The sequence below is a fragment of the Furipterus horrens genome, unplaced genomic scaffold (assembly GCF_987537825.1).
Source record: "Furipterus horrens unplaced genomic scaffold, mFurHor1.1.pri manual_scaffold_1, whole genome shotgun sequence".
Lineage (NCBI taxonomy): Eukaryota > Metazoa > Chordata > Mammalia > Chiroptera > Furipteridae > Furipterus > Furipterus horrens.
Genome location: NW_028327171.1, coordinates 194,900,917 through 194,962,406, shown reverse-complemented (window position 1 = coordinate 194,962,406; position 61,490 = coordinate 194,900,917). Strand labels below are relative to the sequence as shown.

Below are 61,490 nucleotides of genomic sequence, written 5' to 3'. Positions count from 1 at the left end.
GTAAACTCCATGACGAAGTAGTCCAGACTCCCATTTATCTTCTGTGGGGGTACAAGTGCTCCTCCTTTAGCTTACATCTCATGCTCATATGGACAGCCCCACATGACCAGCTAAAGCAAAAGGAAAAAACCTGAGATTGGTGTACAAATGTGTTGTTATCTCCAAATGTGGAAGAAAGCTGAAATACATGGAGGCTGCATTACAATTCCATTTAGAGGTGATGTTGATAGACAGGGGAAATCTTTACAATGGCTAGAGCTCTCCATTGGTTCACCTGATCATTCATTTTGAGTGGAAGGAGAAATCATCCACAGTAAGAATATATATAGAATCATGGATAGTAAAGAATGACTTGATAAGATAGTTAATGGACTAGAAGGAAAATTTGGGGACTTAAGAGCAGAGCTCTGAAGTTGAGGCAAGTGGATGAATATATGGGAATGAGCACAAAGTGTAGAGATGTTTGTATCACCAGAAAGCTTCCATCACAGGAGAGGCAATAAACAATCAAGTAATAAAATGGCTCAGCCAGCTGACATTAGCCAGCCTTCACCATCAATTACCTGAGAGCTGAAAGATGGGCATTTAAGTAAGTAGTCACCATTGCCAGAGATGGAGGCTGCACAGGGGCCCTTCAGCATGGACTGTTACTTATCAAGGGCAATCCAGGTAATATCACTTCTGAAGGTCTAACCTGCCAACAATAGAGGCCAATTGTGAACCTTTGATCGGCACTATTTGTCAAAGGGACAAACAGTCACTTGATGGCAAGTTGACTACTTTGGACTCCTCATGTCCAAAGACCAGTGAGTGATTCATTCTCTTAGAAATAATTTATTTCAAGTAAGTGGTTATCTTTCCTGCCTCCACCTTTAATCCAGCATCATGATCTGGGGATTTAGAGTGACTAATCTGAAGCTATGAAATCACACACAATATGGCATCCAATCTACTTCACAGTAAAGGAAGTATAGTAATGGGCCCATGACAATGAGATCCACTAGTCACATCATACACAATACCACCCAAAAAGCAACCAGCCCACAAGAGCAGTGAAACGGCCTGCTAAGGTGCAAACTTAGAGGCAGGACCCTGTAACAAACCCTGGTAAAGCCACTCCCCAAATATGTATAGAGAAGTGGATCTGCATGGCTCAAAGAGAGGACTATGGTAACCTTAACCATGGAAGTGTGCCTCTTGGATCTCGCTTTAGGAAGAACCTGCTGGTCAACAATTAGGAGTCCAGATAGCTGACAGCCTCTAGCTGCAACACCTTCAGGACCCACTAAGTGTTGGAGCTGAGCCCATGAGCCTCCTGGACAGCTGCCAGTCAATAACTGGAGCTCTTCTATGAGTCATCTTTGTACTGAAGCTGCCTTCTGTGGCTCTTCTCACCCAATCCTTTTTCTTTCCCCGTCTCCTTTCACAGGTATCACACATACATGGCATCTAAAGGCTCTCTATTTACTCTTACTGCCCTTTCTCTTTATATTTCATGGGCATTTTATGGGACAGGTATGACTCACAATAAGCTTCTCGCATTTCCAACTCTATCCCAGTGTTTCTTCCTGGAGGACCTGAACTGACACGTGCAATAACTTAAATTTTTCTTAACAAACAATACAATAAAATTAACTTACCTTTCCTGCCTCACCACTACCCCACTGATGGATCTCTACTTAACACCATGGAAGTCAAGCACTCATTAATGACCTAAATATATATTGTGTGTTAGCTACAGCACCTATAAAAAGCCTGGAGTCATTAATTTAGTCATTCAACAATTACTTATTGAAAACTTACTCTGTGCTAGATCCAGGCACTGGAAACTCAGCAATAAACAAACCATTAAAAAAATAATAATAAAATTAAAAAAGCCCTTCATTTTATGGAAGTTACAGTTTAATGGGGCAGACAAAAAAGTTAAAAAGACAGACAACCAGAAAAATGCATACCTATATTATATTGCTTTCTTCCCTCAGTGGAATTGCCTTTCATGACATGACAATATGAAAGTTAGCCTCAGCTTTTTAGTATGGATAAGAAAGAGCCATGTATAAAATCTTTGCTGTATTTTTTTTTTTTTGGTAGAACAACTAATTATAAAACCAACTTAGTCTATATTAGAAAAAGTATTTATTTAAAATGCATATAGGCTTTGTTCCAACAATTTTATTTCTAGGAATTTATCCAAAAAAATAATCATGAATATTCATAAAACTTTATCCACAGAAATATTAGTTGCAGGGATTTTATATTTGGAAAAGTAAACTGAAAACAACAATCTAGGCTCTTTTAAATAAACATTTTGTCATCCATGCAATGGAATACTGCACAGCCTTTTTTAAAATGTTGTAGAAAAATATGGCAAGGAAAGATGTTTATATGTATTTAGTGGGAGGACAAGCTGGTTACAAAACACTATTCCATACACCAGTTACAGGGTCATCCAGTTAAAGTGTATATCTGGAAGACATACACACAAATACCAAGTGTGTTATTTCTGGATAATGGGATTGTGCATAATTTTAATTTTCTCAGTTTGTCCATAGCTTCGAATTTTTCTATAATAAACAGGTAAATTCATTTTATCTGCTACCTTAAATTTCTTAAAGTTACGTTTTTGGTTTTGGTTTTTAAAAAAGTCTCTCAACATCTCTGACTTGAAACTTTTCAAATGACTTTCAGGTAGTTGGTGATATCTTAGAAAACCTATGAACATTAAAATGACAACAAACTCAGAACTATCAACAATAGAATCTAAAAAACAAAAACATACTAAGCAAACAACCAGAACAGAAATAGAATCATAAATATGGGGATCATTTGGAGGGTTATCAGCTGGGAGAGAGAAGGGGGAGAAACGAGGAAATGGTGCAGAGATTAAGAAGCATAACTGGTAGGTAAAAAATAGACAGGGAAATGTTAAGAATAGTATAGGAAAGGGTGAAGCCAAAGAACTTACATGCATGACCCAAGGACATGAACTAAAGGAGGGGGATTGGTGGAGGGAAGGGGAGTAACTGGGCAGAGAAGGGCAAAAGGGGAAAAAATTGGGACAATGATAACAGCATAATGAATAAAATGTACTTTTAAAAAAGAAATGAAAGTGTCCTGAGCTCCCTAGTAACTAACCTAAAGGAAAACTAGTCTCCAAACACAGTGTCCTCAGAACCCACTGCTAAGGATACACAGGTGCAGACAGAACAGCACATCAGAAATGCTGCTGAGAAGCACAATGTTCCTTCAACACTAATTGATTGTTGAGTCATTACAATTGATCTAACCTCTCTGTCACAATTTCCTCCCATGTAACAGGACTTTCCTCTGTCCCTCTGTCTCCTAGATAAAGCACATGTGAATACATAAGCACTCTCTCGCTCCCTCTCTCTCTCATAAGATCCTGAGATGGCAATTTATTAGAGTGGATTTTTTTAAATGAAATTCAAAGAAGAAAGGAGAAAGGAACTTATTTTGAATAATAAGAAGCCAAAAAACTGTGTGTGAATTGACAAGAGATTAGTTCTTCCAGAATTCCCATGCTAGAGTTTCAATTTTAGTACTTATTTTATAAATATATAATATTTATTATATATAATACTATATTATATTAACATACAATAAAGTAGCATTTTATAATATATAATGTATTAAATTATAAAGTCTATAAATAACTTATTACATGAATTATTATATATAATTTTATATATGTATAATTTTTTTCAAGGCCAATCATAATAAAAGGAAGCTACAACTCCAAGTGTATACTATACCTTCCAATGAAATTTCCCCTCTCCATCATCAGGATATTTTTCTACTAGACTTATTCAATTTTTTTTAAGTGATTCATACTCCACAATAAAATCTTAAAAATTAGGGGCTTCTGGCCAAGATGGAGGCCTAGACAGACATGCTGCATCTCCCTCCACAGCTAAGAAGGAAAACAACTACCTCAAAACTAGAGACAACCAGAAGTTCCAGAAAATCAAGCTGCATGGAAGTCCAACAAACAAACATATAAAGAAGAAATACTCAACCAGACAGGTAGGAGGTGCAGAGCCCAGGCAGAGAGGATATGGTGTAGTGGCAGTGGCAGGCCAGTGGAAAGTGCAGTTACACGTTTTAAAAAGTGGGGAGGGACACCTGGGGAGCATTTTCAGCTCCTGATCAGAATTCTCAGCTCATAGTCCCAGCGCCAGGGAAAAACAAGCCTCAAGCTTTTGACTGTGCAAACCAGTTGGGGTAGGGGTAGAGGAAGAAACTGCTGGTCTCTCAGCAGAGTCTGCTTGTTTAAAGGGTCCCCACATCTGCAGACCTACCCACTCTGGGAACGACAGCCAGGACAACAGCTACAGAGGCACCAGTCCCATATGAAAGTGGGAGAAGTGCCTGGAAAAGGGGCGAGTGCTAAGCAAGTGACATTGTTCCCTCTCTGACCCCTCCCCCACATACAGCGCCACAACGTGGTGAAACAGGTCACCCTGTACTGATGAATGCCTAAGGCTCTGCCCCTTACAATGTAACAGGAGCAACAGTTCTGCCTAAGACACAGAGGCAAACAAACACAGACGACTGTCAAGATGAGGACACAGAGAAGTATGGCCCAAAAGGGGGAATGGATCAAGGTTACAGTGGGAGAACTAAGTGACAAGGAGATAGCCAACCTAACAGAGGTAGTGTTCAAAACACTGGTGATAAAGATGCTCACCGGCTTAACAGATATGCTTGAGTATGGCAAATGCATCAGGGAAGAAGTGAAGGCTATGCTAAGTGAAATGAAGGAAAATCCACACAAAACTCATGGTGAATGGAAGGAAACCGAGGTTCAAATCAATGATTTGGAATATAAGGAAGAGAAAAACAGTCAACCAGTACAGAATGAGGAAACTAGAATTGAAAAAAATGAGGAGAGGCTTAGGAATCTCTGGGACAACTTTACACGTGCCAACATCCGAATCATAGGGGTCCCAGAAGGAGAAGAGGAAGAGCAAGAAATCAAAAGCTTATGTGAAAAAATAATGAAGGAAAACTTCCCATATTTGGCAAAGGAAATAGACATACAAGTCCAGGAAGCACAGACAGTTGCAAACAAGATAGACCCAAAGAGGACCACACTAAGACACATCATAATTAAAATGCCAAAGATTCAAGATAAAGAGAGAATCTTAAAAGCAGCAAGAGAAAAGCAGAGTTACCTACAAAGGGGTGCCTATAAAATATCAGCTGATTTCTTAAAAGAAATTTTGCAGGCAAGAAGGGACTGGAAAGAAATATTCAATGTGATGAAAAACAAGGACCTACAACCAAGATTACTCTATCCAGCAAAGCTATCATTTAAGATGGAAGGGCAGACGTAGTGCTTCCCAGACAAGGTAAAGCTAAAAGAGTTCATTATCACCAAGCCATTATTATATGAAATGTTAAAGGGACTTATTTAAGAAAAAGATCAATTCTGTGAACACTAAAATGACAACAAACTCATAACTATCAACAACGGAATCTAAAAATAAAAACAAAATTCAACTAAGTAAACCAGAATAGGAACAGAATCATAGGTATGGGGATCATTTGGAGGGTTATCAGCTGGGAGAGAGAAGGGGGAGAAATGGGGAAATGGTGCAGGGATTAAGAAGCATAATTGGTTGGTACAAAATAGACAGGGGGAAGTTAAGAATTATATAGGAAAGGGTGAAGCCAAAGAACTTATATGCACAACTCATGGACATGAACTAAGGAGGGTGGGATTGCTGGGGGAAGGGAGTTACTGGGCAAAGGCGGGAAAAATTGGGACTACTGAAACAACATAATCAATAAAATACACTTTTTTAAAAATCTTGAAAATTAAAAGGTATCTAGGAGAAATAATCAAGATCTGGAGCAGGGGAGGCACAGCCAGGAAAAGAAGATGCTCCCCCAGGTCTGGGCTGGGAGGACCCCCATCTGGGATCAGGGCCCTATAAAGCACACAGCAGGGCAAAGGGGGAAAAATCGGGACAAATGTAACAGCATAAACAATTTTTAAAAAGGAAAGAAAAGAAAGAAAGCACACAGCAGCAAGGAAGGCCAAGGCCAAGGCCAAGGCCAAGTTTGGCTTACAAAATCAAATGGTAGAGACACTAGGCCTTTTTAGATTTAGACAGTGTATTATTTATATTGACAGCAAAAGAGTAGCCAAAACTCCGTCTCCCTGTTATCCTTGTCCCACACAACAAAAAAAAGGTGACCTCCAAACAATGAGGACCAGAGTATTGTAACACAAACTGTGGAACATCCCATTGCTGCTGTTTATTCTAGACTCCAGCTAGGTGTTTTTGTAGTCTGCAGCTATATCCCAAAGGGCCAAGGCAAAAAGCTTCATTCCTCAGCAGTACCCCAAGGCAAGGAGAAACTCAAGTATGATGGCCTTGAACTAGCTCATCAAAGACCTTCTATTCTCTTGTGTTCTGGGAGACTAATTATGCCAAGACTCATATTAACTGTGTTTCAGGCCTTGGCCTGCATAACTTATGTGGATATGGGTAAGGTTATCAGGGTGCCAAGTGTTGTTCCCCTACAGGCCCCAAATGCAGCCCATTGTTGTGACTCTTATGTCAAGAATCAAATAAACTTTTGGAGTTATGTGGATGCTCATTTGCAAAGGTCATAAGAAAACCACTCAGCCAATTTTGCTCAGGAGAGGGAACCAGGGAGGTCCAGAATTTCCTGGCCTAGAGATCATTTGAATGTTTACGGTATGCTAACTAAACCAATTTTACTAATGTTCTTTCCCACCTCCAAGATAAGAAATTTAGTGACTGAATTATAGGGATAATGATATCCATCCTAGAATGGTTGTGAAGATTAATTTAGAAAATATAAATAAATCTAACACAGTGTATAACATGTAGCAGATGGTCATCAAATGATAGTTCCTTTCACTCATTAATTTGTTCGTAATTTACTTATTCAACACATACTTTTTGAAAACTTACTGTCAGCCAGGTATTAAGTCAGATACTAGATAGATATTGATGAATAAAGTAGACAAGGCCCCATTCTCATGATATATTGAAGCTTAGTGGGGAAGACAGGCACACGACAAATATATATTCACAAATTCTGTATGCTAAGTGCTAAGCAGGAAAATATGTATTACTCTGGACATATTGAGAGACCCCCAAAAATGTAATGCACACAATAACTACTACATCCTAAAGGAGCCTACATAACCTAGTAAAGAAGACAAGATGTATAAGCTTTTTGTTTGTTTATTAAGTATATTTTATTTGTTATGCTATTATAGTTGTCCCAATATTCTCCCTTCACCCCCTTCTGCCTGGTACATGCCTTCCATTAAGCAATCTCCCCCCACTTAGTCCATGTCCACAAAAACTAAGATAGATGGTGTGGAGATGTGCAAAGGGGACCGCCAGAAGGGACTGCTGAAGGTGGGCAACACCAGGTTAGGGCAGTTGCCAAGTTGCAGGGATACTAGAATAAAAGGCACAGCCTTGCCCTTATGGTGTTACACTGGAGCGGTACACAGGAGAAAGAAATTTTCACAATTCTGTGATAGAGGTGAGCTGGGAAAGACCTCCCGGGGAAATTGACACCAGAATTATCTTTAAAAATCAGGGCTGGTACCCATAAACTGGTGAACAGATAAATAAAATTCGATATATCCATACAATGGAATGTCACTTGGCAATAAAAAGCCATAAAGTACTGATGCATGCTACAACGTAGATGAACCTTAATAACATAATGTTGAGTGAGAGAAGCCAGTCACAAAGGCCACTGTGTGTTTCCATTTTTATAAAATGGGCAGAACAGGCAAATCTATGGATGGAAAGTAGATTAGTGACTACCAGAGTTTGGGATGAGGGAAGTTTGGGGGAGGGGCGGCAACTGCTAATAGGTACAGGTTTCTTTTTGGTTTCAAATGCATAATAAATCAAATTACTGTGTATTGACTGCTAATGTGCATGGGGTTTCATTGACGAAAATGTTCTAAACGAGGGATGGTTCCGCAACTGAATATACTAAAAAACCATTGATCGTACTCTTAAAAGGGTGAACTCTATGGCATGTGAATTCTATTTCAATAAAATTGTAATATTTTTTAAAAATAAAATTTCAAGTGCCAAGTAATTTAACTGATCCAAATATCTTTAAAATAATTCAGCTGTCATCAGCTTCAAAAGGGGACACTTCATTATAGGTAATACTAATATTTCTGTTTTTATTCTGCCACTTACAACTGTCCCCATGCTCTGCCATTTCACGTGATTGTCCAATACAGTGGAAGAAATATCCTGGTTCCAAATGCTATCTGGCAGCTAATACTGGGTAAGTTGGAATTACTATGATTGGTTTTTCAAAGGACAGTCACACACTGTCATGCCACATTTTATGTTAAACTTGAGGTTCTTTGTAGGAACAGAAAGAGGAACTGTAGTTTTGCTAGATTATAAAATGTGTTAAGTAGTACATCTGGAATGAAAACCTAAAAATTATCAGTTATAAGTGTCAAATGGTTTCTCTGATTCTGTAAATAGAGCTATCAATGATGCCTCAAAAACTCAACTAAATTTACCCTTGATATAAGAAGGCCACCATGTAAAACAGCAGTCAGAGGCTACCATTTGGTACATTGAAATAATCATGTTTGGATTGAAAAAAATAAAAAAGAAAGAATCATGTTAGCACTCATATTTTCAAGTAGTCACTCACCCAGGAAAGTAGCTTCAGCTCAATGAATGATAAATGTATCGCTTATTCCATTGTCTATGACTAATAAAATAGTAACAACTCTTCAAACAAAAATAAACTGTTTTCCAAGTTCAGAAAAGCTGACAGTATCTCAACTCAGAAACTAAATGCCTGATGAATATAGCTAAATGTCCTTAGGGAGTCATTTTTGTGCTGTGATAAGATGGGTGACGGGGTCTATGTAACACTCCATCTTGGTGCAATGAACCAACACAGGAAAGACTGTTCTTAATAATGAAAACACAGGAAAACAATCTGTTCAGATAATGATGAGAAATGCCCTGCAATTGGTTTCAGTGCATTGAGGAGTTTTTCAATGCCCAATAGCAGTATCCTGTGTGACCTATATAGGTTTATTTATGATATTTTGAAAACATAAAAATTACATTTCAAGTCCACTGACTTACGACTATTGAGATTCTTTCACTCTTATCAGTTAATGAAAGGAAGAGAGATCTGTTTGGTTGATGCTTGAAGCCTTGGCACCCAGCAGAGGGGCAAGGCACATAGTAGGGGTTTAATATTTGTAAAATGTATGAATAAGCTACTGTCTTATCTATGATAAGTTAGATGGTAAATATATAAAATTTTCAGTAACAATTGCCTTAAAATTCAGTTGTGAAAAAATGTAACTATTTGTTAACTTACCCTCTGAAAATCCCCCCTTTCCAATTACTAAACAATCATCTTTTAAGATAAGGACAAAGACTGGGTATCTTTAATCACCACTTTTATTCAAACAGACATCACATGGCTGCTGTTATGATACACTGAGTTCACAAGATTACTGCTCCCCCCCACACACACAAAAAGCATTTATCATAAAGAAACATCAGACAAATTCAAATTGAGGGACATTCCACAAAGAAACTGATTTGTACACTTCAAAATGTCAAGTTATTAAATACAAAGAAAGGCTGAGGAACTGCTCCACACTGAGAGATACTAAAGTCATAACAGTGTGTGATGCTGGATCAAATCCTGGGCCTATAGAGAACATTTTGGGACAATCTATAAAATCTGAATAAGGTATATGGAGTAGAGGGTTATATTATACCAGTGTTAATCATATTACATCAATGACTTTGATAAGACAGTGATTATGCAGGAGAATAATTTTAGGGAAAAATGTCCACCATGACAAGTACCATTCATACTTCTTGGCTCTATAGCACATGTACATTAAGATAATGGGCAACCTGGACATGACTCTCCAGTTGGTCACCATTGTGAAAGACTGAGAACACAAAGTAAGGTGTAGATGCTGAAAATGAGAATTCACCAAGTACATAAAAAAAAAGTCAAAATGAGCAGTAAAGGGAAAAAGAGTCAAAAACAGAAAGCACAAAGCATTCAAGTATTAGATAAAAGCACTCAAAAAGGCAGAGAGCCAGTTGGTCTTGGAATTGGGGTAGTAATCAAGGATAACAGGTATGAGAGGTATAAATAAACAGTGAGCCTCAAGCCTAACAGCTTATTAACTCTGTTATCAGAAAATCTGCTGTTTTTACTAAAAACTAATGATAAGTACTATTCAGCAAATAAGGAAAAACTCTGACACATGCTACCCTCAAAAACATTATGGCAAATGAAAGAAGCCAGACACAAAAGACCACATATTGCATCGTGCCATTTATATGAAATGTCCAGAAAAGGCTAAACTGTACAGACAGAAGGTAACTGGTGGCCTGGGACTGCAGATGGGGATGGGAATGAGGATTAATTGTAATCCCAATTTGATTACAGTAAATAATAACTCAACAACTCATTTGTAATCTCAAAACTGAGGCTCCATGCCTCATTTTCTCATTTACCATTTCTCATTTTCTCATTTGCTAATTGCAATACTAATTCATAGGGCTTTTTGAAGATCAAATGAGATACTGTAATTCAGGTTAAAAGGTTAGGACAATGCCTGGCACTTAGAGCTTAAGATGTACACACATCTATCCATCTTAAAAACGTAGAAAATAAAATGCATGTAAAAACGTAACATGCATGTAATACATTATAAACATAGAGAAAAAGTAAATCCATACCTATTTAAAGATTCAACAACAAACTATAGTTCAACCTAGACCTATCCCTTAATCAAGGTAAATAGTTCAAAATACATTGGGGTAACTTTTTAAAATATACTCATAAATGATAAGAAAAGAAATATACTAGATATAATATTTCCCTAATATTTAGGGCCTAAATAATGTATAATGTTGAGATTCTTCCTCAGCCTCTCATCTTAGAAAGTTGACATTTTGATGTGTAATTCCTTAATTACATGATTTTGCAGTATTTTCCATATTTTTTTCTATATATATAAGTCCTTTATGGAGAATGGACTTCCATGTTATACTTTTACTCTAGTAACTTTTTATTATAGAGTAGGCTGTTGTTCATCTTAATATAATCCTGGACCAAAAAACCCCAGAAGACACTACTACTGAGGCCAAAGGCACCTACCTCATTGACATACATACACTGTTCCATGTTTTCTTGTCCTTCATAACATACATTATGGTGTTGGAAGAATCAAAGTCCTCTTCCCAGCAAGTGTCAAATAACGATACAGATACTGCCTCCTGAACTCAATCCTGTTCATCAGTTCTTTAAATACAGGTATACAAAGTGAAAAGCTGCTAATCCACCACTCTGCCGGACTAATAAATACTTAATTTTAATCTTTTGAAATAACTACTCCATTGAACATAACCTGTTTATCTTTGGTTAATCAATATTGTCTCACCAGCATCAACATTTACAGTCTCTTATTTATTATCTCTAAGACCATTTATAAAATGAACTTCTGTTTTCATCATTCTCTAATTCCTTAAGTAGTCCCAGAAAAAGTTCCTAACATGAGAAAGTAGAGACAAATTTCAATATTTGATAAATTTTATCTTGATAACTTTGAAAACAAATTTACTCTTTAAATTGCATTATAAAAAATACATTAGTCTTCACAGTAATTTTACATGGAAATATATAATTGTTTGAATATTTAAATATAATTTCTCTTTACCAAAAAGTGTCACTCAAAGCCCTACTTACACAAATAATTTAAATGCACAAATGCAAACACACTTTACACAATATTGTCCACACACATACTGTTTAATTTGGGACAATTATAATAAAAATCTATGCAAGATACTGAACAAGTACAAGATTAATGAAATATTCACTGTGGCTGTAATTCAATTTTCACTATTAAAAGAACTTAATGCATTCTTGAATACACAAAAAAAATCCAACTGTTCTATCTAATCTGCAAATTAAGCCAAAGTGTAATTTGACAAAGGGGCACATCTTGTAACCTACCAAATTCTGAAAGTAATTCATTTAAACTTTAACTGAAATTGTAATTCTTACAAATTCAAGTTTTCAAGCTTGACTAAAATAATAATGATTATAGGAACTTAAGTAAACATTTCCGAAACATTTTTTAAAACATCAGGACTGTATACTTTAATATTTTTAATAATATAAATTTTTAAATATAAACCTTTTCCTCTAAAAAAATGGAACTTAGAAGAGTTTCCAATGTGAAAAAGCTAGTAAATATTTTTAAGTGTTTCATCATTTGAATTATAAGAACTGTCCTCTTTGAATGATGTCATCACAAGATATGACACATCATAATTACACAGTACATTATTTCCATATGATCTCTCACTTTTAAACTTACACTAAAAGTATGCAGAACGACTACTGATTGTACTTGCAGTAATTATATGTCTACTTCATAGAAAAAAAAAGACACCAATACCTGCAAGTAGAATATTTTTGCATGTTAGCTGTTTGTTTACTTCCTAATCAGTAGGACAGTCTTCTTCCTAAATTAAAATTGGAGAATTATTTTAAACTAGTGACCCACAGTGATATTTTAAGAAAGGAAATTAAAATATTTGTATATGAGGTGGGTTAAAGTTGCTTTACAACTAGAAATATAAACATTTGTCCATTTACAACGTAATTACTATTTTAAATTTATAAGAAATTAGAACATACCATCATAACACACTCACAGGTTAAGTAATGGCCCCTGAAATAAAACTACATTTAGAAATCAACTGTTACAACACTATATTTAATTCTAAGATAACACATTTATATCTCTGAAATCATGGTACACTGATATAGCATCAATCAAATATGATTTATACAATATAGTTGAAATTCATGTTTTTCTTCAACATTAATGATAGCAAAGAATCCAGAATCCTTGACTTAAGGGTAATTAGAAACATCTGTACTAGCCCAACCAGTGCCCCCAAATAAAGGACCTAAACATACTCTGAATATCTCAGACCTACACTTCATATCCTAACATCTTTTCTTTGTGCTATTAAAATAATTACCAAATTTAAGGAAAGCCAAACTAATGTACAAATACATTTTATCACCTGCCAAATGGGCCTCCACTGGGGTTGTCAATTTTATTAGATCTTTTCAGATATTGATTATAAATAATTTAATAACAATAATAAATGGTCTCTCCAAATTACCAAACCAATTTCAGTTTCAAGCTATTATAAAATACAATGGTAATGTCTAAAATATTTTAAAGAGATAAGGTGATATGATAATCTGGACTTTCATATTAAACCAACAACCCTTCAGGTGCAGGGGAAAAAAAGTGGTAGAAAAGTATAGTGACACTGGCAAGATCACCTTCCCCTTAAGATACAATAATGCCAAAGGAAAACAGAGATTGTATATTACAGAGATCGTATATGTGCATGTATCCAAATGTGGAAAGTTAAGAGACTTATAGATCCATTTTAAATAAAGCAGGAGGAGTTTGTGCTATGTATATAAAATTACCAAGCAGTTTTTAAAATCTGGATTAAGGATTGTGGAATCTCATTCTCTGGAATGCTTTTATAAGAAAGGTAAATTATATCTCCTTTGTCAATCCCACTCAAAAGTGGAGATAATTTATTATAGTTTCTTCTTTTTAATTATCCAGTTAGACGGTAGTATTGACAATGCCACTCTGAAACACACTGAACGTAAGTACATATTCATTGTTCCAATTTTTAAAATGTGAAAATAAGATAGCATTAAATGTTTGCTATTTTAATTCTGTAGTACTATAACCTGCTGACATAAGATACAATCATAAAAAATAATTAAGAGGGACTTGATTTGGGGAAGAAAATTATACTGTGCTAAATTATGTGACAAATTAAGATGCTCTTCTACAGCAAATGGACAAAGGGTCATTTGAATCTTAAAAAAAAAAAGGAGCTTAAACACTAATTTTAAAATAATATAAATGTTATGAAAAATGATGTCCGTAGCAAAATAGCTGGTTAATTTTTTTTCACTGAAGTTGGGAAAGCTATGTGCACTGAGTCCAAATGTAGTTCAACTTAAGTTCTGAATCCTCAACTAGCTTTAATACACACACTAATACTTCGCTTTACTGAGCAACAATTTGTGTAATAGTCGTGTCACCATTCTATCAGAATATGGCACCTGAGAAAATAAACTTCTCAACTCATATATTTTAAAAGGCTTAGGACGCTTTTTTTTCTTCCTAGGACGTTTTTTATTACCATTCTTCTTAGTTCCTACAATGCTGGAAGAATCCGGTACAGGTTGCTTGGGAGAAGAGCTCTTTATAGCTTTTAACGGCTCTTCAGCACCAACTGATGGAATAGCTCTTAACTGCTCTTCAGCACCAGCTGATGGAACTGAGTCTGAAAGCACGTTAGCTGGTCTCTTTGCCTTCTTTAATCTACTGATAACGAGTATTTTCTTCTTAAGATGCATTCCAATAAAAGCCCTTCTGGACTGATATTTGCGACGCAAAAAAACAGAGTATTTTGAAATATACTTTCTAATTATATCACTTAGTTTGGTCCGAATCCAAGTTGACTGTTTTTCTGATGTGATTCTGGTTTTTTGCTGGAGAAGAACTGTTCTGTAAACCTTTTTGAGTAAACCTAGCGTATTATCAGTTGTCACCTTCCTTCTCTGAACTTTCTCTTTACCTTCTGAAGACTTATTTGTCGTTGCTTTTGGCGAGATTTTGGCAATATCATCATTTAAGAAAGTTAACTGGAAATTACTTCTCTTCAGAGCTTCACTAGAATTCAAGATATCTGCTTTTGCCAGAAACAGAGAAGACCCACTAGCCTCCTGGTGTGACATTAATTCATGTCTTACTGACAATGTAATAAAAGGTGCTAGAGTAGAGCTTTGTACATGGGCATCATCACCTACACTGGAATTTAGGTCACTAAAATGAATTTGAACCCAGTTATTCCTGTCTGACTCTGGTACTTCTATGTTCAAAGGAGGATTAATTACAATTTGTTTATTCAATGGGTCATAATAATTAAAGGAACTCGGTTTATACTTATACTGTATGCTAAAGTCCTGATTGTTTTTGTCACTACGGCGCCTAATTTTAGAGAAATTGAAGGATTCGCCTTCCTTCAGCTTAATATTTGAAGAAAGAACATAGACTAAGGCATTGGGGTGCAAAGGCTTCAAAATGTTCGTATATGATTCAAGAAATTCAACTTTTCCAATTTCAATTTTCTTTTTTGGTTTTCTGTCATTGTGTAAAAGCAAATGCTTCAGTGTTGGCGAGTCTTCCTCTTGTCCACTTATGCTTGTTGTCACTAGGTAACTCATGAGATTGGTTTGAGTTCCATGGCTGACTTTTACAGCCTGGCATCTAGAAGCCACTCGCCACGTTTGTTCATAAGGCCTCTTTTCTGTAGGATGATGGCTAGGTTTATCTAAGGCTACTGAAAAGTCATCAATATTATAATCACAGTCTAAAAGAACTTGAATGAATGCAGTGTCATTAAGGTCAGCCGAGGTAATCTTTTTTTCTTCATTCAAATTTTTTTTTTTTACTTTCCTGGTCTCACAGTCATCATCAAAGTAACAGTGGAAACGACCTTCCTTAAATTCCTTCACGAGAGCATTAATTTTCATGTCATCTTCTCTCATTATTTGAGACCATGTTTTCCCCACAAATGAAGGGGGAACATGAGGCAAGGCTTCAAGAACTGGTTCATCAGTATTACCTTTTATGACCCCCTTTGCTTTTTTCAGTTTCCTTACAGATTCAACCTTTGGAGCAGAGCTTGAATGGGCATCATGGCCCATTTCTTTCATGCCAAAAGACATCTTCTTAAGTAGGTCTGGTTTATTAACAGCTTCTTTAGGCTGGTCAGTGTCAGACTGAAGAGAGGGATCTCGATGAAAATTCATCCCAGAACCACAAGGTTCAGAGCTCATACTTCCTAGATCTGCATGTTTTAACTTCAAAAGATGATCTTCATCAGCCATTTGAAGGATCTCTGACTCAGGAGAGGCATTACAATCTATGGCAGAATCACCACATTCACAGCTCTTTTCTTTTAGGCCAATAGTTTCTGGGTCTTTCCAAAAGTTGTCTTCACTATCAGCTTCCTGCAGTTGATGAGACACTGGCTGGGAAGTGTCTTCCCATTTATAATTTCTTTTAGGACTATTAGATTCACAGTTCTTATCTTCTGGGGCAATACATTTTGCCGTTTTTTTATCAGATCCCGATGATTGGTAAGTCATGGACTGATTAGAGACATCAATTTGAAAATTTATTTCAGAACCATAAGACTCACAGCCTGACTCTTCCAGAATAATATAGTCCTTCTTCTGGTTTACTACTTTGAAAGTCTTTCTGGATTGGTCTGACACTGATTGAGGAGACACTTCACAAACATACCCTAGTTCAGAATCATAATTGTCACAGCACTCACCTTCTAAATCAAAATTTTTTGCATTTGAACAGTCAATTCCTTCCACAGTTATTTGAGGTGAGCCAATAACTGGCTGACATGTGATATCAGAATCAGAAATCATTTCACAATCACCATCACCGGTCACCAGGTCCACAAACAGCACCTTTTGAAGGTCTGCTTCTTTGACTGACACTTGAAATTCATTAACTACTATTTGAAGAGGGACATCAGAATCAGACATTACTTCAGAATCACTAGTCTTTTCTTCCATGCCAAGATGCACTACCCTCTGAAGGTTCATTTCTTTGCAAACCATTTGAGGCTGGTCAACTTCTAACTGAAAATGAACATCAGAATCACATTTTATTTCAGAAACACTAGGTTCACCGTCCTTATTTTCTAGGTCATTATGATCTCTCTTTTGCAAGTTTATTTGTTTGACAGTCACAGGAGATTGATCAACCACTAACTGAACAGGAGTATCAGAATCACAACGTACTTCAACATCACCCAGTTTATAGCTCTTATCTTCCAGGTAAATACAGTCTTCCTTCCAAAGACTTACTTTAATAGCTTTTTCCAGCTGGTCAGTCACAGACTGAAGAGGATCATCAGAGGCAAAACTTAGTTCAGCACCACAGAGATCATCACTCTTATCTCCCAAATTGGCATGTTCCTCTTCCAAAATGAGTGGTTGCTCAACCACTGACTGAAGAGGGACATTTGAGATGTAAATTACCTCGGAATCATTGGGTTCATAGACCTTATCATGCAGATAAACATGTCCCTCACTAAGAAGATTTATTTCTGTAGTAGCCTCTTGAATTTCATTAACCACAGGGTTAAAGTGTTCATTAGAGTCAAAATTTATTTTAGGAGCACTAGGTTCAACATTCTTATCTTCCAAGTCTACAGGCTTCTCCCAAAGGCTGATCTCCTTAACAATTTCCTCAGTTTGACCAGCCACTGACTGAAAAGGGACATGAGAATCATATGTAATTTCAAAACCCTTAGATTTGTCCTTCTTCTCTTCCACATCAACTTCATCCTTCCAAAGGCTTATTTCTTTAACAGTTTCTCTAAGCTGATCAGCCACTGACTGAAGAGGGTCATCAGAGTCAAAACTTATTTCAGAACCACAAGATTTATTATGCTTATCTTCTAGCTCAATATGTTCCTTCTCCAGAATAGTTATTTGAGATTGACCAACTGTTGACTGAACTAAGAAATCAGAGTCCAAACTCATTTCAGAACTACTATATTGGCTGTTATTGTCTTCCATGTACACATGACTTTCATTCTCAAGGTTTCTTTGTTTAACAGATGCTTCAGGTTCATCAGGCACAGATTGAGAAGAAAGATCAGAATCCTGTGTTAATTTAGAACCATTAGTTTTATCAGCTTTATTTTCTAGGCCAATATCCTCTACCTTCCACAGGTTTTTTTTAATCACTTCCTGAAATTGTTCAGTCAATGGCTGAAGAGGGTCATCAGAATCAAAATTCACTTTACAATCACTAGATTCACTGCTTGTGTCTTCTAGACCAACATGTTTTTCCTTTAAAAGGGGTTGCTGAGGTTGCTCAATGACTGAATGACGAGGGGGACCAATATCCAAATTTATTTCAAAACCTCTAGATTCGGTACTTTCTTCTTCCTGGTCAACATGGTCCTCCTTCAAAATAGATATTTGAGGCTTTTCAGTCATTGGCTGATGAAGGACATCAGAATCCAAAATTATTCTAGAACAACTGTATTTTTCACTCTTGTTTTCTAAAGCATATTCTTCTTTCTCAACATTTATTTCTTTAACAACTATTTGCGGTTCAGTCACTGAATAATGAGAAACATCAGAATTTAAATTTATTTCAGAACCACTAAATTCAGTGCTTTTACTTTTTAATTGAGCATGCTTTTCTTTTTGAAGCTGTATTTCTTTAAGAACCATATCAGTTCTTTGAATCACAGACTGAAGAGGGATTTCAAAATCCAAACTTGTTTCAGAAACACTTAATTCCTTACCCTTATCTTGTAAGTTTACACATTCTTCTTTCTGATGGTTTATTTCTTTCACAGCTCTGTCAGGATGATCAGTCACTAAATGAGAAATGTAAGATTTCAAAGCGATTTCAGGAACATTAGGTCCACTATTTTTGTTTTCTAACTGTAGATGCTCTTCTTTCTGGTTTACTTCCTTAATGGGATCTTCAGAATGTCCAATTATTGAATGAAAACTATCATAATTCAGACTTAATTCAGAACCACTAGGTTCACTTTCCTTTACAAAGTGTATCTGTTCTTCTTTTTGAAGAGTTAGCCTTTTAACAAGAACTCCAGGAGAATTTGTCACTGAAAGAGGAGGGACACAAGAATCCAAGCTTATTTCAGAACCATTGGGTTCATCATTCTTCCTTCCTAAGTGTACACAGTCTTCTTTCTGAATGATCATTTCTTTAACAGCTACTTCAGGTTGATCAGTCCCTGAAGGAAGAGGTATATCAGAATCAAAAGTTGTTCCAGAAACACAAGATTCATTACTTTTATATTCCTGATTAATAGGTTCCTCCTCAGCTACTTGAGATTGCTCAATTACTGAACAAAGAGGAATATCAGAATCAAAAGTTATTTCAGAACTATTTGACCCACAGCTCTCACCTTCCAAGTTACTGTGCTTTTTTCTTATTTCTTCAACATCCAGCTCAGAATGCTCAGTAACTGACAGAAGAGGAGGATCAGACTCAAAAGTCAATTCAGAACTGGAGCACCCATAGCTCTTAACTTCCATGTCAACATTTAACTCCTTCGGATTTATTTCACCCAGAGCTCCATGAGGTTGTTCATTAGCTGACTGATAAAGAGAAGGATGAGAATTAATACTTAGATCAGAAACACTAGATTTAGCACTCTTATTCTGCAGGTCAATAGCTAATTCTTGAGGGCTTACTTCCTGAACTGCTACTTGGGGTTGGTCAGCCACTAACTGAGCATCAGTGTGAAAACTCATCTCAGGACCATAATATTCACAGTTCATATCCACGAGGTCATTCTTCTCTTTCAGAAGAGTTGTTTCTTCAACAGCCCTCTGAGGTTCATCAGTCACTGTCTCAAGAGAGATACCACAATCAACATGTGCTTTAGCACTACTAGATTTGTGGTTATCTTTCAGGTAGACATGCCTATCCTTTAGATTTCTTTCTTTGTTAGTCATTTGGGGATGGACAATTACTGACTGAATAGAAACATCACAATCAAAACTTGTTTCAGAACAACTCGATCCATAGTTCATATCAACCAAGCCAATGGGAACCTTCTTCTGAAGTTCTGGTTCAGTGACAGCCACTGGGAGTCGGTCAGCCACTGACTGAAGAGATAAAACAGAATCAACACTTATTTCGGAGCTACTAGATCCATAGTTCTTATCCACCAAGTCAATGTGTGCCTCTTTAAGAAGATCTACCTCTTCTGCAGGCTGTTGTGGGTAGTCATCAGTTGACTGAAGTGAGGTATCACAATCAAAATTCATCTCAGAATCACTAGAATCATAGCTTTCATCAACCAGGCGAATAGGCACTGCCTTCTGAACACTAATACCTTTAACAATTACTTGAGTTCGGTTGGTAGCCAACTGAAGAGGACTATCATGATCAGAACTTATTTCAGAAACACAAGATTTATTACTCTTATGCTGCAAATCAGCACGTACTTCCTTTGAAGGGTTTATTTCTTTGGCAGTCACTTTATATTGGTCAGCTAGTGAATAAAAAGTGGAACTGCAATCAAAACTCATTTCAGAACCTCTTGATTCATAGGTCTTATCTTCTTGGTCAATTCTCTCCTCACTCGAAAGGTTTTGTACAGCCTCTTCAGGTTGATCAGACACTGACTGAGGAGAGCCATAAGCAAACTCCATTTTAGAATTCACTGAGCTCCTCTGTCCCCAAAAGACTGACTTGTTAAAAACCAAATGCTTTTCTTCTTGGGTACGGTTCATATTAGAAAACAATTTCTCATGGTGCTTTGGAATGGCATATTCAAAGATTCTTTTATTAGAAGGCAAATCAGTTTTATTCAGGTTGATTGCTGGGTTTGCTGCTAATTTAGAAAGAGATTCACATTTTAAGGAGCCTTCAGTACCCATAAAAGCATGAGATTTAAAGCCAGATGACAAAGTTTTACCCCGAGATTTTACATCTTCCTGCAAAATCAATTTATCTGAACTTATACATGCAGATTTCCTATTTGATTCTTTATTTTTCTGATATAAAACTGAAGAAGTTTGTACATGGGATGAGAGTACAGGATTTCTAGAGCCCCTGTCTTTCTGTTCAAGGTATCTGTCAACTTTGTTTGGGTCACATTTGCTAACTGAATCCATATGGGCTGCTACTGGTAACCTAGTAGTATTAGTTGTACATGGTCGACCATAAGAACTTTCAGATATACGACTAGCAGGAGCAGTAGAAATCACTGAGGAACACCTTAAGTTTTGTCCATTATTTGTAGTTTGGCCAATACCTACTGGACTGAATTCTTTCAGGCTACTCCCAATTTTATAAACAAATTCCAAGGGCTGCTGCTGCCCCTTCTCCAATTTTTGAATAACTGATGGTCGAATTGGAACACCCTGTATACACTCCTGAGGTTTACTAGGTCTAGAATACAACTCCGCAATAGGTTCAGAACTTTTGGTGGCTCTCTCTCCTCTGACTCCAGTAGCATCATCAGCCATTTCTTCAGAAACAGAATCATCTATAGAAACCACTTCAGAAGGTGATGCATTATTCCTAGGAAGTCTCTCATTCTGTCTTGACCTAAAAAGGGGGGGGAAAAAATCATTAAAAAATTCTAATATTTTTTAAATGTTTAAATTAAGAGATAATATTATTTTCTTTTTAACCTGGGCCAGATTCTTGGAAGACAAAGAATTAAGACAATCACATCAGGCTATATAATGTATTTCAGGAAGGTAATGTGTGCAGAAGAAGAAGGCAGCTCTACCTATTGCTACTTATTAAACACAAATGGCTCTTAAACATAAGAAAAATGTAAATAAAGTCATATATCATTTTTTCAGTTATCAAAACAGTAAACAGCAAAAAGAAAATTTAACACAAGTTACTTAACCTTCTAGGCTTTAGTTTCCTCCTCAAAAAAAAAAAAAGGAAATAATACTATTTTCCCTCATGAGACTATTTTAAGAACTAAGTTAGTTATTACATGTAAAGAGTAAATTCTTGAAGATTTTATTTATTTATTTTTAGAGAGAAGGGAAGGGAGGGAGATAGGAAGAAAAACATCGATGTATTAGAAAGAGACATCAATTGGTTCCCTCTCATATGCACCCCAACCAGGAACTGAACCCACAATCCAGGCATGTGCCCCAACCAGGCATCAAACCAGCAACCTTTTCTTTTCAGGACGCCACCCAACCAACTGAGCCACACCAATCAGGGCAAAGGACATTTTTTTTAAGCCTGGAAAATAGTAATCATTAACTATTATTATTTTAGCACATTGTTTTGGCAATGCTTCAATGACAGGCACTTTAATACACCATTGGTAAAAGTATAGATTAATCTCTATGAAGGACAATTTGGCAATGTCTATTAAAATTAAAAATGCAAAGAGGAGCCTGAGGACACATGACATGTTAATTTAATATGATTATCCTGGATGGGATCCTGAAACAAAACAAAAAAAATGTTAGGTAAAATCTCAAGAAATCTGAATAAACTGCAGAATTCAGTTAAAGTATTACACTGCTTCATTAATTGTAACAAATGTACCATACTAATGTAAGATGTTAGTAATAGGGAAACTGGATGAGGGGGTATGTAAAAATTATCTGTACTATCTTCTCAAATATGGTAATCTAAAACTATCTAAACATATAGTCTATTTAAAGTAATAAATAAAAAATTTCAATAGATTAACACTTAAAAAATATCTTTATTAAATATGTTTCAATTTGAGAGATGCCACAACTGCCTAAGAGAATATGCATACACGTGTTGGCTACATGCAACTTTTTAAAAACATGTCACAGATATTATTATTGCTTGCTTTCCCATAAAAATTATCATCATTATATTAAGATAATGTTTTTGTTATTTGTAAAATAAAAATGTTAACCCTAGTATCAAAATAATATCATGATGGGTCAAAAAATTTCCATAATTTTTCATACTTCTGAACTCTAATCAATAAAATTAGGATATAGTAATCACTTTACCCTAGTTTTTCATAACCCTAGTAGATTATCTCCATTTGCCTTAAAAACTATCACAAAATTCTCAAAATAAAATTAATTTTGTATCATTTGGCTAGCCAGAGAGGAAGAAAAGATAGACAAGCAGAATCATAAAACCCAACAAGCTGGCAAAAATCCCCAAAAGGCTAGGAATCATCATTTATAAATGGTGCTTTGATTTGCATCTATATTTGTGTGTATGTGTGTGTTTGAAGTTAACAACTACCATATGTATTTCTACTCATTTTAAACTAATTTTACAACAAAAAGCCCTTCAAAAAATCTAGTAACTAGAGGTTAAAAATCCACTCTTTTCTATAACCCATGCTAAAAAAACAAAATTTTTTAAACTATAAATACAATATAACAACTATATATCAAAATCTATGAGCTGTCAAAATGAAAACTTCAAACTCTTAAACCTTTTATTAAAAAAGAATTAGGACACACAAATTAACTAAATGAGCACCTAAGTCACTAGAAGAATAACCAAATTCCTCCCCCAAGACAGCTGAAGAAATAAATTAAGAAAAACCAATAAATAGGAAGGAAAAATAAAGCAAGAGCTGATTTTTAATAAGGCTAAAATGTCTAGACAAGGCAAGAGAGAGATTTTTTTAAACTACAACTTAGAAAGCTTATGAACTATAAATAATGTGTTGGCATGGGATTTAAAAACTCAAAGAAAATTACATTCAAAAATCAAATATACAGTTCCACACACAATTTAGGAATTTAGTTTATGTTGCAGGTAATATTTTATATGAGTGGAGATAATATAAATTTATAAAAAATAAGTAGAAATGCTGTCTCACAGCACATATTTTTAAAATTCCAGGAAGATTTAAAATATTTAAAAAGAAGAAACAAGAGCATAAAAAAAAGACTTGGGGAAAAAACCATTAAGGGAAAATTCCCCTTAGATCTGATTGCATCAAAATGTTTAATTTCTATATCATAAAAGAGATAACACAGTTGAAAAACGTAACAAATTCTAAGAAAATATTTACATCCTTAAAATACAAAGAACTAGTAACCATAAATATTGCATACAAATCCAAAATATACAAATAATTCCATAGAATAATAAGCAAAGTACATGAACAATAAAGAGAATAGATATATGGCTAATAATTATAGAGAGAGTAGTTCTATTTGACTCATAAATAATTAAAGTAAGAGATACACTTTTTTGACTTATTATGTTGGGGAGAACAAACAAAGACTGATAAAGCTCAGTGCTGGCAAGAGTGACAGGAAAGGTGCACTCTCATTCACTATTGGTGTGTATACACAAACACAAATTGTATAAACTGTATGTAAATTTGACTACCCTTACTCTGCTGTCACCAGTTTTTCTGTTACTAGTCTTTCAAAAACTATTTTTGCTTCTACCTTTTTCCCTGTGCTTAATCCTGACATACTTAGCAAATGTGATGATACATTATTATTTATTGCCCTAAAACCTCTATAGGGGAAAAAAATATTACACAGTCCCTATCTTTTATAGTGAAATGTGCTACATAAACTAGGGGAAAATTTTTTTTAATTGCAAAGGAAAATTACTAGATAAAATTTCACATTATATTCCCTGATTCAAAGATTTGCTTTAAGAAGCACTGAAATGTCAACACAAATATTTACTTTAATGTGTAACAAGAATGTACTAATCTCGTTCCATTCAGTTACCTTACCTGCTTTCTTGATAATGATATGGGTGGTGCCGCAGCACATCCTGCAAGAAACGTTCCATCAAACTACTGGAACCCATCCGTTGTCTATTCTGTGCGGTCAAGTATCTATGCTGAGGACTGGCCATATGCTAGAAGGAAGAAAGTAAGTAAATATTTTTAAATGGGTAAAACTCAGTGGTGAGAGTAGAGGTATAAATTGATATACCTGTTCTATAAAGCAATTCAAAAATATACAACTAAAATCCATAAATCTTTCCCTTAAATACAACAGTTAGAGTTCTCTAGATCTCTCCTACTGAATTATCTTAAGTGTGGATGACTTATGCAAAAAATGCTTACAAAAAAAGGAAATTCCTAAAACCCTTAAATTATAATATGCCCTAAAATTTAACACCATGCAGCTATATAAAATAATATAAGAATTTTTATTAACATAGCAAACTATTACATATTAAGTGAAAAATGAGGGGGTACAAAAATCACATTTGCTTTAATCTCAACTATAGTTTATGTACAGACAAGTAAATGGAATAAAATATACCAATATCTTAAAAGCATTTATATCTGTGTGGTACAATTATAGGAAATATTTTAATTTTTCTTATAAATTCTTAGTTTTCAATGAACATATTTTAATAAAAATCTGTTAAAAGAGAGTACAGGGTTACTCCACTGTATTTTAAAGAGTCAAAGATTAACTCACAACAAGACCATCCATTTTTTGTCAGAAATGTAAAAAATCTGTATTATAAACAGACCATCATTTTCCTTTTTTCTTTTTAATTTTTATTTACTGATTTTTAAAGAGACAGAGGGAGGGAGGGAAACATCAATCTGTTGTTCCACTTATTTATGCATTCATTGGTTGATTCTTGTATGTGCCCTAATTGGGGATTGAACCTGCAACCTTGGTGTACAGGGAAAACACTCTAACCAACTGAGCTACTTGGGCAGGGCTGTCCATCATTTTCCTTCAGATTAAAAATCCTACTTTAAACAGAATACTGGAGTAAATACACAGTTAGAAAGATTCTGCCTTTACTAGTATTATTTAGTGAACTACCAAGAGGAATAGAAAAGAAGTCTGGTTATCTACTGAGCACCTATAACATATCAGAGTGCTATTCTCATTGAATTTTCACTGAGTATGAATTTATTCACACTTTGATATGAAGAGATGAAAGCACAAGTAAAAATAAATTTCCCAAAGTTGTGTACCTAGCAAGTAAAAAAGCCAGGATTTGAATCAGAGTCTAACTCTAAAGCTTAATCTCTTTTCATTGTGTTGTGCTGGTGCTGGTGCCAATGCCATAATTCTAATATAAGTTAGACAATTTAATAACATGTTTTAATGTAACAGTGCTTGGGAAAAGTCATGTTTTAAATACCATCCTAAAGATGTCAAAAGAACTGAAAACAGGGTATTAGCTTCTGACCACTATTACAACTCTTGGGATTATTTCCTTCCATGCTGACTTCAGGAGTATGCTGCCGCCTTAGCCCCAGTAATGATCTGAATTATGACAGTCTCAAGCTCCTCGGGCTATAAAACTCCCCACTATCCAGGACACATGACCAGAGCGAGCCTGCCTGGTGATGAATGCACACGGGAACAAATAAAGGTTCAATAAAAATCCAACCTTGTTCTCTACCTAGGTCAAAAAAATAAAAATAAAAATTTAACAATGCAAATGGAGAAGTGCACTTACATAAACCATAGTAAACACACTATATGTCCCAAAAGGAGCCAGTGTCTAATTTTTTTCAATTAACATATGACTTACATAAAGTGTACAAATCACAAAGTAAACACACCTATAACCATCTAGTCATGAAAAATCAGCAAGTACCCAGAACCCCTCTAATGTCCCAGACCAATCTAATATTCCTTCTCTCTTCCAAGATAACTATTATCCTGTTTTAATACTACAGCTTTGAAAGTTTCTGAATTTATATAAAAGAAGTTATATATTTCTTTGCATTTAGCTCTTTCATTCAACATTTTGTGATACCCATATTAGATGCAATCTGTTCATTTTCATTTCTGTATAGTATTCCATTGTATGGATATATGATATTTTTTAATTCCCTCTACTCTTGATGGACATTTGTGTTGTTTGCAGTTTTTGGCTATCACAAATGATGCTGCAAAACCCTTCTTATATGTCTCTCTTGGTACCCATGTGCAAGCATTCTGTTGAGTATATTACCAGGAGTAGAACTTCTGAGTCATAAGGTTTGCATATGATCAGTACTCACTGACTGGTTTTCCAAAGGGGTTGTTCCAATTTATACTCTCACCAATGGTGTATGACAGTCTCCATTGCTCTACTTCCTCATCGACTGATATTGCCAGTCTTTTTAATTTTAACTATTGTTCAAGAGGTTTCATGTTATCTCATCGTGGCTTTAATTTGCAGTTTTATGAGTGCTTTTCAAATTTATTACTGGCCACCTGCGTAATCCTCTTTTATGACGTGTCTGTTTCAAGTCTCTTCCTGTTTTTCAAATAGATGTTCTTTTTAAATAAATTATAGAAAATTTTATTTACTCTGAACATGAGCTATTTTGTTCAATTATATGTGTTTCAAGCATCATTTTCCCTTCTGTGGCTTGCCTTTTCACTTTGTGTGTCTGTGCATGTGTTTACTCGTAGCTTTATTGGTATGCACCCACATACGAAGTACATTCAGTATCTTTCCCGAGAAGAGTTACAGGGTACCTTTTTGCTTTCCTGATCATCTTCCACTATTTTGTAATTTAACTGCAGTCCAGCTTACCAATGTTTTTCTTTGTCAGTGCTTCTTGTGACCAGTTTAAGGAACCTCTCCCTATCTCAGAGTCATGAAGATTTTCCCCTATTTGTCTCCAGATTTGTTTTACCTGTAATATTTACACCTACAGTGTTTTTGGAATTCATTTTTGTATTCGAGATGACTTGGCAATAGTTTCATTTTCCCACATATGGACAGCCAATTAACACAGTATCATTTATTGAAGCAAGTGTTGTCATCACTGCTCCTTAGAGCCACCTCTGTCACTAGTCAATACCCATAACATGTGTCTGTTTCTGGAGTTTCTGGTTTATTCCCATGGTCTTTCTAACCTGGCAATATTGTCTTAATGATTATAGTTTAATAATAAGTTTTGATGTCTGCTACAGAGGTCCCCTGATTTTGTTCATCATTTTTAAAATTTGCTGAAATTTTTCATTTTTATTGGAATGTCATTGAATCAATATATCAGTTTGGACAGAACTGACATGTTTACAACATTTATTTTTCCAGTCCATGAACATAGTATAGCACACCAATTAGTTAATTATTCTTATACTTCTCTCAGTGTTTATAATTTGCTTTATAAAGATCTTATACAGATTTTGTTATATTTACTTCTTGAGAATTATGCTCTTTGAGGCTATTTTAAATGTCTTTTTTTAAATCTCATTTTCTGTGTAGTGTTTGTATATAAAAATTGAATTTATTTTTATGTTGGCCCAATAAGCTTTTATAACTCACTTATCAATTCTAATAGTTTATCTAGATAACTTTTTAAATATATTTTATTGTTTGTGCTATTTTAGTTGTCCCAATTTCCCCCCTTTGTCCCCTCTGCCCAGTGCCAACTTCCCTCCAGCAATCTCACCCCCTTTAGTTCATGTTCATGGGTCGTGCATAAGTTCTTTGGCTTCTCCATATTCTATATTATTGTTGACATCCTCCTATTTTGTACCTACAAATTAGGCTTCTGAATCCCTGTACCTTTCCCCCCATTTTCCCCCTTCCCCCTCCCACCCGACAACCCTCCAAATGATCTCCATATCTATGATTCTGTCTCTGTTCTTGTTTGCTTGGTTTTTTAGTTCAGTTGTTAGTAGTTGTGAATCTGTTGCCCACCCCCCCTTTTTTTTGAGAGGGAGAGAAACATCAATGTGCAATTGTCTCTCATGTGCCCCCAGCCAGGTACCTGTCCCGCCACCCAGGCATGCCCTCTGATAGGGAACCAAACTAGCGACCCCCTGGTTCACAGGCCGGTGCTCAATCCACTGAGCCACACCAGCCAGGGCTCTGTTGCCCTTTTAATGTTCATAATTTTGGTTTTCTTTTTCTTAAGTAAGTCCCTTTAATATTTCATGTAATAATGACTTAGTGATGATGAACTCCTTTAGCTTTACCTTGTCTGGGAAGCATTTTATCTGCCCTTCCATTCTAAGTGGTAGCATTGCTGGATAGAGTAATCTTGGTTGTAGTTCCTTGCTTTTCATCACTTTGAATGCTTCTTGCCTGCAAAGTTTCTTTTGAGAAATCAGCTGATAGTCTTATGGGAACTCCTTGGTATATAATTCTCTGCTTTTCTCTTGCTGCTCTTAAGATTCTCTTTATCTTTAACCTTTGGCATTTTAATTATGATGTGTCTCGGTGTGGTTCTCTTAGGATCCAACTTGTTTGGGACTCTCTATGCTTCCTGGACTTGTATGTCTATCTTCTTCCCCAAATTAGGGAAGTTTTCTTTCATTATTTTCTCAAATAAATTTTCAATTTCTTGCTCTTCCTCTTCTCCTTCTGGCACCCCTATGATTTGGATGTTGGTAAGTTTAAAGTTACTCTCAAGGTTCCTAAGACTATCCTCATTTTTTTGAATTCTTTTCTTCTTCCTGCTGTTCTGATGAATTTTTTTCCTTCCTTATGTTCCAAATCCCTGGTTTGATTCTCGGCTTCATCCTCTACATTGCTGGTTCCCTGTAGATTTTTCTTTATTTCACTTAGTGTAACCTTTATTTCTTCCCTTATGTTTCTGCTGTACTCAATGAGTTCTTTGACCATCTTTGAGCAACCAGTGTTTTGAACTCTGTATCTGATAGGCTGGTTAACTCCACTTCATTTAGTCCCTTTTCTGAGGTTTTGGTTCTACTCTTTCATTTTGGCCATATTTCTTTGTCTCCTCCCTGTGTTTGTTTTTGTATATTAGGTAGAGCTGCTTTGGCTCCCTGTAAAAGGCACCTGTAAATTGTGTGGGGCAGAGCCTTAGGTAATACCCAGGGCAGGGCAACCCACTTCACTGCTTTGTGGCTGTGTGTGGCGGGAGGGCTCAGAGAGGGGACAATGCAGCTGCCTGGCTTCTGGAGGTTTGCTGGGCACTTGCCCCATTTCCAGTCACTTCACTCACTTCCTGTATGTGACTGGCACCCTTTCAGCTGTAGCCCTGGTGGTGGTTCCCAGAGTGGGTGGGTCTGCATACATTCTAAGTCCATGCAGGTCCTTGAAGCAAACTCTCCTGAAAATCCATCAGTTTCTTCTGCTACCCCATCCCCCACTGGTTTTTAAAGCTAGAAGTTATGGGGATCTATCTTCCTAGCATGTAACTATGGGCTATACGATCGGGCCTGGGGCTGGGATTGCTCTCTCCCAAGGTGTCTCTCCCAATTTTTAGCCACCACACATGAGTGTGGGACCACCCATTCTGTCGCCGATGCTTCTGCTTCTCTGCACCACACAGTGTATCCATGCCTCTCCACCTGTCTCTCCACCCCTAACCATCTGGATAAATGTGGCTTCTTTAAATCCTTGGGTGTCAGACTTTTATACAGCTAGATTTTCTAACAATTCTGTTTGTTATTTGTTCTGAGAAGTAGTTGTTATTTTCTCTGTGGTTGCATGAGGAAGCAAAGCCTATCTTCCTATGCCTTCATCTTGACTAGTTTATCTAGATAATTTTAGAATTTTCTATTCCACAATCACATTGTGGATTCTTATTTACTTTTCTAACCTTTATCATTTTTTTCTTATTTATCAGACTAAGATCGCTGATAAAATTTGCATATATTGTATTGTATATAGTTTAACTCAAGCATCAAGTCTACTTTCACTTAATATATTTGGATATAATCTTTTATTTTAAATCTGTTTGTTATTCTTGCTAATATAACTGTCCCTATTTCTCCACTATCTTGTCTTCTCAGGGACTATTTTTTTATTTCAATTTATTCCTTTCTATTAGCTTAGTAGTTACAGATTCTTTTTCTGGCCCATTAGTGGTAACAGGTTATAACAAGCAACCTGATCTATCACAGTCTAAAATTACTTGTTACTTTTACTCTCTTCTTGAACAACGCAAGGTCCTTTGGATTTAACTATATTTACTCTTTCAATTTACATGCTATTGTAGTTAATCCCACAGAACATCAGTCATTTAGATTGCCTGCATATTTACCTTCTCATTGCTCTTCATTTCTTCCCATAACTCTGAGCTTCCAACTGGAATTATTTTCCTTCTACCTGAAGAACTATTTTTGCTATCTTCTTCATAAGGGTTGGCTGGACAAATTTCCTTAATTTTTGTTTTCTGAAAAATGTTTCTATTGCACGTTCTTTTTAAAAGGATATACTTATTCAATACAGAATTCTATGTTAGCACTGTTTTCTTTCTTATTGGCTCCCACTGTTTCTATTGAATGTTCAGCTACATCTGAGCCCCATTATTTCTTCACTGACTTAATAGTTCTCTGAAGTCTTTAAATATTATATATATATATATATATACATATATGCATGTATATATATATACATATATGCATGTATATATGTATACACACACACACTTATTCAAGCTTTTATATTTAGTACACATTAGCTTGGCTGTCATCAACAGTCTTTTTAAAATGTCAGTTTAGTGCAAGAATATGCAAGTGTCTAAAAATTATTTTAAACTTTAAGCAAAAATTATGTGAAAGCTTATTAAATACAACTTGTAGTTAAAGGATTAATGTTATATGATTATCAAAGGTTCAACAAATAATCTCCCCGTCAAGTGGTGATATAATGAGAGAAACAATAAAGAGAGCTTTGAGATTTATTATCTGCCTCATGTATATAATTAGCATTAAAAAGTATGTCCTTTTAAAAAGGCAAAGGTGTGAAAATCACAATAATAAAAATGTATCCTTAGTATGAATTTAAGTGATTACTATTAGATAATTAAACAAATGTCATTAAACAGAATTTTTACATATAATAAACCTGTGTTTGAAATCATAAGATAAAAGTTTAGCACTAGCAGAATCAAAACTTCATTATAGCACAACTTCACTTATAACACAATTCCCTTATGAATATAGATGCAGAAATCCTCAACAAAATACCAGCAAACCAAACCCAGGAACATATAAAAAGGATTATATGCCATGACCAAGTGAAATCTATCCCAGGAACGCACAAATGGTTTAACATCTGAAAATCAATCAATTATAACTGCTGCAGGCTGAACTCTGTATCCCCCAAATGTATATGTTAAAGTTCTATCTGCCAATATGACCATATTTGGAGGTAAGGGCATCTAGAAGGTAATTAAATCACATCATAAAGAAAAATTAACTCAAAGTGAATCAAAGACCTAAATGTAAGGGCTAAAACTGTAACATACTTAGAGAAAAACGCACACGTATATCTTCATGACGGTGGATTAGGCAATTTTTATGACACCCAAAACACAAGCAACAAAAGGAAAAGAAAAGCTAAATTCAACTATAGCAGAATTTTTAAAAGATTTTCTTTATTTACTTTTTAGAGCGAAGGGAAGAGAGTGAGAAAGAGAGGGAGAGAAACATGCAAGAGATAACATCATTCAATTGCCTTTCAAATGTCCCCAACTGGGGACCTGCCCTGCAACCTAGGCATGTGCCCTGACCAGGAATCGAATCAGCGACCAGCATTCAATCCACTGAGCCATACCAGACAGGGCAGCAAAAAAAAAAAAAAAAAAAAAAAAAAAAAATCTTTAAACCTCCCCTAAGGCTATGTTTTTATTGATTTGAGACAGAGAGAGAGAAACACTGATGTAAGAAAGAAACATCAATCAGTTGCTTTCCATATGTGCCCCGAAATCTAGGTACATGCCCTGACCAGGAATCGAACCTGTAACCTTTTGGTGCATAGGACGACGTTCCAACCAACTGAACCACACTGCCAGGGCTCAATTATAGCAAAATTTAAAACTTTTGTGAATCAAGCACAAAATTCAAAGTCCTTACCTTCTTTTACAATGTCTTACAGAATCCAGTTCTCTGAATTCTTCACCTATCATTCAACACCCACTTCTACCCCCCACCCTACTTCCACTACAGCCACACTGGCCTCCTGGCTTTTGATTAGCATGCCAACCACCCATCTGTCTCAGGGTCTCTGTCTGCTCTCTCTTCCCTCTACCTAGAGATTCTTCCCCAAGAGATAAGCAAGCCTGGCTCCCACACTTCATTCAAATCTCAACTCTAATTTTACTTCCTTAACCTAACCTAGCCACCCTATCTAAAATTGTACTCCTTCACTTTTTTTTTTTTTAATGTTTTCTTTTTTCTTTTTTTTTCTTTTGGTTTTTCAATTACAGTTGTCCCCTTTTCCCCTAATTTCTCTCCCCCACCCAACCCACCCCCTCTCCCGCAATCATATCCCTCCCCGTTGTCCATGTCCATGATCCTTCACTTTTTTTATTCTCCTAATAACATTTATCCCTGACATGCTGCGTACTAAATTTACATAACTATTTTGTTTTATTGTACCATAATGTAAACATCTTAAATAAAGAGACCTGGTTTTGTTCATGGTCATATTCCGTAGGACTTTAAACAGTGTCTGTCAACCACTAGCTTCTTATTATGATCTGTTCACTGAATGAATAAATTGAATAAAATGTAACAAAAGAGAAAGTCACTACCAAGTCCTCTGAAGTATAATAATCATATTAACAGGGTCCTCTCACCTGTTCCAGATTATTATAGCGCACACAGCAAAAGCTGCAATATCCTTGTCTGTTCTGCATGTTGAATAACCAAAGTCAAAAGGTACTGTCGTTGAATACTCAAACTGGAAAGAGAAATGGCAAAATCACAATAATTCCTTGCTATCACAAGGAAATCTGCTATGATAATATCAGAGAACAGAAATTTATTCTTGAGTCCTACCCGCTCCTTTATTTCTCATAATTATGAAAACAGATAAGGCTGAGACAGAATCTAGAATTCAGAATTTTTGAAATTCCCAGGTAATTTTGATGCACAGTCAATTCATATTCAAGTATATATAGTTTATGATTATTTTAAGTAACAAATTCAATACAATGCAGTTTTTGCTTTGTTTTCTTAAAGTTAAAATAGAGCTGTAAGAAATAATTTTATCACATTTTAATTCTAATTATTTTAAACATTGTATGTTGGAAAATATACAGGATGACCCTATAAAGTATTATGAATATTTCTGGTAAGAAGGATGATCCTGTAACAGAAAAAGTTTCCTCATTAAAATCAATGTTTAAAAAATGAAATCAGAGCCTTAAAACCTGTAAGATGAGGACAGAAAAAAGCTTCATTAAGTCAAAAAGCTGTTAAAATTCACTTACCTATTAAGTTTTATTAGGAGAAACTTTGACTTTTTGACTTCACACACTTATGAGGAAATGAATCAATTAAAACCAGCCTCTGAAATAAAAAATATATAAAAAATTATTTACTTGTAATTTGGTCTTATTTCCATTAATTTACTTCATGTGTAATCAGAAGCAACAAAAAGAAACAAGCTTAAAGCTGTATTTATAGATATGGTAATTATCAGGTTGAGAGAACCCTACAACTTAAACCTAAACTTTGAAAGTCATTAAATAAAAAACTTTTTAGTGCTTTATCTAAATACAATTAAAACATTCACTGAATGAGAGGCAAAGTGAAAGTATGAGTCTACTATCACACACACACACACAATTTAAATACTTTAAATATTTTTAAAATCTTTAACCCTTATATCCTTCAAGTCCCATGGCATTGTTACCTGCTATTTCCATCACCTCTAGTGTCATATACACGCTACAATGACAACGAGCTACAACGAATCAGAAGCACTTGTTGTTCACATGCTAGGACTCCACCTGAAAAACCTGCTGAATCAAAATCTGCTGGTGAGAGACAGGCCCATGCATATTATTCATATTTAAAATGCTCCCAGATGATTCTGATATTAGTTGAACCAATATTATGCCATCTTTTTTATGTACTAATAAAACTCTTACTTAAAGAGATCATTTCTTTGTAGTCTGGGATTATATTACATTGCATGACTGAATTGGTCTTTTTATATAAACTCTGAATTCTACCAGTACCTGATATTTTTATGAAGTAACAAATCATTTACCTTGAGTAGAAAAGGGCAGGTATGTCGTCAGCTATATTAGTCCTGGCAAACATCTGTAAATTAAAATAAAACAAATTTTTCTTAAAAAGGTAAGCTCCATAAGTGTCTGCCATTGGCCAAAAAAACACCTCCAATTTATATTTAAGTCTAAAAAGTGACACAATTAAGTTTCCAATAGTAAGAGAAGAAATATTAACTTCTGAACACAAGGCACTTTATATACTCTGACTCACTAAATCATGCATGACCTCCGAAGATGCTCTGGAGCAGAGTAGCTGTGATAGCCCATATAATCCCCATCAAATACATCAGGTCTCAAATAATTCAGATCTGAGAATAGCAGCTGTAAAAAAAAGTAAGGCAAAACTGTGCCTCTAAGGTTAAGAACAAAGATACTATCAAACCCAAAATAAACTTCATGAGAAACTTTTAAAAGAAATATTTATGTGAAATTAAGTCTTGTTTCAGGACTAACCACACGACTCTTAGCTCCCGTTTTAGTTCTAATGACAGATACTGTCAGTTATTTACCATTTATTTATATCTACGACAATTCAACCAAATTGTCAACTTTTTATTTTTCCACATGTTGTAGGCAAAATGTTGACTATTATCCAGGACTACTGGTTAACAAAAAATGCCAGTGCTTTGACTCAAAAGAGCTGGTGACACCAAAGTATAATCCAGGAACAGATATTCAGCACCTATCCTGTATAAGTTTCCATGGAAGAAGCTTTAAGGGATAAAGGAAAATATAAGACAAGCTTTCTTTTAAATTTTATTTATTTGTTTGTTTTTAGAAGGAGGGAGGGAGGGAGGAAGAGACGGAGAGAAACAGTGCTATGTGTAAGAGAGACATTGATCGGTTGCCTCTCACACGCCTCAGACGGAGACCTGGCCCGCAACTCAGGCATGTGCCCTCACCGGGAATCAAACCAGCGACCTTTGGGTTCACAGATGGGCACTTAGTCCACTGAGCCACACCAGCCAGGGCAAGACAAGCTTTCTTGCTCTTAAGTTTTAAATGGAATTGGGAAATTAATGTAAAAAATACCAGGTGGTATCTGAGAAATGCCTAAGCACAAATATTAAATGCTAATGATTTTAACTGGAGGGGTCAGGATATCATGATAGGTATGTTTTGTTTTGTTTTTTAATTGGAAATTGAAAAATGGATAGAATTTGCTTACACAAAGGCCAGGAAACGATATTCCAAGTAACAAAAAAGCAAAAGTACAAAAGCAAGAAAGCACAAGGTACATTTGGAGTTGATAAGTTGACAAATTCAGATAAAGTTAGTATTTCATTTAAGAATTTAAAGGACAATAAAACAAGAAAAGTTGATATGAGTTCTGACATGATAGGGTTTAAAAGCAGACTAAAGAATCTAGACCATTTCTTCAGGCACTGTGGAAACATTTTGAAAAGCAGTGTACCATACTCAAAGAGTGCTTTAAGAAAATTCTGAAACAATCTTTCTTTCCTACTAAAGGAGCTTTTTTCATAGGATAAAGAATGTAGCTGTTAAACTATTCAGTACCATTTCCTAGAATACTGGAGAAATTAGTTTATACCCAAAATATCCAAGAATCTATACCCCTTAGAGCAAAGATTTAGACTCATTATACTTGCAAATTAGGAAAACACAATTTTTTTCTTAAAAAATGACTTTTATTATTTTTAGTATAAAAGTAAAACATATTTATTTAATACAATTATGAAACCAAAGAAATAAAAAGCATCAAAATCAGCCATAATCCCACTAGCCACCATTAACATTTATCTATATTCTTCTTTTTTCTAAACATGTTTTTATAAAAACAGAATACCATTTGATCTATTTTATAGCCTCTCTGTGACTTAACAATATATTATATAATTCCTAAACAGAATATTTAATGATTGCATAGTATTTCTTTCATTTTATTACTGTAAGATTTTTTTTTAAAGCCCTCTTATCTGACAAGACCTAGTAATTGGTGAACTTTTTAAAAATTAGTCAATAAGATGATTACATACACATATAATCCTACTATTTTGTCTAACTTAAAATACAGAAATGTATATGTTTGATTTAAGGTCAAATTAGGCTTTCTTTGTTTCACTGAGGGTTTTTTGTGCATAGGACAGTCAGAGTTCCAAGTCGTATTTTTTTCATTCTTTCAAAAACCTCATCATAATGCACCCTCAAGTTTCCATTTTCGTTCCTGTAAAGCAGAACAAGAGCTCAAAGACATATTAAAAACCGAGAGCACTATTAGGATTGTTTAGGATTTTGTCCAACCCTTTACAGTTGTCACACTCAATTAAGTATTTCTGCAAAAGTCTCATTTTTAACCCATTCAATTTATTTTTCATAAATATAACAATGCTATAAAAATGGAGATGCTTACACTCGTATTTCGTTGACTTGGGTAACACTTAAATCTGATAAAACGATCTGGGGCAGTGAACAGAAACTCTGAACCGTGTGAAAGAACATCAGCACAACTATCTCAAAACCTAAATAAAATCGCATTTCTTTCCTCGAGACTTTCTTGCACACCTGAGACCTGTACCTGTTGCTGAAATGAGTTCAGAGTTGTAGTGTGTGATTTTCTCAAGCTGACTTCGGTGTTAAAATAAAAGCTAATAAAACCCAGAATCCTTCTCGGAAAAAATTTTCAACAGCCTGACAAGAGAGACACTGATTTATTAGAAAAGATAATAGATGGGCATTTGATCTGTTGAATAAAATAACCTAAATTACCTGTGTAGGAATAGGGATACGACTGGGAAGCAATCACAAAACAATGGCTAGATAGCATGTCAAAAATCCTAATTCAGTGTCCCTTTCTTTACAATGTTAAACTAATTTTCAACTTACCTCTGGCGACAAGCATTATCCTGGATACCTCAATTCAGTCTTATTAAAATAATAATAGCTAGCTTTTAGTGAGTACTTTATCTTGGCCAGGCACTGTGTTAACAATTTCATAAGCATTATCTCATCTTAGTATCAAACAGCCTTTTGAAGTTGGTGTTATGATAACTTCCACTTTACAAATCAAGAAACTGAGATTTAGAGAGAAGCAGTCTTGTTCCAGGTCACACACCAATAACCAGTGTAGCTGGGATTTGACCCTCGGTCAATCTGAGCAGTTTATGCTCTTAACCTTTTACCTGCTATAAAATGCTTCCTCTCTGCATTTTCAGGAATGCTAATTACTTGTTTTAATATTAGATGAAAACAAATATTAGGAATCTAATTTGCTGCAATAAACAGTGTCACATATTCCAAATAAAAGAGTAAAACTAATAATGTTTGGCTTACTTTCATCACTGCTCCCGATCCGAGACAAGTACTGACAGAACCTTGCATTAATGACTTTCAAAATTAAATATCATGTTGAGCAAAAAGGAAAATGGACTCATGGATATGGACAACCGTATGGTGATTGCTGGGGGGAGGAGGGTATAAGGGGACTAAGTGGGAAAGGAAACAATACAATAAAGATTAAATTAAAAGTAAAAATTTTTAATTGAAAAAGATTAAATATCATGGCACAGGAAAGAAATACATTTTATATCACAACCCAGCACGCACGCGCAGGTACACTTGCACACCCTCACACATACATACATACACACACACACACACACACAGTTTTGCAAAACAATACCCTCATGATGCGTAATGTAATGCATTCTGGTATTTTCGATGCTATTTTCTTTTATTTTTAAGTGCTAGTTATGAGTTACCAAATTAATTTCACAATTTGCCAATAGACTGAAACTGCAATTTGAAAAAACATTGCCTCAAAATATTAAGCAGAGTAAACAATATTTTATAGAAGATGGCTGGTACCCTGAATTCAGTTTATTCCTATCCAATATCTTGGCCATCACCGTGATACTTTATCAAATCTTTAACAAGTGTCTTTACTAAGGCTGACTATTGGCCAAGGTGCAGAGAGAAGAAAATCACTGCCTTCCACCTTTTGGGTCCAATTCAGTGCAAGTTGAGAAGGCAGTGGAGGGATATTTATGCATGATACAGGAACAGTCCTCATTGTAGTAAAAAATAAAGGGGAGCAGATTACATTAGTACCCCAACTATGTAACACACGAATATAATTTATGAACACCAAATTGCTAAGTGACTCTTGAAGATGAGATTGCTTTGAGCTTTATCAGTGGGGTTTTTTTTTTTTTTTTTTTCTTTTTTCTGAGAGTACTACACTATTTGCTACAAAAAATAAATATAATTCTATTCTGGGAGTAAAAAAACGTTTTAGTTCCTTGAGAGCCACTCTCTCTTTACGCATTTCTTCCACGCGCTACCAGAGTCATCGCGCCGGATAATGTTAGGAGCTGGAGAGGGCCTTTTTAGGAGCACGTAAAGACAACGGCGTAATTGGACCAGATTTACCCAACTGTTGCACGGCGATAGTAAAATCGTTAACAAAAAAATCTAACGTTTCCAAAAAAAATTCTAATTGCAGGAGGCTGCTAAAGGCCTAGCTCTGGGGGCAGCTGGACACAGCACAAGGCACAGAGGGAAGGGGATTTGTACACAGGTGACTCCGGATCTCGACCCCACAGGTGCCCATGCAATTCCCCGCGGGTACAAAGCCCTAAATCCGACCTCCGCAGATTGCCGCGTCTCCAGGGCCCAGCCCAAGGCCTCCTCCATCGAACCCCTCCGACCCAGGGCCCCCGACATATGCACAAGGCTGCCCGTGCCCTACCTCCACCCCACGCCCCAGCCACCGCGATCCCGGTCCAGAGACGCCGGCCCCGCTTGCGCAGGAGTTAGGGGTTAGGGGAAGCCGAGGACCTGTAAGGCGGGTGCCGGAGCCGGACGAGCGGTCCGCGAGTCCCTCGGGAGGAAGAAGGCGCCCAAGGCACAAGGCGAACAGGCCCCACCCCCGGCCGCGCGCACTGAGCCCGCGGGCGTCGCCCGGGCTGCGCTCCGACTCGGCCAGCCCGCCTCGTCGCCCCCGCGCCGTTCTCACCTCCGTGAGGGCCGCCTGGATTCCTTCCGGGCCTCGGTGGAGACGAAGACCGGTGGGCTCGCTCCCTTCCTATTCCGGTTCCATGGCGGTGCCCGGACCCCCGAGCCGTCCAGAGCGCCGCGCTTGCCCGCGCCTGCTGCCCGCGATGGCAGATATAGGAGCCACCAGCTCCTCCCGCGGGTGCGAGAGAAGCGAAGTGAGAGCGTCACTTCGCAGGACCTGGGCCCCCAGTCACGACTCAGCCCACGTAGTCCTCCAGGGGCAACGCTGCGTTGCAGACCCGATTGAGGTTTGACGTCAGGGAAGGTGCGAAAACAAGGCCCCTTCTGACGCAGGGAGAGCGGGACCGCCCCCAGCCCACCCCCTCCTCCACCCCTACCCCCGGCGCCGGAGCCCCCTTCCTCCCGCCCCCAACCCTCCCCTCCCCGACATCTTTTAAAGCGAACACTTCCTCCAGGGTCAGGGCCCCTCTCCGAGATTGTGAAATCAAACCTGATTCAGACAAAATGACCAGGCTTGTAGCGCAGTTAGCACGCGAGATACACACCAAGGTTTTATTAAGTGAGGGGCCAAATAGAAAATGCTTGCCAATTCAAAGCAACACATGAGCTGCAGAAAAGAAAATGGGGCTCAGAGGGGCTAGTCATTTGCGCTGTTCCGGTGTGTTCCCGCAGTAAGCTTCATCTAACAAAAGCTGCTGTTTAATGAGCGCTTGATTGGTGCTAGGCGCTGTGCCTTAAGGTTTATATGTGATTTTTGCATTTCATCCTCAGGTCAGCCCTTTATAGGATCTTATGATGAATTCTGTTATACCCTTTTGACAAATGAAAAAAAAACTAGGCGTGGGGAAGTTAGATATTCAAAGACTTACACTGCACATGAAAGGGTTACGAATACTAATCAAAACCAAGTCAGTTATTCAGTGAAATTCTGTACTACCCACTGCGAATATAATTTTGTGCAAAAACAGCGTAGTGTAATGAGGGACACAAACCCGAATTCATCACGGTACTGAATGTATTATAATCTGTGATAAGGAAAATAATCATACCTAAAATGGAGAGAGCGAGCCTCTGTTTGCAGAGCTTATGTCTTATGTAAAAATAATCATAAATGAGCTACTTTGCTCTTTGGTTATTTCTATAATCCTCATTACATTTTTTTATAAGCTTGTGACTTAGTCCCCCCGCCTCCGCTTGTTTTTAACTTGTCTATTGCTTTTACATTCCTAGTTTACATTCTTTGTGTATATTTCAGCTCCTGCCTTCCCTATTACATCTTTCTCCCACTTTAAATCTGGGCTTTTGCAACTGTTTAGTTTATCGTCCCCTTTAGATTTATTTACGACACAAAAAAGTACTGACTTTTTTTTTTTTAAGGCAAACTCTTTCCACATCCCAACCTTGGAATTGGTGAAAGAAAACTCATTATACATTAACCCAGCCACCATGACATAATGTATTTCACAGATGCTGAGACACAGTTTTTACACTTTAACGTCTCTGAAAACAGGATGCATTTTACAAACTGGGCTCTTATTATTGGCCAGGAGGCTGTATTAACATAGTTGTCATTGACAGCACATATAGAAATGTGGATATAGCTAGCTGTTCATATTGCCCTTACTTCAGCTGAATTAAGTGCATTGTTTAATAAAACCCACAACCCTAAGAGAAGAGAAGAGAATTAACAAATATAGGAGTCTCTCAAACTTGAAGAGTCCTAGGAAAGGAGGGAAGATTTGAAAAGAAGGAAGATTTTCCAAGGACCAGAAAGAGATTCCTCCAGCAAAGAGAGATATGGGACTAGCTAAAAGCTATTAGACCCCTGACTTACCAAGTGCATTAGTTCTTAATGCATTTTGAAAACCTATATCTGAACAGTTAAATAATAAGTCTAATACACACACCTCCAAAAGAAGTGAAATGTCTGAGTTATTATTCCCAATGGTATGGTTAGTCAATTACAACCCCTCTAAGTTTTAGTTTAAAAAATATCATTGAAGAAGGAAAATGAATCCTGAAAGTAACCTGAAAAGATTCCATTAACCTCTTCTGGTTAGGTCAAGAAAGCGCCAGCACGAAACTTGCGGAATAGGATCAGTTGCTACGGAAAAAATCCTGGATTCAACAACAGAGCACTTTCAAGCCTTGATGCATCACCAACCACTTTTCGTGGCACAGAAGACAATACCGCATGGAAAACCACAGCCATTCAACAACTGACTCTAAAAGTGATTGCGTGGCTCAGCTGGAGCCATGTCCCTATACACCAAAAGGTTGTGGGTTTGATTTCTGGGCAGGGTACATACCTAGGTTGCAGGTTTGAACACTGGTTGGGGCGCATGCTGGAGGCCAATCCATGTTTCTCTCTCACATTGATGTTCTTTTTCTCTCTCTCTCAAATCAATTTTAAAAATATATATCTCCTCAAGTGAGGATTTTTAAAGAGTGATTTAGAAAAATGTGAAGGTTTTGAAACACCTTAACCAATTTTATATTTCCCTTTTTATGCGTGCACCAGATTGATACATAATAACCCGTTTCTAAGTCTGAAAGAGTTATTTCACTAAGTATGAAATAAAAATACTAAATTACAAAAAATGATTGCATTTTAGTTCAGTTGGCATTTTTTCTTATTCCAACTGATATTATCATAAACGTAGAGGAAGTGCCATCCTGCATCATATGAGCATTCCTTCCAGACCAGATCTCCGTCTAGTGGCAGTGGGGACTTTTTTAGCAGAGCTGAATCAGCTATAAGGTTGAGCTCTAAGAATTTAAATTTTTCCCTAATCCTTTGTTAACCCATTATAAATCAAAACCCACTCATTCAACAAATATTTATTTAAAGGACCCTAGGAATCAAGGTTGATTTTATATGCACCCCGTTCCCTCCCCAGAGAGAGGAAGAAAAAAGGTCCTCTGTATGTGTTATTTCACATTCTTTGTTCATCAACAAAAGAATAAAAACTGCTTTTTTATGTCCAGAAATCATTACAATAATTCCTGGGTTTGTAAGCTGTTTAAGCCAACATTAGGCTAATGTACTAACGGAGAAGGCAACTGGGAAAACCTAAATCTTGTTTCTGTTTAAGAGTTTGAATTATTTTTCCCCAAAATTCTATTACTGTATACAGCTACCTATTCACAGTCAGATGATACCATTATGAAGCTTTTACTCATTAGTCTGGCATTTCAAATCTTTAAAGAGTATAATGTCCTCTTTAAAAGATTCACTTATATTCCCCATTCAAATCAAAATTTTTAAATCAATGAGAAGGGTCACAAAATATCTCCATTTATTTTGCCTTGATTCCTCCCGGTAAGATTATCTCCATCTTTGACAGAAATTCTATTCACAAGGAGAGGCAAGGATGATAACATTAATGTCTTCATCTTACTGATCGTTGAAACAAGAAGGAAAAAGAGGTTCAGGAAAAAGAATGTGAGTTATATAACCTAAGACTGCAGAAGTATGTGGTGACATATGGAGGTTAGCAGTATAAATGTGAAGACAGACAAGAGTGCAGGGGGAGAGTGTGTAAATGGGTTAAATCCTCATCCATCAAGTAAGAGTTTTATGTATAATGTGTCAAGTCAGCAAATCACTAACTAGCAATATAAGCCTATTTTTAACTAAACTTGAACATGATCCACCAGAACTAAAGACAATAAAATTGTTTTGAATATTTGCTTCTGTTTGTCAGGAGTAAATATGGGCAAAGGCATTACAGTGGAATGGGTGACTACAACTCTAAATTTCCCACACATCCATTTGAAATTATGCACAATGAGATTTAACTTCTCTATTATAATCTTCCCATCCTATTCTTTTAGTCAAACAAATTATTTCCCTTTTACATTCTGTAGATACACCTGTAATACAACTTCATACAAAGATATAGCTGAGACACAGTTTGACATTGTTTCCAATATGTAATTCTTTACCAACTCTTATCATATTCTACTCCTTTCTTTTTCTTTTTCTTTCTCTCCTTCCCCTCTTTTGTTTCTACCCACCCATTTCTTAACATTTTCCTTTCTTTTTTTCTTGCTAACAAAAACACAACTTGTAGCCCTTAAAGACAGTGCTTTTGACTTCTAGTGATAATAAGGATTGAAAATGTTGCTTACCTCAAACTTGTTTCTTCCTTTAATTGAAAAGTCATTTCAAAGCTTATGTCCTCTGGAGTTTAACCTTTTTAAAAAGTAATTATTATCGCCTTTTCATATAATGAAGTCATCAGTATGAGAACTATATTATTGAGCTTTTCCCTCTATTTAAACTCCCAAACGTCTTCACTGGTTGACTTGCAACAATATAGAATTATTTCATTGCTGCGGTAGCTCCCATACTGCCAAAACCTCTACAAGATTTCTGAGTACCACAGAGTCATTTGTATTAGCTATATTTGAGCCCAAGGACCCAAGGAACTCACCCTCTCAGAATTAGCTAATTCTGAGTTGTAACAAACAACATGCCTGCCAGCAAAGCTTTGATATGCAGGTGAACTAGCACCTGAGTCCATACCCACACTGGCTATGTTTATCAGACGTCTGCTGTTCGGGACTCTATCCCTAGCCCTTCACTAAAGGGCCAGGTAGCTGACAACTGGAGCTCAAACCTATAGTGCAGAGTCTGCAGAAACTATTCAAACTGTCCAACTATAATTTGTACCCCTTACTTACCTTACACAGCCTGTGTCTTCCCTGCTTCCCCAGGGGCCCTTCAGGGTCTGACCTGCTGTTTTTAGGATATTGTGAGTATAATGAAAATATTTTCCTTCACGGTAATCATTTTCATGTCTGTGTGTCTTACTCTGCTCAAAACAAGGCTAGGGTATGTTTTTTTAAGGAAAGTTGTCATGACTTCCCGCACTAAATGGGGGAACTCCTCTAGTTCACACCGCTTCATGCTGCCTGGAAGAGGGGCTGCTCTGAAAAGCGGCAAGCCCCGCAGTACGGGCGCACTGCGCCGAGGAGCCCAAACTGCTCCTGATGCAGTGCCACCTGTGACGACATAACGGTCCTCGGGTACGGTGACACAACACCCTCAGCCACACCCATGTGGCAGTGCAAAATAACGTTTGTGAAAATGATAAAACGACATTATTCAAGACCATAGCAGTAGTACAGGGACATCTCCAACTGGGACTTCACAATGGGAGAGATGTTAAGCTTCATTCCTAATACAACATGGGCAAGTGGGAGTTTATAGCCAAGGAGTAGTGTTGGGGACAGGGCATGAAGAATAACTAAGAGAAATCATCTGAGATAAGGGTGGGCTCTGACTAAACCAAGCCAACACAATTCCTTCAGAGGCAGTCCAGGGTGATCCGTCATCACCTGGAAGGGGTGAAGGATGAAGCTTCTGATCTGATATGCAGGGTGATCAGAACTGGAGGCTGGGGGTTTCTGGTTAAAATGACTTAACAAAGGTCTCGCTAAAACTGGATTTTACAAGGAAGTACACAGATGAGGCTAGAAGGTCTGGGACCTTGACTAGAGTGTGGCCAAGTAAAGAACGCTTGTCACCTAAGAGCACTCAGATACAGAGCTGCTCTACTGTTTGGAGGTAGGTACCATTCTGGTGCTGCATTTGATGGCTGTCATGGTGCTGAACATAAAGAGGTGGTAAGTGTCCTTACACTGCCACTGTTAAGAAAAAAAGATATGCAATGACACTTGTTAAAACAATAAGACAGGCTTTATTCCAAGCCATAGCAATAGGTATAGGAACCTCCTCAACTGGAATTTTAGAGTGGGGTGAGGGGGGTAGACTGAGCTCAACTCCAAATTCAGCATGAGTAGTTCTGATCACAGAACTGAGAACTAATAAATGGGTTTAATTTAGGCCGCTAAGTGTGTGGCAATTTGTTACACAGCAATAGAAAACTATTACAGTAATCAATGTGAATTCAATTATACTTATTACATTAGAAATTCCCAAATACATGGTTCTTATAAATTTTTGAAATAAAAAAGCAGGACAACATCAAACTTTAAAACTTCTGCAAGTCAAAGGAAACAACAGATTAAAAGGCAACCTCAACCTCTGGAATGAATGAAAATAAGTGCATATTATATATCTAATAAGGTGTTGTTTATCCAGCATATTTAAGGACTTATACAAATAAACAGCAACAAAACAAATGACCCGATTTAAAAGAGGAATAGTGATTGAATAGACATATCTCCAAAGAAGATATACAAATAGCCAACAAGCATAAGAAAAATGCTCGTCATCACTAATCATCAGAGAAATATACTGGGGTGGGTAAGAGTAAGTTTACAGTTGTGCATATGTGAAACACAGAGTTTATTCTTGTATTATTAATTATTGTATTATTTATTTTTATTACAACTGTAAGCCTAATTTTGCCCACCACTGCATACCAAAACCACAGTGAAATATCACTTCACATGCAACAGGATGGCAACAATCAAAAGAACAGAAAATAACAATGTTGCAAGGAAAGTGGATAAATTGAAATCCAAAAGCAATGTTGGTTAGAAAGTAAAATAGTTCAGCCATTATAAAAAAAAAAAAACCAGTATGGAAATTCCTCCAAAATATAAAAAAAGAGGATACTATAGTCTCTACCTATCCCACTTCTGGGTATTTATCCAAAACTACTCAAAGTCAGATCTCAAAGAGATATTTGGACACCATGTTCATTACAACCATATTCACAATAGCCAAGAGGTAGGGACAATCCAATGCCCACGCCTGGGTGAATGGAGAGAGAAAATTAGGTATATACATATGATGGAACATTATACAGCTCTAAGAAAAATCCAACCATGGCTACCGTGTGAATGAACATCAAGAACATGATGCTAAAAGAAATACACTAGTCATAAGAAAGAAAAATGTTCTATGAAATATCTAAAGTAGTCAAAATCATGGAGAGAAAAGTGGAATGGAGATTACCAAATGCTGGGAGAGTAAGGAAGTGATTGTAACATTTATTGGTTACCCAGTTTCAGAATTGCAGGATCAAAAAGTTTTAGAGCTCTAATGAACAACAACATGAGTATATAGTTTACACCAATCAACTATACAGTTAAAATGGCTAAGATGATAGATTTAATATTATCTGTATTCTACCCAATGAAAATATTGGGAAGAAATAAAGGACAGAGAATGAGGAGAATACAAACTGGGAAGTGTTTGTATCTTGGGGTCTGATATAAACGTCACTGCTCAGGAGAAATAGCAAGTAGTCTCCATAGAAGAGTCCTGATATTCAAGATTTGCTCTAAGATCCTTAGTCTCTCCATGACAAGGTTTTACACAGCAGCTAATCAATGTTATAACTCAGAGTCCACCCAAACTACTCAGACTCTCCAATTATAACTTGATAAACCATGTTTATTTACTTTGCTCATTCTTTTCCAAAAAACCTCCATAAAAATCTCATATCTCTCCCTCTCTCTCTCTCTTTCTCTCCCCCCACCCCCTTTCAATCCTAATCTCACACAACCTTTCCCTAGTGGCCCTGCATAGATGTTCTTGCTTTCAGTTCTGAATGATTTCATTATAATAAAAATCATCTTCCTTCATGGCTCTTATTTTTCTGTATCTGTCTGTTTCTGCTGAAAAGTCCAGAGCATCTTTCAGAACAACTTGCAAAGCAAGCAGACTGTTGACACCCACCAATGGGGATGATGCTCCATTGGATTGTTTGCAGCTCTCTAACTGGTATCAACAGCAGCTGCCACTGCCTAAAGGCATCTCTAGTTATCATCGTACAAGTCTCTTGATGGCTGCTGCATTGTGTTATTTTTTGTTGAGTAATGCCATGGTTTCCTAGCCTAAAATTGGGGGGATCCAAAAAAGTTCTCACAGAACTGCCTGGAAGACAACTGTGAGGAGTGTCATGCTGGATCCGTGAGCCAACCAATATATGTTTCTCTCTCACATCAGTGTTTCTCAGTCTCTGTCTCTCTCTTCTCCTTCTCTCTCTCTAAAACCAAAAAATACATCTGGGTGAAGTTTAAAGGGGAAAAAAGGATGGTGGGCAGGTTTCATGAAACAGACTCAGCATAGTTCTTGTTAAAACTAGTTGCTACAAGGAAGATTTCAGAGGAGCCTAGAAGAGAATTCAGGAGCCTAACCAAAGTATGGTGAAGCAAAGAATCATTCCAAAAAGTTCCATGAAAAGCCCAAAAGATACGATGCCAAGGTACATACGCAGAACAATACCAAGGTACAAACTATGGTACCACTTAGTGGCAGCCAAAGAACAATGCTGTGTACAGAGTTGCTCATGAAGGTGGGGTTTGTGCCAGCTAAGGTGTTAAGGTGTGATGCCTCGCATTGCCACGATTAAAGAAACAAATCTTTAATGACACATTAAAGATGGCAAGACAGACCCTAGCATAGGTATAGGGACCACTGCCATTAGGACTTCACAGTGGGGTAAGACTAGGCTCAACCCCAAACACAGAATGAGTTGGTAAGACTATATAGCCAAGAAGGAGAGTGGGGACAGTGAATGGAAAATTATTAAGAAAAAACACCAGGGAAAAGGAAGATTCTGGCTAAACAAATCTAACATGATTCTTGCTGACCACCCAGGGTTGATGAATGATGAGGATCCCAATCAGATATCCAGGGTGATCAGATATGGAGGCAGGCAGGGAGGTTCTGATGAAACTGACCCAGCAGTGTTCTTGCTAAAACTAGATTTTAGCACTGGCTAGTGTGGCTCAGTGGATTGCGTGCCAATCTGTGAACTAGAAGGTCACCAGTTCAATTCACAGTCAGGACACCTGCCTGAGTTACAGACTAGGTCCCCAGTTGGCGGGATGTGAAGGGCAACCTAGAGGCAACTAATCGGTATGTCTCTCCCATCTCCCTCCCTTTCACTCTTTCTACAAATAAATAAATTTAAAATGTTTTAAAAGATAACTTAAAAAAAAAAACCTGGATTTTACAAGGAAGTGCACAGATGAGCCTAGGAGACATTTATGAATGAGCCTGACTAAAAAGTACAATGAAGCAAAGACTCTTCATCACAAAAAAGTGCCAACAACCTGGCAAGGTGGCAAAGTGGGTAAGAGAGTCATCCTGTACAAAAAAGCATTGTGGGTTGGATTCTAGTCAGAGCACCTACCTAGATTTCAGGTTCAATACCTGGTAGAGGTGCATAGGGGAGGTAATTTATTGATATTTCTCTCTCACATCAATGTTCCCTCTCTCACTCTCCCCAACTCGCCTTCCTATCTCTCTAAAATCAATTAACCTATCTTCAAGAGGGACTTTTTTTTTAAGGAGTGCCACAGAAACATCTAAGTGCAGAGGGGTTTACACCCTCAAAGGCTAAATACTACGTAAGTTTCTGAGGTATGGCAGCTCGGTGCCAATGGGCATTCTTGGTACAGTGTTGAGGTACATCCGAGGTACACCTTTCGAGTACCCCACAGGATGGTCTCGGGTATACCCAATATGGTGCCAAGGTTCATCTGTAGTTGCATATGGAGGTTCTGGTGAAATTGACTTAGAGTTCTTGCTAAAGCTAGATTTTACAAGAATGCGAACAGGTGAGCCTTGGAGAATAAGGAGTGAACCTGTCTAAAAGTATTGAGTTGGCCAAGAAGTTCGTCTGTTTTTTTCTGTAAGATGGTTCCAGTAGCATGTAGTTGTCTTTAACATCATTAGATAGAATCTTACTAGATTGTACTGTGACAACTGTGATATCAGCATGCACTTAAAAAATATTTTAACCCTGGCTGGAGTGGCTCAGTGGCTGGAGCACAACCTGCAGGCTGAAGGGTTGCCAGTTCAATTCCTGGTCAGAGCACCTCCCTGGGTTCTAGCCAGGGCCCCAGTTGGTGGTGAGTGAGAGGCAGCTGGTCAACGCTTCTCTCACACTCCATGTCTCTCTCTCTCTCTCTTTCTTCCTCTCTTTCCCGCTCTAAAAAATAAAAAAAATAAAATCTTTTTTTAAAAAGTGCACTAAAATTGGTGAATTTTTGTACAGCCACAGTAATATTGAATATAGAAGAAGATACTAAATATTTTTGGCATATTATGCTTCATTATTTCAAGAATGGTAAAATAGCAACAGAAATGCAAAAAGAAAGATTTGTGCAGTAATGGAGAAGGTGCTGTGACTCATGGAACATGTCAAAAGTAGTTTGAGAAGTTTTGTGCTAGAGATTTCTTGCTGGATGATGCTCTGCAGTTGGGTAGACCGGCTGAACTTGAGAGTGATCAAATCAAGACACTAGTTGATAACAATAAATCCTATGCCATGCAAGACAGATCAGATATAATCAGAATAACCAAATCGATAAAATTATTGGTGAAAATGAAAAATATATCTTTTACTTTATGGAAAAAAACTCTATGGACTTTTTGTCCAGGTCAATATAATGAAGTAAGAATCTTCATCACAAGAGTTCCGCCTTAAGACTTGGAAGTTAGTGCCGAGGTCCGCGATACCTTGCCATGGTGCATCCGCCCTACGGCGAGGAGGAGCAACCACAGTAAGAATCCCAGGTTCCTAAATGCTTCCCCCTACATTGTTGAAGTTCATCTGCGGTAACGTGTCAAAGTACAGCGCCGAGGTACGTCGGAGGACGCATGCTGTTGTACATCTACGGTACAGTTCTACGGTACACCTGGTACCGTGCCAAGGTCCACCTGGGGTTCGGTACGGAGGTTCTGGTCAAACTGACCTAGCAGAGTTCTTGCTAAAATAGGATTTTTACAAGAAAATGCACAGATGAGCCCAGAAGATGAGGGAGCGAGCCTGCCGAAAAAGTATAATGAAGCAAAGAATCTTTGTCATAAGGCAGTACCCCCGTAGGACTTGGAAGTAAGTGCAGAGTAAGGATTCTAGCAGCGTCCACCATACAGTCCTGAACTACAGCTGCAGTGCGGTTTTGAGATGCATCCGCGGTGGGAACCTTGAGCACACCGCGTGACTGCGCTGGGATACGGCCACGGTCTGGCGGCAGAGTACACTTGGAAAACGGTAGACGACCACCTTGCAATTTGATATGTAAGTATATCCGCGGTAGGGTGCGGAGGAACACCACCGCCTATGGTATCACGTGGGAACAGCCAAAGGCCGTCACCGCTTAGGAGGCTGCGAGTGTAATTGTGCCTAGTGCTGATAGACCTATTGTGCTATCTGTGGTGTTGAGGTGTGGGTGCCTCGCAGTGCCACTGTTAAAGAAAAAGAACAGATAATGAAATTCTACCACTCAAAAGGAGCAAACAAATAACCTAATTAAAATATGGGCAGAGATCTGGCCAGGTGGTTTGGTTGGTTGCAGCGTCATCCTGTACACCATAAAGCTGTGAGTTTGATTCCTGGTCAGGGCACATACCTAGGTTTCAAGCTCCATCCCTGGTTGAGGCACATATGGGAGACAACTGATATCTCTCTCTCGCTCTCTCCCTTTCCCTGTTACTACTCTCTGTGAAGTCAATAAACATATCCTGTGGTGAGGATTAAAATAATAATAATAATAAACCATGATAAGTTTGAATAGACATTTCTTCATAGAAAGTTTATAAATGGCCAGCTAATATATGAAAAGTTGCTCAACGTGACATGTACTCATCATCAAGAAATGCAGTTCAAAACCATAATGACATATCACCTCACATGTATCAAGATGGCCACTATTAAAAGAATAGAAAATAACAATTGTTACTGGGAAAAGGGTAAAGTAGGAATCTAAGAGCACTTGGTATGAATAAAATACTGAACTCATTATAGAAAATAGTATGAAGATTCTTCAAAAATATAAAAAGAAAATAATATATGATCCACCAATCCTGGGATATTTATTCAAAATTACTCAGACTAGAATCTCAAATAGTTAGTTGGACCCCTATGTTCACCACAATATTTTTCATCATACCCAAGATAATAGAACCAACCCAAATATCCACACATAGATGTATGAAGAGAGAAAATATATACATACAATGGCAAGTTCTATAGTCTTTTAAGTAAAAGGTGAACAATTTATATGATCTGAAGAGAAACTAGAGTGTATATGTACAGTCTTTTTAAAAAATCCTGGCACATGGTACCGCATGAATGGATATAAGGACATTATGCTAAGCAAAATATGCCAGTCACAATAAAGACAAATATGTATGATCCCATTCATACAAAATATCTAAAGTACTCAAGTCAAAATAAGAATAATAGAATGAAGATGACCAAGGTCTTGGGAGATGGGAGGGAATATTAGCGTTTTTACTATTTACAGTGTTTCAGGACTGCAAGAGAAAATGTTCCAGAGATCTGTTGAACAGCAATACAGTTATACTTAACACTAATTAACTATACACGTATAAACACTTAAGATGGTACATTTAATATTATCTATTTTTTTATAGAGTGAAGGAGAGAGCAAAAAATACAGAGAAGAAAGGGAAATCAAACCTCAGAAGGTCTCTATCATTGTCTCTGAACTATGGCTCACTGTCTGGGAAAAGCAGCAATTAGCTACCATAACAGGAAATTCTAACATTCTGGATTTTCTAAGTGATCTCCAGACTCTTCCGTGAGTAGATTTAGACAACAAGGAATATCACTATATATGGGTCAGAGTCTGCCACAACTATTTAAACTATGCAAACATAAGTTTATACCCCAGCCTTATTCTGCTTTGCTCATTCCTTCTTGTGTAAAACCTCCATGAATTCTCCTGCTCACATTTCTCTTTTCTTTCCCTCCCTCTCTGTAAGCTGATCTTTGCAGGCTGCTTCCCCTGGTTGTCCTGCATGGCATGCCATTCCTCCCATTCCTGGGGACTGTGAAATTAATACAAAACATCTTCCTTCATCACAATCATTTCTGTGTCTATGTGTGCCCTTGTTTGCTGAATCAAGTCCAGGGTATTCTTTTTTAGGTATATTTTATTGATTATATTGTCGTAATAGTTCCATTTTTTCCCCTTTGCTCCCCTCTGCCCAGCACCCTCCTCCCCCAGCAATCTCACCACCACCCTAGTTCATGCCCATGGGTCACACATACAAGCTCTCCAGCTTTTCCCTTTCCTATATTATTATTTTTTATTAATTAATTAATTTTTATAACAATAAAAAATAACAGGGCATGTTTTTTTAATAATTGGCACCACCAACACAGTAGATCACACCAGGAGATGATACATTCCTGGATCACTTTGGATCACCAACTGGATCCAACCAAGAAACCATTGCCTAAAGGGCACTGCTGCCGTTTCTCACACTCGCTGCTTAATGGCTACTGCATTGTATCTGTTTGTTGAGTAGTGCCATGATTTCCAACCTACAGTTACGGAGCTCTAAAGCTGAGTGCTCCCTGAGCTGCCATGCAGACAGCTGCTTGTAATGCCACTGCAAGAGAGTGCTTCCTATGAGCACCAGAGAGTGACTGGAAGGTGGACTGAAGTGTCAAGACTATACTAATAGAAGTATGTTTTCTGTCCACAATGGTGTAAAAACAGAAATTACTAGAGGGAAAAAATTGGAAAATTCACAACATGTGGAAATTAAACCACAATCTGGACTAAACAATGGGTCAAAGAGGAAAGCATAAGGAAAGTCACAAAGTATCTTGACTCAGGCAAAAAGAAAAACACATACATAACAAAGCTTATAAGAAGCAGCAAAAGCAGGTCTAAGAGGGACATTTATAAAGAAAAACATTACATTTAGAACAAAGCATGATCTCAAGTAACCTAACTTCAAGGAACAGTAGAAACTACAACACTCTAACTAAAAGTTAGCAGAAGAAAGGAAATAATTCAGATTAAAACAGAAATCAATGAAGCAGGATTAGGAAGACAATAGGAAAGATCAAGAAAGAAGAGCTCTCTTTTGAAAGATAAACAATGTTGAAACCCATTAGTTAGAAAAACAAAAGCAAAAAGAGGGAAGACTCAAATAAAATCAGAAATGAAAAAGGAAACTTTACGATTTTACCAGAGAAATACAAAGAACCTTAAGAGAGGGCTAAAACAATGATATGCTAACAAGTTGGATAACCTAGAACAAATAGATAAATCATAAGTGTGTACCTCTTCTTTACTTTGCTTTGCTTATTCCTTTTGAAAAAAGCTTCATAAGGTTTCCCGCTCCCCGTTCCCCTCTTGCTGTCTGCCTGCTGATCTTGCAGGCCATTTCCCCAGTGGCCTGCATGGCCTGCCACACCTTTTTCTAAGAGGCAGTATAATAGAAACATCTATCACAGCAGCCCTTTTCGTGTCTGCATAGCTTACTGTTCCGCGTAAACCAAGTCCAGGGCATGTCTGTAGCACCACTGGTGCTGCTGAGCATGGGCGGATCACCCCAGAAATAGAGCACAGGACCTAGACTGCTTGGGCTCTCCCCTATGGCCACCAGCAAAAGCCACACTTACATGGCACCGCTGGTTGTAATACAAGCGCTTCTTGATGGGTACTGCATTGTGTTGGTTTTTCTGAAGCTGCCATGCTTTTTCAGACTAAATGGGGGATGTCCTCTAGCTGAGTCATTTATCTGCCAAGAAGAGGACCGAATCCCTGACTAGTGTAGCTCAGGGGGTTAGGCATATATCTGCAAACCGAAAGATCAAGCATCTGCCTGGGTGTGGACCAGGTCCCTGGTGTGGGCATAGGAGAGGCAAACGAGAATGTTTTACTTGTGCATTGATGTTTCTCTCCTACTCTATCTTCCTCCTTTTCTTTCTTTCTAAAAATAAATAAATTAAATATTTTTTTAAAGAAGAAGAGGGCTGAGAAAAATTCCAAGCCCTGCAGCATCACTCAGGGTGTGAAAAGGAGCCCAAGCTGTGCCGTGTTGCAGCCAGCCGTGACACTTGATATGATGGTGTGACAGGCATTATTCAGCACTTGAAGAGTGCTGTGAAGAGTTACAGTCCAGCAAAAATGGAAAGTGGTGGGGTTGGAGGAAACTGACTTAAATGCATTCTTATAGAAACTAGTTTTATAAGGAAGATCACAGAGGAACCTAGGAGAAGGTACAAAGGATGACTGAGGTATGATGAAGCAAGGAATCTCTGCCATAAAAGAGTGCCAGGGTAAGGTCTCCTAGTATGGTGCTGTGATATACTACCATACAGTTCAGAGGTATGGGTGTCCTAGTAGGATGACAAGGGCCCTCCATGAGTACAGAACCACCTATGGTATCACTGGGGGCAGACAAAGAACAGTGCTATCTATGTAAGATTCGGTATATGGAGGTACGCACAGGGGAAAAGGGAGGTCTGGCAAACAAACCTAACAAGAGTCTTCCTGAAGACATGAAAGGGTGCTGAAATACCACCTGGAGAATGATGATGCATGAGAGTCCTGATCAGATATCCGGGGTACTCATATGTGGGGGAGGGGCCGATTTTGATGAACCTGACTTATCAGGGTTCTTACTAAAATTCAATTTTATGAGTAAGTCTACATATAAGCCTAGGAGAAAGTTAGTAAACAAGCCCAACTAAAAAGTACAATAAAGCAAAAAATCTTCATCACAAAAGATGGCCGCATGCCTTGGCCAGGTGGCAAAGTTGGTTAGAAAATTGTCCCGTACCTCAAAAGGTTGCAGGTTCAATGTCGATCAAGGCACATACCTAGGTTGCGATTTCAATCCCCAGTTAGAGTGCACTTGGGAGGCAACCAATTGATGTTTCTCTGTCATATTGATATTTTCTCTCTCTCTCCATTTCTATCTCTCTAAAATCAGTAAATATGTCCTCAATAGAGAGTTTTAAAAAAGAGTGCCACAGAAACACCTAAGTAAGTGCCAAGGTGTATTGGTCCTCAGGGGCTGAGGCACAACTGTAAGTTTCCAAGGTATGTCAGTTCGATCGATGCTGAGGTGCCTCCGAGGTACAGTGCCAAGGTACATCCGAGGCACAGCACAGGAATACACCCGCTGCATGGTTTCAGGGTACATTCGATATAGTGTCAACATTCACCTGTAGTTGCATATGGAGGTTCTGGTGAAATTGACATAGTATGAATAACCACAAAATAAAATTAAAATTAAAAAAAAGAAGAAATTGACATAGTAGAGTCTTGCTAAAACTAAATTTTACAAGAAAGTGCACATATGAGCCTTGGAGGTAGGGAGTGAACCTGACTATAAAGTTTTGGGTTAGCCAAAAAGTTCATTTGGTTTTTTTTCTGTAAGATGGCTCCAGTAGTGCTTAGTTGTCTTTAACATCATTCAAAACAATCTTACTATATTGTATTTGTGACAGCTGTCATATCAGCATGCATTTTAAAAAGTCTTATCTAAATTTGTGAATATTTGTGCAGTCATTTTAAAACTGAAGATGGAAGAAGATATGCAACATTTTTGACATATGTTTTATTATTTCAAGAAAGAAAAAGATGCAGGAGAAACGCAAAAATAAAAAGATTTGTACAACCTGTAGAGAGAGTGCTGTGACTGATGGGACATGTCAAGAGTGGTTAGCAAAGTTTTGTGCTGGAGATTTCTTGCTAAATGAACTCCGCAGTCAGGTAGACCAGTATAAGTTGATAGCAATCAAATCGAGACACTAATTTATAAGAATCAACGTTAAGCCATGCGAGAGAGACCCAACATACTCAAAATATCCAAATCAATATAGTTATTGGTGAAAATGAAAAATGTGCCTCTTATTTTACAGAAAAAAACATACGGACTTTTTGTCCAAGTCAGTTTAATGAAGCAAGAATCCTCATCGTGAAGATTCATCACCTTAAAACCTGGAAGTTAGTGCCGTGGTTCGCCTGAGGTACGGTACGTGGTATGTTGCCGAGGTGCATCCTCCCTAACGCGAGGATGAGCAACCGCAGTAGGATCCCAGGTTCCTAAGTGCTTCCCCGTACAGTGTTGAAGTTTGCCTGCGGTAATGTTGGGGGTATCTGAAGTACAGTGCTGAGGTACAGAAGGATAGGTGCTGTTGTACGCCTACGGTATGGTTCTAGGGTACACCTGGTACCATGCCAAGGTCCCCATGGATTTCAGTATGGAGGTTCTCGTGAAACCAACATAGCAGATTTCTAGCTAAAGCTAGATTTAACAAGAAAGTGTATGGGTAATCTTGGAGATTAGGGAGTGATCCTGACTAAAAATTACTGGGTTGACCAAAAAGTTCATTAGGTTTTTGTATAAGATGACTCTGGTAGCACTTTGTTGTCTTTAACTTCATTCGAAACAATCTTGCTAGATTGGATTTTGAGAGCGCTCATATTAGCATGTATTTAAAAAATCTTACATTCATGGCGGGGGTGTCTCAGTGGATTGAGCGCTGGCTTGCGGACCGATGGTCCGACAGTTCAATTCATGTTCAGGGCATGTGCCTGAGTTGCTAGCCAGGTCCCCAGTTGGTGGCGAGTGAGAGGCAACTCGTCAATTTTCTCTCGCACATCCATGTCCCTCTCCCTCTCTTTCTCCTTCCCTTCCCCTCTCTCTAAAAAAATAAATAAACACAATTTTTTAAAAAAAAAATATCAAAATTGGTGAAATTTTGTGCTGTCATTTTAATATAGAAGATGGAGGGAGATAAAATTTTTGGCATATTATGCTTTATTATTTCAAGAAAGGTAAAAACACAACTGAAATGTAAAAATAAAAAGATTCGTGCAGTAATGAAGAAGGTGCTGTGACTGATGAAACATGTCAAAAGTGGTTTAAGAAGTTTTGTGCTGAACATTTATCTCTGGAAGATCCTCCACAATGAGGTAGACCAGCTGAAGTTGACGGCAATCATATTGAGATACTAATTTTTAATAATCGATGTCACCACGAGGGAGAGAGCCAACATACTTAAAATATCCAAATCAATAAAGTCATTGGTGAAAATGAAAAATGTGCCTCTTATTTTACGAAAAAATATAAGTCAATATAATGAAGTAAGAATCTTCATCACAAAAGAGTTCGGCCTTAAGACCTGGAAGTGAGTGCCATGGTTCGCCCGAGGTACGGTACGTGGTACGTTGCCGAGGAGCATCCTCCCTAACGCGAGGACGAGCAACCACAGTACAATCCCAGGTTCCGAAGTGCTTCCCCGTACAGTGTTGAAGTTCGCCTGCGGTAATGTTGGGGGTGTCTGAAGTACAGTGCTGAGGCACAGAAGGACCGGTGTTGTTGTACAAAAAACAACCTATGGACTTTTTGTCCAAGTCAATATAATGAAGTAAGAATCTTCATCACAAGAGTTCCACCTTAAGACTTGGAAGTCAGTGCCGAGGTTCGCCCGCGATACCTTGCCGAAGTGCATCCGCCCTACGGCGAGGTGGAGCAACTGCAGTAAGAATCGCTGGTTGCTAAATGCTTCCCCCTACCGCAGTGTTTCTCAACCTTCCTAATGCCGCAACCCTTTAATACAGTTCCTCAGGTTGTGGTGAGCCTCAACCATAAAATTAGTTTTGTTGCTACTTCATAACTGTAAGTTTGCTACTGTTATGAATCGTAATGTAAATATCTGATATGCAGGATGCATTTTCATTGTTACAAATTGAACATAATTAAAGCATAGTGATTAATCACAAAAACAATATGTAATTATATAAGTGTTTTCCAGTGGTCTTAGGCGGCCCCTGTGAAAGGGTTGTTCAACCCCGAAAGGGGTCGTTACCCACAGGTTGAGAACCACTGCCCTACAGTGTTGAAGTTCATCTGTGGTAACATGTCTAAGTACACTGCCGAGGCACGTCGGAGGACCGGTGCTGTTGTACATCTATGGTACAGTTCTAGGGTACACCTGGTACCGTGCCAAGGTCCACCTAGGATTCGGTACGGAGGTTCTGGTCAAACGGACCTAGCAGAGTTCTTGCTAAAACAGGATTTTTACAAGAAAATGCACAGATAAGCCTAGAAGATGAGGGAGTGAGCCTGCTGAAAAGTATAAGGGAGTGCCCCCATAGGACTTGGAAGTAAGTGCAGAGTAAGGATTCTAGCAGCGTCCACCATACAGTCCTGAACTACAGCTGCAGTGCGGTTTTGAGATGCATCCGCGGTGGGAACCTTGAGCACACCGCGTGACTGCGCTGGGATATGGCCATGGTCTGGCGGCAGAGTACACTTGGAAAACGGTAGACAACCACCTGCAATTTGATATGGAAGTATATCCGCGGTAGGGTGCGGAGGAACACCACCGCCTATGGTATCACGTGGGAACAGCCAAAGGCCATCATCGTGTAGGAGGCTGCGAGTGTAATCGTGCCTGATGCTGACAGATCTATTGTGCCATCTGTGGTGTTGAGGTGTGGGTGCCTCGCAGTGCCACTGTTAAAGAAAAAGAATATTCAGTGAAACTCGACCACTCAGAAGGAACAAAACAAATAACCTAATTAAAATATGGCACAGATCTGGTCAGGTAGCTCAGTTGGTTAGAGCCTCATCCTATACATCAAAATGTTGCAGGTTTGATTCCTAGTCAGGGCACCTACCTAGGTTGCAGGTTCCATCCCTGTTTGTGGCACGTATGTAAGGCAATCAATTGATGTTTCCCTTTCACATGGATGTTTCTCTCTTTCAACGTCACAGCCAGCCATGACGCTCCTTATGATGGTATGATGGGCATTATTCATACTGGAAGAGTGCTGTGAACAGTGACAGCTCAGCAAAAATGAAAAGGGGTGGGATTGGAGAAAACTGATTTAACTGCATGCTTATTAAAACTAGTTTTATAAGAAAGATCGCAGAGGAGCCTAGGAAAAAGTACAGAGGCTAACTGAGGTATGGTGAAGCAAGGAATCCCCATTATAAAAGAGTGCCAGGGTAAAGTCTCCTAGTTTGGTAATGTGATACAGTTACCGTGCAGTTCAGAGGTACGTGTGTCCTAGTAGGGTGGTGTGGGTCCTCCATGGGTACAGTACCATATGGTACCACTGGGGGTAGCCAAAGAACAGTGCTACATAAGATACCATGTATGGAGGTGAGCACAGGGAAAAGGGAGTTCTAGCAAACAAACCTTTAACAAGAGTCGTTCTGAAGACGTGACAGGGTGATGAAATATCATCTGGCGTCTGGTGATCGAAAAGGGTCCATGGTGATTGGTTATGGGAGTGTAGGGCTATTCTGATGAAACTGACTTATCAGGGTTCTTACTAAAACTGGATTTTACCAGAAAGTGCACAGATGAGCCTAGAAAGAGGTTAGTAAACAAGCCGGACTAGAAGGTATAATGAAGCAAAAACTCTTCATCTAACAAGAGTGTATGGGTAGACAAAAAAAGTAATGCCAAAGTCCAACCACAGACTCCGGTAGGGCGCCGAGGTGTGTGTGCTAAAGAGTACTGAGATACAAGATACATGCGCTATACAGTGTAGGTGCATCAGTTGCTGAGGTACAGTTGCTGTATGGTGCTGAGGTACCCAAGAGTACGGTGGCGAGTTGTGGTACCACCGATGGTACCACATAGGAGTAGCCCAAGAAGGTACTGGTAGGAATCTGCTTAATGAGCGCTGAGCTAGATAGATAGGATAAAGTATATAAAACAAAATGTTGTTTTCACGTCAACAAAGTGGCTGCCATTTAGCCACGGCACTTAGGTTCAGAAGGAAATTACTGAAGTCACGCTAGACACATCCGGCAAGGAGACGCGCCTAAGATATCTGCACACATGACCAGAACAGCGGGACAACCCACAGATAGGCTGCTGCGGAAATTACCCAGTTACCACTAAGGGTTACAAGACACTTATCAAGAGACCCAGAGGGGCGGAGAATACGACCTGGGGGAATAAATGAGGTAGATGTCAGACCACTGCTGAGACAGCTGAGCTCCACACACCAACTTGCGCCCCCACGCCGTGCTGACTGCGGTGCCGCCAGAGGCTCTGCCCTGCTGGACCAAGAACTTCATTTGCGCCACTGCTGACCCAGCTCCGGAGATTCTGCCTTGTGAGATGACAATGAATCCCTTGCTCTCCGAGCTGTCTCCAGGACCTGTTGACTGAGCCTCTGGGACTCAGGTTTGTTATCCCCCAGTTCTCTTGTGTGATGTTATTACTGATTGCATTAGAGTGATTATTATTGTTATTAAGTTAGTATGAATTTGGACTAAAGCTGACTAAATCTACATTAATAAAAGCCAAGTGATTAGCATAGGCACTTTCGGTACTTATGCCAGAATCAGACGACCCAATCAGCGACCAAAGACTGGTTTATAGGAAAGACTATATAGCGAAACACACTCGCAATGAGGAATTGTGCAAATGGGACTAGGAGGTTAGGGTATAAGCCTGCCTAAAATGTATAATGAAGCACAAAATATTTGTCACAAAAGAGTTCCACGATAAGACCTGTAAGTAAGTGCCGAGATACGTCCACCGTAAGGTTTACCCGCCGATACAGTACCGAGGTACATGCTGCAGTGCTCTCTCTAGTACCACTAGGGGAAGCCAAAGAAAACGACTGTGTAGGATGCTGTGTATGGAGGTGTGCACAGAGAATAGAGGGGTTTCTGGCTAAACAAACCTAATACGTGTCTTTCTGAAGACGCAACGGGTGATTAAATATCACCTGAGGAATGGTAAAGGATGTGGGTCCTGCAGGTATCCAGGGTGATCACGTATGGAGCGCAGCGGGGTAGGGGGACATTTCTGATGAAACTGATTTAACAAAGTTCTTGCTAAAACTGGATTTTACAAGGAAGTGCACAGATGAGCCTAGGAGAAGGATAGAGAGCGAGTCCGACTAGAAAGTACAGTGAGGCCAAGAATCTTCAGAAAAGGGTGCCAGTGTAAGACCTGGATGTAAGCGCTGAGGTTCCCCCGTGGTCGGTGCTGAGGTGCATTTGCGCGGTACTGAGGTGCATCCGCCATTTTAGGTAAGTTACAACCGCGGAAGAGTCCTAGGTGTCTGCCTATCGGTGCTGAGCCGCTTCTGTAGTACAGTGCCAAGGTACATCCGAGGCACAACTTT

General features: G+C 37.8%; 1 protein-coding gene across 1 annotated transcript; it reads right to left on the bottom strand.

Moving 5' to 3' along the window:
• Positions 1 to 14,140: 14,140 nt before the first annotated feature.
• Positions 14,141 to 39,769, bottom strand: ZDBF2 (zinc finger DBF-type containing 2). Its single transcript, XM_090282908.1, has 6 exons — positions 39,613 to 39,769; positions 34,616 to 34,668; positions 33,831 to 33,909; positions 33,195 to 33,298; positions 24,444 to 24,571; positions 14,141 to 21,310 (listed from the first exon to the last, which is right to left on the bottom strand). Exons 4-6 carry the CDS (start codon positions 33,252 to 33,254, stop codon positions 14,164 to 14,166), a joined length of 7,335 nt encoding a protein of 2,444 aa, XP_090139034.1. The 5' UTR covers positions 33,255 to 33,298; positions 33,831 to 33,909; positions 34,616 to 34,668; positions 39,613 to 39,769; the 3' UTR covers positions 14,141 to 14,163.
• Positions 39,770 to 61,490: the final 21,721 nt, after the last annotated feature.

What these genes read in the sequence shown, in the direction of transcription:
- ZDBF2 (XM_090282908.1), bottom strand. Translation starts at nt 33,254, where the DNA reads ATGCAGAACAGACAAGGATATTGCAGCTTTTGCTGTGTGCGCTATAAT. An exon ending in GCTATAATAATCTGGAACAG is followed by an intron (nt 24,572 to 33,194) that starts GTGAGAGGACCC and finishes TCTTCCTTCTAG; the next exon opens with CATATGGCCAGTCCTCAGCA. An exon ending in TATCATTATCAAGAAAGCAG is followed by an intron (nt 21,311 to 24,443) that starts GTAAGGTAACTG and finishes CCCCCTTTTTAG; the next exon opens with GTCAAGACAGAATGAGAGAC.